The sequence below is a fragment of the Hibiscus syriacus genome, unplaced genomic scaffold (genome assembly GCF_006381635.1).
Source record: "Hibiscus syriacus cultivar Baekdansim isolate YM2019G1 unplaced genomic scaffold, ASM638163v2 tig00112738_pilon, whole genome shotgun sequence".
In the NCBI taxonomy this organism is placed as follows: Eukaryota; Viridiplantae; Streptophyta; class Magnoliopsida; order Malvales; family Malvaceae; genus Hibiscus; species Hibiscus syriacus.
In genome coordinates, this window is record NW_024063392.1 from 6,223,198 (window position 1) to 6,295,286 (window position 72,089).

General features: G+C 34.0%; 1 protein-coding gene across 2 annotated transcripts; it reads left to right on the plus strand.

The window, feature by feature from the left end:
* The first annotated feature begins 45,748 nt into the window (after positions 1 to 45,748).
* On the plus strand, positions 45,749 to 56,561 carry LOC120182768 (protein SENESCENCE-ASSOCIATED GENE 21, mitochondrial-like). 2 transcript variants are annotated; one of them, XM_039187640.1, is made up of 5 exons: positions 45,749 to 45,754; positions 50,268 to 50,272; positions 52,624 to 52,643; positions 55,835 to 55,916; positions 56,118 to 56,561. In XM_039187640.1, the coding sequence occupies exons 4-5, from the start codon at positions 55,843 to 55,845 to the stop codon at positions 56,347 to 56,349; spliced, it is 306 nt and encodes a 101-aa protein (XP_039043571.1). In that variant the 5' UTR covers positions 45,749 to 45,754; positions 50,268 to 50,272; positions 52,624 to 52,643; positions 55,835 to 55,842; the 3' UTR covers positions 56,350 to 56,561. The 2 variants fall into 2 exon arrangements, with proteins under 2 accessions (XP_039043571.1, XP_039043570.1); XM_039187639.1 differs by lacking the exons at positions 45,749 to 45,754; positions 50,268 to 50,272; positions 52,624 to 52,643 and having other exon boundaries at positions 55,714 to 55,916.
* Positions 56,562 to 72,089: the final 15,528 nt, after the last annotated feature.

A 72,089-nucleotide genomic window follows, 5' to 3' on the forward strand; every position in this document is an offset into this window, starting at 1 on the left:
CGAGATTTTGTTCTGACTCCACGGTATGTATAGAATGAAAAGGCATGACTGAACGCCTCAATCGAAAAGAGAAAGAAGATCCCACGGTTGCCATGGTGATCATAGGGGTAAGTGACAACAATTATTGCTCGGTCTGACCACATCGAAACATCAGAAACGATAGCTAACAGAATGAGGAGATGGTGGTGGAGCATGGAATGGCTCGAGTGCAACGAGTTCAGGCACTTGTGCTTGCTGTCGATGCCCACCACGGAGAGGGGGAGACGACGGCGTTACTTTCGAGTCACTCGACACTTCTACAAATATTGAGGTGACGAGTCGTCGTCGTCCACCGAATACCATCGGTGGAACAACATGTTCATTTTCTTGATTACGATCCAAACCATTATGAATAGTGGTTAGAGTTACGATGGTGGCGAAGGAGATTAGAGACGAAGGGGCGGTGACGCTAGCAAACGATGGGTGGCTATGGTGGAGGGGTGTGATCAAGGTGTGGGAGAAAATAAAGAAAGAGACAGAGAATGAGAGAAGGGGTCGAGTGGCTAAAGGAAATAATTAGGGAGAGGGTCTGGGATTAGAGAGAAGGGGTCGAGTGGCTAAAGGAAACAATTAGGGAGAGGGTTTGGGATTAGGTCATATGGGGTAAATATAAAATATTTTGATTTGATGAAGAAGAGGTGTATTGGGAGAAAGAGTATTTTGAAATTGAAAAAGGAAAAAAAAGGGGTTATGTTGTTTGAAAACAAATATGGGTCCCATATAACCGGTCAAAATTTGACAGTGTATTAAGGGAAATGTTTCAAATTGAGCGGCAAAATGGTGAGAAAATTGGGTGGGGTGACAAACGTGCACCGCGCCTTCTTGGGTTTGCGAACGTGCATCGTTTAGTGAAATTACACACTTCACTCCTAGGGTAAGTGTTGCACGAGCTGCTGCTAGTGGCGGTCCAAAAATGGCCTAATTCTATTGAAAATACCACTTTTGGCTCCGCTAAGGCTAAATAAAATCACTGGATTACCTAATTTTTTTTTTAAATTACGTAAGTAAAATACTTAATGAAATCAAAAGAATATAAATTAAAAGAAGCGAAATTAAAAATGGGTTGCCTCCCATAAGCGCTTTGTATAACGTCGTTGAGCTCGATCGCCTAACTCAGATTTTATGCTCTTCCAAACTGATTTATTCAATTAATTAAAATGATACGTTCCAATAGAATGGCTTTAATCTTTGACCATTAACTTTAAATTGAGCTCCCGAGCTATCTTCGACTTCAATCGCTTCATGAGGAAATACTTCAGTTATTGCAAAGGTATGAGACAATTCGATCTAAGTTTACCATAAAAAATTTTAAACTTAGAATTAAAGAGTAGAACCTTTTGACTAATAGAAAAAGAATTAAAGGAAATTCTGCAATCATGGAACTCATTTTTATTTTCTTTAAATATCTGAGCGTTATCGTAAGTCTCTCTACGGATTTCCTCTAGCTCTTGGATATGCAACTTGCGTGCCTCTTCGATCGCATCCATTTCCATGTTACATTGGTTGACCGCCTAATACACATTATGTTCTAACTTGACTAGTAAATGGCATGGTTTTATAAAGATGAGTCGGTATGGTGACATTCCGATGGGACTTTTGCATGTGGTTTGGTATGCCTATATGACATCGATTAACTTCAAACTCCAGTCCTTGTGATTCGGCTTCACTATTTTTTCAAGAATCACCTTAATCTCCCGATTCGACACTTCCACTTGACCATTCGTTTGTGAATGATAGGCTGTGGTAATTCTTTGAGTCATGCCATACTTCTTCACTAGTGCTTCAATGATTCAACTAATGAAATGAGTTCCTCTGTCGCTTATGATCACTCGGGGAGTTCTAAACTGGAAAAAATAAAATTTTTGAGGAAGTCAATAGTTGTTTTAGAATCATTGTTTCGGGTAGCCTTATTTTCTATTCATTTTGAAATGTAATCGAGTGCAAGAATAATGTATGAATTGCAAAAAAATGAAATGTCTTATTTAGTCGATTCCACAAGCGTCAAAGATTTCGTAGATATGAATAAGACTGATAGGCATATTGCTTCTTCATCTTTGATTACCCACGTGCTGACATTGTTCACAAGCTTTGCAAAATGCGTAAGTGTCACAGAAAAAGAATAGGCCAAAAGAATATGCACTCAAAAATCTTGTTTGCAGTTTGCTTTGGTCCAAAGTTACCTCACTTTCGTCGACACATCACCGAATTACCTAATCCGAGCAGTGTTTCCAAAGGTACGAATCGTCCCAAATGTAGATTCAAGATTCCCCCTTAATTTTGACTCTCAGTAGATCAATCGACAACTTACCTGTGGATAAATAGTTTACGACGTTAGCGAACCAATGAGCTGATTTTTGTGCCATCATCAAGCTCTCATCTGAGAATTCTTCTCAGATTGGCGGATTGACAGTGGAAATTGGAAGTTGGCTTATATTATCAACTACCACATTCTCACTTCCTTTCTTGTCCTTAATATTGAGATTAAGTTCCTGAAGAAGCAGGATCCATCAGATTAACCTCTACTTTGCCTCCTTTTTGCTCATCAAGTACTTTAACGTTACATGATCAGAAAACACAAGAATTTTAGTGCCAAGAAGATATGATCTAAATTTTTCCAACCAAAAATAAAAGCAAACAATTCTTTTTCTATAGTTGAATAATTCCATTGCGTCAAATCTAAGGTTCTTGATGCGTAGGTGATAACCTGAGGTTATTTGTCAATTCATTATCTAAGGACAACTCTAACACTTGTATCCAAGCATCACACATGATTTTGAAAAGGAAATCCCAATTCAGGGGTTGAATGATCGGTGTCGAGATGACTTTTTCCTTCAAGATATTAAATGCCTCATTGCACTCTAGATTGAAATCAAAAGCCTTGTCTTTCTACAGTAAATTGCATAGAGGTTGTGCCACTCTAGAAAAATATTTGATGAACCTACGGTAAAATCCTGCATGACCAAGAACAGAGCAAACCTCCCTCACAATCGTGGGGGGTACTAAAATGAGTGTATAATGATGGTTTTTTTCCTTATCTACTGCAATACCATTGGAAGAAACAACATGGCCAAGAATTAGTCCTTTATTTACCATGAAATAACACTTTTCGTAATTAAGAACTAAATTAAACTCAATGCAATGTTTAAGCACATTAGTTTGATTAAAAAGGAATTAATCGAAAGAGTTACCATATATTGTGAAGTCATCCATAAATACCTCAATCCTTTTTTTGACATAATAGAAAAAATACTCAACATGCATCTCGAAATATAGCGGGTGCGATGCAAAGTCTGAAAGACATGTGGTGGTAGGCAAACGTTCTGAAAGAGCAAGTAAACATTATATTTTCTTGGTCTTTTGGTGCCACCGGAATTTGGAAAAACTTAAAAAACCATCAAGACAACAATGATGAGATTTCTCTGCTAATCTTTCAATCATCTAATCTATAAAAGGAAGAGGGAAATAATCTTTTCAAGTTAACGAGTTCAACTTCCTATAGTCTATAAAGACTCTTCATCCGTTCTATATTCGTGTTGGAACCATCTCACCTTCCAAGTTCATAATTATTGTGACTCCAATTTTCTTTAGAAGGGTAAATCACATCAGCATCAAGGAGTTTCTAGATTTCTTTTTTACCACTTCCATCATCGACAGATTTAACCGACGATGGCCTTCACGTGATGGTTTCACGCCTTCCTCAATTTTTATTTTATGCATACACATTGATGTACTAACGCCTTTGATATTTCATTTCAAATAATTACCAGCAAGATAACATTGTCTCCCAAATATGCATACTTTAAGTGTTTCCGTAATTGCTTCAATTCTAATTTAGGAGCTTGCAAAACAAAATAAAGAATTTTAGATTTAGAAAGAATTAAACGTAAATAGGAATAAATTGAAAAAAAATCTATTTCCTTATTTTCTTTATAAAGTCCTTCGATTCCCTGCAAAAATCATTAAACAAGTTATTTTCCATAAATTCATTGGCTAATAGATGAATTATATTAACAAAATTAAGGCTCGCCACATTGTCTGGGTATTTCATAGTTTTATATACATTGAATTTAACGATCTCATCATCAAATTCCATTGTTAGAATACATCTTCGGACATCGATTTTAGTGTGCATCGTACTCAGAAAGGGGTGCCCAAGAAGAATCTCAGAACCAGTACTGCTGCGATAATTTTCCATATCAATAACATAAAAATCAATAGAAAAAATCAAGTCGTTTACCTTTATTAGTACATTTTCTAAGACTCCTTCGGGGTAGATAACTAATATGTCAGTGAGCTGAATAGTGACTCTGTTTTCTTTCAAAGGATCATTAGAAATCATATTATAAACAAAGAGGGGCAACACGTTGATCGCGGTGCCCAAATCAGACATGGCACTCTTAATTCCAACTTTTTCAATCTTACAAGGTATTGCAAATATACCTTGATCCTTATACTTTAGTGGAAGCTGTTGTTGGAAAACTGTCGAAACATTCTCAATCAGATTTACCTTCTCGTTTCCGGTCAATCACATTCTGTTAGTGCAAAGGTTCTTAAGGAATTTAGCATATCTTGGCAATTTTTCGGATCACTTCAAGAAGTGGAATGTTTATTTCCACTATCCGAAACATATCCATGATCTCCTTTTCTTCAACTTGTTTATCTCGCTTCATTAATCTAGAATGAAAGGATACAGAACTTCGTAAGGTGAAAGGGAATAATAAGATTTGTTATTACTTGAGTTAAGAGGAGGTGACGTGTTGGCTTCTTTCTTCTTTTTGGGTGATGCATCATTCTCTTCTAGGATCTCAGGTGAAATGATAATACCACTTTGGAGAGTTATTACACTACATTATCTGTCAGACTAGCTTCAGTTTATGACAATAATCTGCCTTGAGACTCTAAGCACCTCACTGTTTAAGCTAATTGGCTCATTTGCTTGTCTAACTTTTGAAGATGAGCCTTAGTGTGGTTTTAAAATTTTTCTTAAGATAAAGCCAATCACTCGATAATTGATTCCAATGAAGACTTTTATGGTTGTTGACGCGGAGGTAGAGGGGGCCTCCGTAATTGAAGTTTTGATTTGCTTTTTGATTATTTTCGTAATTGAAGTTCAGATGGTCCCTCTATCCTGGATTAAAGGTATTGTCGTATGGATTATAAAACCTCTACGGAAGTCCTAAAAAGTTACCCACCGTGTTTACTTGAGCTTTGAACTCCTATTGTAACATCAGACATCAATTTCTCGAGTGATTTGGCATTGTACATATCCCGCATACACTTGTTGCTCCAATTTTTCTTGAAACGAGAGAATTAATTATATCAATTAATTTGTCAATTTTATTTTCATGTGAAACAATACTTATCTCATGGACTTGTCGGCTAGGTTCACTTTTGGAGCCGAATTGCTGAGAATTGACGGCCATGGCAGAAATTAATATTCTTGATGTATCGAGAGTCATGTTGACGAGAGGTCACTCGCTAGCAACATTCACCATTTTCATCTCTAGTGAAAGCAACCCTTCATAGAAATACTGAAGGAGTGTTTGTTGAGATAGGTTGTGTTACGGACAACTCATACAGAGCTTTTTAAACCACTCCTAGTAGTCGTAGAGTGACTCTCCATCATTTTGTCAGATTTCCAAGATGCTTCTTCTCAATTTGCTTGCTTTTGCCACTGGAAAAACCTATCAAGAAAAATTTGACTTAAGTCAGTCTATGTATTAACAGAATTTGATGGTAAATAAAATAATCATTCCTTAGCCAAACCGGCTGAGAAAAAAAAGGAAAAGCTCTAAGTTTGATCCGGTCTTCGGATACTCCTAGGGTTTCATGATTGAACATACCATATAAAACTCCGTTAGATGATTTTGTAGATTTTCACTAGGAATACCGTGGAAGGTAGAAAGGTGGATAAGCCCTGTTTTTAGTTGAAACAGAGTCTCACCGTGAGAAAAAATAATACACAATGGTTTTTGTATTGTAGAAGCTGCGACCAATTCCTGGATTGTCTGGTCACCCATCGTTTTTTATTCTTCTAGTATGAGATTCGTATCAACGTCAGAGGAAAGGTGATACACAACAATTTTTGTACTGGATCTGAGTTTTTTTTTGTTATCTATTTTTTCGAAGAATTTTTTCGTGAATTTTACAAGCTCGTGCTTCGATATCTAAGTCAAAGTCTACTAAATCTCATGAGTTTTGCCTGGTCATAAAATAAAAAACAAAAACAAATTAGTAACTTGTTGAATTACCCAACAACGACACCAATTTGACAAACGCTATGAACTGTCAAATAAATTCCTTTTCTCAAAATAAAAATAAAAAGGAATAAAAGTAGTATAAAGAAGAAAATTATTGATCCGCAGGGACTTAGAAATTCTAATGTTGAGTTGTTTTTATTCTGATCCAAATGACTGTAACAAATGTAAATAAAAAGAGGGTTTGGTTGAATATTAATTAAAAATAAAATAAATGAAAATAACAGAGATTTAAAGTAAAGAGTTGAAAATAAGTATGATGGAAAATAGCATTCAACTTCGCTTTGATCATCGAAATGGATATTACTTCGGGATTCATGTCAGTTACAATCTACAAGGCTCAACCCTTATAACTTGTTTTTCTCTTTGGTAACAGATCTTCCCAAGTCAACCTCAAAAGCCCGACTAAGATTATGTTGTATCAATGAGAATCGAATCTGATTTCAATTTTCCTTAGCGGACTGCCACTAAGTGTATTCACAGGAATTTGAATATGCCACAGGCTCATCCTTTCTCCCAACTATAAATTAGAACAACATCCAGACCAATGTCAACTTTTTGAAATGATTTTTTTTTCTTTTTAAAGGAAAGGCAAATTGTCAATCAAATTTTACAGAAAATTGAGAATGTAACCCGAAGAGTATCAAGTACTTTTTCAATTCTCACATTTAGAATCGAGTCATTGATAGCTCTTGGCTAAATAAGAAAATTAGCTATGCATGATAGAAATCATACTTAGCATATTTTATAAAATAGTAAAAAAACTTAAGTTAAGGGAAAGCGTAAATAAAATAGAAAAATGAAACTTTTATAAAAATAGAAATAAAACAACTAAAGTAAATTTTTAGATGTCCAAGCCATACCCTAAGGAGATATTTATACGTTTCCAAATCCCTAAAATAACAAATAAATTTCAATGCAAAAATTATCCTAAAGATAATTCCATGTGTTTTGAATTCAAACTTAAAACTAGATTTCCTAAAAGATCTCCTCAGATTGTGTTGACTAGGCTGCTTCCAGAATCTTCCCAATGTTGACTGGACTTCTAGAAACTGTCATGTCAGACCGCGTCGTGTCAATATCTTCGACCGCGATCGGATAATAAAAGAAATGGTAGAAAACACCCTTTTACTGTTGGTTCTAGAAAACAAATCTTTACACGAAAATAAGCATAACAGAACCAAATCAGTAGTGATAAATTACCAACACGGAAAATTTTACAAGTAAGTCTCAATCTAGAACACTCATCAGTAATGATCTATAGGCAAGGATGGAACTACTCTTTGCCTTAACTTTTTATTATTAAATTAAAATATATATGGACAAATATTAAAATAGGTCTTTGAATTTTAGTTTATTTTAATTTTATTCTCTCATCTTTTTATGGTTAATTATGGTTTGCCCCTTCATTTTTTATGGTTAATTATAGTTAGGCCCCTCAGTTTTTATGATTAATTATATCTTTCCCCCTTAAATTGAAATCTTTGACTCCGTCTTTATCTATAAGCAAGTAAACTATTAAATATATACAAACATACATGCATGCAAATCCACATCCACCAAATATTAAAATTAAACAAGGTGGACATTTTATAATATATGCGGTAATTTACGCATCACTTCCTATTATTCTAAACACAACAATTATTTAAGGAAAGACACATAATTTTATGCTAGAATAGGTGAATTTATAAATTTTGAAGGGGACAAACTTATAAAATTTTAAGGATGAATATATAATTTTCATATAAATACAAAGAAAATATCTAAAATATATAAAAAATTAAAAAAATTAGGGGCCACCACCACAGCCTAAATCCTTCTCCGACGATCAACATCCAAAGGATGATAATAATCAACAGTAGGGGTGTTCAAAAATCGGGTTATCGTATTTTCGGGTACCTGAAATATCATATATCCTAAATTTTCGGGTACTAAAATCTCGGCCCTTGTCCCAGCCCGCTTACATCTGGAACCCGTAATTTGGGTACCCATAAAATTCGAGTGCTCTTATTTTCGGGTCATGGGTACCCGATTCATAATTTTTTTCTTTTAATTATATTATTTTAAAAAAAAAATTATATAGAAAAATTCTAAATTTTAAAGGTTTATAATATATAATTCACATATAAAGTTTAAAAATTCAAATTACATAACTGAAAGAAAATTATTAAAAATAAAAATAAAAAATGTAATTAAATTTCAAATATTTCAAAGTTAAAATAAATAATTTAAAAAATAATTTAGAATTTTAATGTGAAATAATTTAAGAAATTAAGAATTTAGAATGTTATGGTGATAAAATTTAAGAAATTTTGAATTTTGAATGTTAGAGTGAAATAATTTGAGAATTATAAATAAAAATTTAATATAAAATAAAAATAATATATATATATATATATATATACCGAGTACCGGGTTGAGAGGTAACTGGCTAAGTAAGATTTTGTGACCTGGACCCGTCCCAAAAACCCAAAAAAAATTAGCAGGTCGGATACCCAACCTAAATAATCGGATATTTTCAAAGTAAATACCCGATATCTTTTAACAGGGTCGACAGATCAGGTCAACCAATCGGATATTTTTCAACACCCCTACTCAACAGAGCAACAAAGGTTAGACGAGATGCTGATAAATTGATTCCCATGTCAACATATTTCTTACTAAAATAAATTTAATCCATACCACTAAAATGTATGTTTCAATAGACTCGAATAATATTTAGTAAAAGAATCAATAACAAAATAAAGTAAAAGAAACAATTAACCTTATTGTGTTGTGATAAAAAAAATCTGTGTTAGAAATGATTCTGTTTTGATCGATGTAATCATAAAATAGTGATTGTCTTTTAAGATTGACATAACACTTTTATATACATCTGAATAAAGTAAAAGAAACAACTAACCTTATTGTGTTAGAAATGATTCCCATTTATATTTACATTACTTACAATTATTATGTACAATAATAATAAAACATAAATGAAAATTTCAAATTTCAAATAAAAATAAAAATAACTAAAATAAAAGTGGTACCTATTTTTTAACCATAGAGATCAACAAATAGTTATTAAATAATTACATTAAAATATTTTAAATTTAATATTGAGTTATGCAAATATAAAATAATAAAATTAACAAGGAAATTTTTACACAAAAATTAGTTTAGTTTATAATAATAATAATATAAAGTTAATGCATATTAGACATCAATAAAATTAAAAAATACAGAAAAATATTGTTGTAAACAAAAGCACAAAAAGTGTCATTAAAATAAAAAACATATTTAGTGGTATTTAAGACTCTCAAATTTTCGGAGAAAAAACTAGTGTAGTCCTTGAACTGTTTTGATCTCAATGCGACCATTAAACTGAGAAAAAAATTAATATAACTCTTTTACTAACGAAATTAAACGTTAATGGTCACGACGTTTACTTGACAGTTCACAAAGTTTACATGACAATCTATAATACTAATGTGATAGTTCACAATGGTGTTGTGGTAGTATATGATGAAGAATAATGCGGTAGATGAGCTTAATCGATTTTTTTGGCTAAGTTCGAGGACCTATTTGATTCTTTTAAAAAGTTTATGAACCTAAATATTTCTATTAGAAAAATTAAGAAATTATTGAAATGTAAAATATAAAATGTAAAATTTAAATAATTATTAAGATTTTTGATATATTAAATATAAAAATACTGCAAAATTAAATTATTAAAAATTAGTTTAAGTACCAAATTGAAGGAAAAAAATTCATAAATAATATTTAATTTTTTTACAAATGTTTGAGGGTTTCAAATACTATTAAGTTAAAATATATTATTAAAAAGATTTGAATCCGTGTAAGTTATCGTCAATTCCTATTTTTAAATTTTAAAAATATTTTAATGAAAATATTAAAAATATCTTTTTTTTTGTGTTTTCATACTTTTATTTTTTATTTCATTTTCCAGAAACTATTTTATAATTTGATAACTAAACATACATTTTTAATGTTTTCTATTTTCTAAGATAAAGAAAAATAATTTATATTTTCTAAAATCAAATGTAATGAAAATTTCTCGTTCAATTTTTATATTACATTTATTTCCTTTTCCATTTTACCAAACACAAAAATTCCTCAGGACACAACCCTTTCGGAGGTGGAAGGAAATTGGAGCCAAATCTAAATTTCGACCCCGACTCTTCGATCAAAGCAAAGTCGTAAATATTTTGGATGTCATCACCATTCACAATAAAATGAAGGGTATATTATATATTTAGTCATCTAATTATTATTTTATTTTATTTTAATCATCTGATTGTTCTTTAAATTATCACTAATATTACGTTTTGATTTTACTTTTGTCATATATCGTGAAGAAATTAACAATGATGTTGACATATCATTATCATTGAATACTTTTAAAAAATATCGCATCAACAGTTCTATTAATTTTTTAATGACGAATAATCAAAATAAACTGAAAACGTAACGTTTGTGACGATTTTAAAAGAAAAAATTGGATGATTACAACATAATTAAAATAATAGTTAGATTACTAGATAAGTAGTTTACTCTAAAATCGAAAAATACACGCCACTTTTACATTTTTCTTGTCTATTTTTTAAATTTTCAAAAGGATGGAATAAAACTAGTGGATACCCATTTCAACTTGCTAACTTTTTGTTCTTTATTGTGTTATATCTTTTGTCAAAGTTAATTGCAACCAAAATGTACTGTTTCAATTTTTAATGTATGATATGATTATAAAATAATATTTGTTTAATTTTTTATTATTTACAGATGCAATTATTCGAATATAAATCTTTAAAGAGAATAAATTTCCCTTTAATCACAGAAGATGTTTAATAAATTCTAGATCGCTTTCGTTTTTAATTGAGGTCTGATATATATAAATTGTTGCTAGCAGCTTTGAAGTTATCATATGAAAATTAGGTCAATTAACCTCGCTTCTTTGTTCACCGACTTTAATTGCTGGGTGCCATTGGGCATCAAAGGTTGACCAACGAGATGGATATCATCTTTTGGTAAATGTATGTGTGGTTCAAAATTCAGAGAATATATATATATTTTTTTCATTTTTTTTGGTTACAAGGGTAACCTTGTATTAACTATGAGAGGGTCTTCTCGTCAGGGAGTTTATGTTGCGGAATACAGCTATCAGATAGAGCAAAATCGTAACTGATAATTTGAAAAAATGAAAATGAAGATAAAGAAGACACAAATTTTACGTGGAAAACCCTTAAATAATATAAGGTAAAAACCACAGGCAACGGTAGAAGAATTTCAATATGAGAAAATAAGAATTACAACTTCTCTCGATCTAACAAGAAGAAAACAATAACAATTCTCTCTTGATAAAAAGCAGAAAACAACTCTTAAGAAAACTCTCTAAATTCTCTAGTATTGGGAGAAAGCTAGAATGATTTGGGATGGTTTTGAAGCTAAATGAGTTAGGGTATTTATAGTTGAAGCTTAAGGACTAATTTTGTAAATACCCTAAAGTGTAGGGACTAAATTTACAATTTCCCATTACCCAAATTCAACAAAAATCAACTACTTTTCGGTGCCCCCTTTTTTAATTCATTCGGTGCATTAACTTTGCACTTTCGGTGCGTAAATCAAACTTTCAACAGTCTTCCACTAGAAGATTTGATTGGAACAATCATATCTTCACACCATTCTTTCTACCTTGTACATTCATGTTGCTTATGTCTCTGATAGGCCACAAGAGGATCGACACCAAGTAAATTTATCAGCATTGATCGCCTTCCTCATGAAATCTGCTATATTGTCTTTGGTATGGATCTTTTGTATATTTACTGTCCCTTCTTCCACCTTTTCACGAATAAAGTGGCACTGAACTCGTATGCGTTTTGTCCTTGAATGAAATGCTAGATTCCTTGCTAGATGCAAGACGCTTTGACTATCACAAAATAAAGAGACATACTCTTGATTGTGCCCAAGCTCCTCCAATAGCATCTTCAACCAAATTGCTTCTTTACTGGCTAGTGTAGCTGCTACATATTCTGCCTCTATTGTGGATGTAGCCACAACTGGCTGCAATTTTGAAACCTAGCTTACAACTCCACCAACAACTTTGAACACATATCCTGTAGTAAATTTGATTTTATCCAAATCCCCTGCATAATCAGAATCGGCATACTCATTGATAAGTAAGTTTGATCCTCCATATCATAATGCAACATTTGAGGTCCCTTTGATGTATCTCAGGATCCTCTTTACTGTATTCCAATGCTCTTAGTCTGGATTCTCCATGTACCAACTAACCACTCCCACTGCTTGTACAATGTCTGGTCTTGTGCATATCATAACGAACATTAAACTTCTCACTGCCGATGCATACGGTAGTCGAGACATCTCCATCCTCTCTTGTTCACTGCTAGGACTCATACTGGAGGATAATTTGAAGTTATTAGGAAGAGGGGCAGAAATTGGCTTACAATCTTGCATGTTGAATCGTGACAAGACCTTCTTCAAGTAATTCTTTTGTGAAAGCCAAATCTTCCTATTACTTCTGTCTCAGTGAATTTGCATCACTAGAATCTTGTTTGCTGATCCCAAGTCCTTCATTTCCAATTCCCTAGCCAGTTGTGCCTTTAATTCTTCAATATGATCTTTTTTGGTTCCTACAACCTACATATCATCCACATACAAAAGCAATATAACAAAATCGTTATCACCAAACCTCTTGAAATAAACACAAGGGTCTGCATTAAGTCTGTTGTATCCAAGGCACATAATGAAGGAATCAAATCTCTTATACCAACACCTCGGTACCTACTTTAGACCGTACAGATATTTTTTCAACCTGCAAACCAAGTTCTTCTTCTCTTTTTCTTCAAAACCTTCAGGCTGGAGCATGTAAATCTCTTATTCAAGATTTCCATGAAATTTTTTTTAACATCTAGCTGCTCTAGATGTAAGTTCAATGTAGCACACATTGTCAATACTACTCGAACTATTGTTAGTCGAACCACAGGAGAAAAGATTTCTTTAAAATTAATACCTTCGTTTTGAGCATATCTTTTGACTACCAGTCTTGCACGATACCTCTCAACTTGATCGTTACCATTTCGCTTGATTTTGAAGACCCATTTGTTACCAATTGGCTTCCTTCATTGTGGTAGTGGCACAATGTCCCATTTATTATTTTTATGAAGGGCTTTGATTTCTTCTTGCATCGCCATCATCCATAGTGAAGCATCTGAGCTGTTTATTGCCTCCTGGAATGTTGATGGCTCACCATCCTCTGTTAAAAGGTAGTATGCAATATTTCCTTCTATAACATAATCTGAGTGCCAATTGGGACGTCTTCTCACACGATCTGATTGATGAGTTGTTGGAGCTTCAAAACTCTCTGGTTCTTGTTCATCATGTGCTGGTTCTGCTTCAGAAGAATCTCATTGTTCAAACTTTTTTCCACATGTATCTGTGCAGTCTCTGACTTTTCAATGCTACCATATTCTTATTTTCTTTGTAGTTTATCTTCTACAAAGGTAACATCCCTGCTAATGATCACTTTGCGGGCAGTGAGATCTTACAAGCGATAACCCTTTACTCCATCAGCATACCCCAAGAATTTGCATTTCCTGGATTTTAGATCCAACTTTGAAATTTCTTGGGAGTTGTACATTACGTACACAATACTCCCAAATACATGGAGGTTTGAATAATCAGCTGGTTTACCAGTCCACATCTCCATTGGTGTCTTCAGCTCTATTGTAGTTGATGGAGCTCAATTCACCAAATAACATGCGGTATTGACTGCTTCTGCCAAAAATGATTTTTCTAGGCCTACGGCCCTCAACATTGCTCTTGTTCTTTCTAATAAGGTTTTGTTCATTCGCTCTGTCACTCCATTTTGTTGAGGAGTGTTCGCCACTGTGAACCGTCTTTTGATGCCTTCTTTCCTACAAAAGTCATCAATTTCTTCACTTGTGTATTCTCCTCCATTATCTGTTCTGAAACACTTGATCTTATTTCCAGAATCAAGTTCCACCCGCGCTTTGAAGTTTTTGAAAGTTGAAAACACATCTAACTTCTTCTTAATAGGGTACACCCAACATATCCTGGAGTAGTTATCAATAAATGAGACAAAGTATTTTGCTCCGACTAGGGATGTAACTGGTGCTTGCCATACGTCATAATGAACCAATTCTAGAACACTTTTGCATGTAGAATTTGACATGTTGAATTTCAACCGATGCTGCTTACTTGTTATACAATGCTCATACAAAGTAAGTGATACCTTTGTTAAGCCTGAAAGTAGCTTTTGCTCCACTAGGACTTTCATTCCTTGTTCTGAAATGTGTCCAAGTTTCTGATGCCATAGCATTGCAGAATCTAAACTACATGAGGCAACAAAGGCTTCTGCTTTCAACACCTTCATGATTCCTTTTCGTGTTTCAATCTTTCTTGCATTATTATCCAACAATCCGTAGGATAATAAATTTTTCTTCAGGCCTTTCACGTGTCGTACATCTCGAACAACTTTAATTTTTCCATCATACATCTTCAATTTGAACGATCTCTAAGACATGATTATTGCAACTATACACAGATCCTCCTGAGACATGTTCATAATGATGGAACCATTCTCTTCTTGAGGTCATGTGATATGTTGCTCCCGAATCAATGAGCCATACATATGCAAATCTCTTTCTACCTTCCACGGTGGTTGACGCTTCACAACATAGATCATTTCCATCATCTGAAGTGTTTGCGGTATTGCCTTATGGATTGGAGTTTTTACTTAGACTCCAACAATCTTTCTTCAAGTGACCATTCTTTCCATATTTGTTGCACTTTAAATTCTTCTTGGTTCTCGACTTTTATCTACCATGTTTGTGACTGCTGCTTTGGTTACGTTCTAATGATCTCCCTCTCATCATTGTCAACACTTCTACTTGTTGCAGATTTATTTGTCTGTCAACGTTATCGAAGACTACATTGGTGACATTATTGTTTGTCAAGTTGATGATGATTTGATCATACGAATCAGGTAGACTTTGAAGTAGAAGTTCAACACGTTCTTGTTCTCATATTGTACATCTTAAGGATGTAAGATGAGAAAAATAAAGTGTTCAGTGTGTTTAAGTGCTCCGTCTCTGAAGTAGATTCTGGCATCCGGATAGTGTACAATTTCCTCTTAAGGAAAATTTTATTGTGCAACGATGTGACCTCGTACAGTTTGGTGAGATGATCCCATATCTCCTTAGCTGTCTTCTTCTCCTTGATGCTTGACAATACTTCATCTGCTAATGCTAGATTAAAGTTTGTCATAACATTCCCGTCCATTTTGATCCATTTGTTGTCATCTGTGAAATCTACCGGCCTTTCACTTATAGCTACTAGAAAACCGTCTTTCCTCATGATGGCCTTCATCTTCAATTTCCACAATGAGAAATTTCTCCTATTGAACTTTTCAATATCAAATTTCGTTGTCATATGTTCTATTACGGATAACTCTCACTATTTCACTATCGTGAATAGTTCTCTAGAACCTTCAAAGAATGGGTAATACCTTCTTACTTTCTTATGTTGGAGGATTCACCTTTTGGTGGCAACCACAAAGACAATAAGTAAATATTACAAACTTTAATCTGGCTCTTGATACCAATTGTTGCAGAATACGGCTATCGGATAGAGCAAAATCGCAATTGATAATTTGAGAAAATAAAAATGAAGATAAAGACGACACAAATTTTACGTGGGAAACCCCTAAATAATATAGGGTAAAAACCACGGGCAACGGTAGAAGAATTTCACTATGAAAAAAATAGGAATTACAACTTCTCTCTATCTAACAAGGAGAAAACAATAACAATTCTCTCTTGATAAAAAGGAGAAAAATACTCTCAAGAAAATTCTCTAAATTCTCTAGTATTGGGAGGAAGCTAAAATGATTTGGGATATTTTTGAAGCTAAATGTTATTGAAGCTTAAGGATTAATTTTGTAAATATCCTAAAATACAGGGACTAAATTTACAATTTTCCCATTATCCAAATTCAACAAAAATCAACTACTTTTTCGGTGCCTTTTTAATTCATTCGGTACATTAACTTTGCACTTTCTATGCATAAGTCAAACTTTCAACAGTTTATATCAAAATCCAAAATATGTGATAGACTTCGGAGGGAGATTGATCGAGCATCAAGAGCCCCTGGTTACTATGCCGACCCATATTAGCCAATTTGTCTACAAGCTTATAAGCTTCTCAGGGGATATAATTTATCATAATGCACCAGTCTCGATTCAGCCAATTTCGAACACGTCTGAGAAGGCAGACTCATGCGCAGAAGAAGGCGAGCTGAGGCCACGAACCACTTCCATGTTATCCGCCTCCACCGTTAGATGTTGGACACCGCACTCCCAGGCAACCTGCAGCCCGTCCAGGAGTGCCCAGAGTTCCACATGGACCACTTAGCAGTGGCCTATCATTCTAGCGTATCCCCTGATCCACATACCATTCTCATCACGAAGAGCGCCGCCACTGGAGGCCAAACTCGTAGACAAAATCACTGCGCCGTCGGTGTTAAGTTTGTAAGTGCCCGTTCTTGGAGGTTTCTAGATGCCGTCTTTGGTCTGCTGCTTGCTGTGGATCACGCTCACCCAAGCCTTGGCCGAATGTATAGATTGCATTGTATTCCAAATCCTTCCTTTAAAAACAAAGTCGTTCATTTTCTTCCAGATCCTCCAAATCAGGATACCAAAGAGGTGCTTCTATTTCTATCCGTCACCAACAATTCTTGTATTCAAAGCAAGATTACATTGAAGCCATTCAAGTAAAGAAGAAGAAAAGAATGTCAAATTCATGTGATTTGGAATCAAATTATTCCAAACAGCTTTCGCTTTGTGTCGGTCACGAAGGGTATGTAATATCGTTTCTTTGTTGACCACAAATCGGACAGCTTGGGTCGGAAATAATTCCCCGACGAACTCGCTCCACGTTCGTCATAATTTTATGGTGTAGAATGAGCCAAATAAATTGGCGAACACGTTGAGGCCCATCGAACCCCCATGCAAGATTCCACTCCTTGTTGCTTGGGTCCCTATCAGCGTGATGAAGGTTATCAAAAGCAGTTTTGATTGTGCATTCTCTTGTTTGCTCCCATCTCCAAATCAGCTTGTCTTCACCGATTCTATCATCTGGGGTCGGCATGCCAATAACCCATTGCACAAGGTCTTCATGAAGAATTTATCTTAGCATATGCTCATTCCACTCTCCCTCATTAGTTATGAAATCACGCTCTACGCCCTGGGGGTGAATAATATTATTGACAGGAACCGGCTCCACCAGAGGTTTAATAGTCGGGATCCAAGAATCGAACCAAAAATTGGTGCTTCTACCGTCTCCTATTGACAAGCTTAAATTTTCCCGCACACACTTCCAAATCCGAGCAAGAGATTTCCACACAAAAGAACCGTTTCTTGGCTCGAGTTGCATAGGCACTTGGGTCTTAATTTTGTATTTGGCCATAACCAATTGCGCCCAAAGAGAGTCAGGACACATCAACAATTCATACCCCAATTTCACAAGAAAAGCTTCGTTTTGAGTTTGAAGCGCTCGAATTCTGAGTCTGCCGTATTTATACTGTTGACAACAAGTTTTACATTTGACAAGGGCAAATTTCAACGAGTCTTGCGTTCAACCCCAAATAAACCGGCGAGCAATTTGCTCAATTTGGTCGCACACTCCTTTCGAAATGGTGACAGTTTGCATGAAATAAGTAGGAATGACCAGCCCAATTTCAGTAGTCATTTTTGATACCAATACTCAAAGGAGTATCGATACTTCTTTATATAATAGTATCAGTACCATGACCTCAGTACCGATACTCCTAGCCCAACAGTTGAGAAATGCCTAGTTTTTATGAGTGCAGTATCAATACTCTAAGTCCAAGTACCGATACTCCATGGTCTAAGTAGTTTTATTTTGCAGCAATTAAGTCTCCAACGGCTTCAAAATATCTTCAACAGCTAGAAACAACCACAAACACATTCCAACATATAAAATGAAATTCAAGCCACTTAAAGAAGGTTACACAACACCTATCCAAGCATTGATCATCAAAAGAAAAACTTTCATTTTTTATTCTTCATTTTCTCTTGTAAATAGTATGTTTTTAGTGAGCTTAATTGTAAACGCATTCCTTTGAGATGTTTCTTGTTTACATTCTTTTTATCTTTTTGAAAAAGGGGTTGATTTCTAATTTAACCATTAAAAACTAGGGAGTTGTAAATGTTACTCTTGAGCCTAGAAAAAAAAAGAACATATTAATGAATTTGTTAGAAAACCTTAGTGTGGAGCTAAGGCAGTTGATGTAAACTTCATTGAGGAAGTTGAACCACTCTAAATACTTGTGCAAATTTTCTATCTTTTCCCTCCATACTCCCAAAATTTTTTATTTATCCTTCAACCCCTCTTGACACTTTTTTGGATGATCGATAGAGCATCATAAATCTTAACAACCTTTGGTTATGTGAATATCACCGAGGTCTCGCCATAACGCTTTGCGTTTCTTCTTGTCAAGGCTGCCGTAGACGACTGTTACAAAGATCTGCTTTGGAGGCGAGTCAATGGTGACTTTAGTGATGATGAATTGGGGATGAGCTGCCTCAATAGTCACAAGGGTAGGATTATTCCAGTAACCAAATTCCTCCCAAGAAACCGATCGCCTCAACTCTGTAAGAGTTGTCATAACCGATTCGAGCAATAACGCGGTCCGCTTTAATACCGCTAGTGCGAGTTTCCAAGAGAGCCACCATGTGCGACTTATGCTCTTGAGTGTACTCCTTGAGAATTCTTGGAAATCGAGGCCCACCACTTCCCTGAAAATTCCACGACATCAGTTTAAAATCCCTGGAAATGGGAGAGGAATACCTTTAGTGATCGTTGCCTGCAGTAACGTCTGTTTGTTCCACATTGTCACTATCCGTTTGGATTTGGCCTTAGATGCTCTGCACGACGTTGTTGATAACATCTCGGATCAACAGGCGGTTTGGGGAATTACTTTTAATTTTAACCCCTTTGTTTTGGAGCACATAGAGCTCGGGTTTGTCCTTTGATCCAGTCGAACGACGAAGGGTAGTGGAATTCTGATGGGTAGTATTATTCGTTTTCGAGCCTTCTTTGAAGATGATAGTCGAATGTTGCATGGAATTTAAAGAAGTCAACGTTAGGTGTCTTTCTAAGCCAAGGGAGTTGTCGAATATTGGATTGGTGTTCGAGCTGAAGTTAGAGCCGTTGAGTTTACCCACCTCCACTGTTGGATTATTATTAGAACACGTGGATGATGCAGCCTGTTTGGAGGATTCCACGTGCATATATATTCAAACTAAATAAATTCTACCTTTAATCCATTATGAATTTCGTTGAGTTATGTTTATGAGACTTTCATATATATTCAAAATATTTAGGTCTATATGCACAAACAAATTTTCATGGCAAAAGCTAAAATTTAAAAATGCTAATTAGAAACAAATAAATGGAAATTAAAGTAAAGATAAAAATTAAATGATATTCAATGCTGGAAATAAAATTTAAATAAATTAACAAGTGCATACTTTAACGTATAAATATTACGTTAAATAAGCAAACAAAATATAATTAATAAAATGAACATTACAAAGATTAAAGTGCTAAATAATAAAGCTTAAATAATATATACTAAAGTGAGCATTACAAATGTAAATAAATAAATAAAAGTACTTAAGTAAAAAAACATAAAATTATACATTCACTTAAATTATAAATATTAAAATATAAAACATATGCATCACTTAAAATACATAATACATATTTTACAAGTAAAATATAACGTATAATACATTACACCACAACTAGGGACTAAAATAGAATATTACAAATTATATGCCAAATGTGAAATAAATTCTCACATGAAGATAATAAGCAAAATATAACTATAGCAGTGACCTAAATAAAAATAATAAAAATTAACAGAACAAATCGAAACAAATATATAATATATAACAAGTGACCAGAATAAAATACAACAAAACTTGTAGGCTTAAATCAAAACTAGCAAATTAAGATGAATCTAGTGACCTAAATGTAAAAAACGGTAAGATATAAAGCACCTAAGAAAGATTTTCCCACGAACAGTTGACCAAAATATTACATATGCTAAAGACAAGGACCACACAACAATATACCTATAAACTAGTGACTAGAATACAAACAGATTCCTAAAGTTCAAGGACCTATGGATAATTATCCCTCGAATTGGTGACTAAAACGCAAAACACGCTAAAGGTATGGGGACCTTAGCGTGATTTACCCAAAAATATAAAAAATAAAAACTATTTCCTTCCCCCAATTTTTAATATGCCCGATACTCCCCTATTCCCTAGCATTTTTCCTCTCTTCCTCTTCACGCAAGTAGTGGCCATGGCAGCCGACGAGCCGGCGCAAGCGACACCTTAGCCACCTTATATGGGTGGTCATTCTCCTCCAAACAGTGACCTACAAAGTGTGGGAAACCCCACGGTCCAAACATCACGACCTACACCATGCCTCACCTTGCAATGAACCAAATCGAGGACCGACCACCATACACAATGGCTCGTCAACCCCTTATCAACACCAGCCATTCGACCCCTCCCCGACGACACTGCTACCCTGACGAAACCTTATGACAGCAAGGTACTCTCTCCCCTATCTCTATTTATTTTCTTTAAACATTCGTGAAATTTGTATGAAAATAAAGAACAAAATTATTGTAATATCCCAAAATCAGGTTCAGTGATTAAAATGGAATTTTTGAAACTTTGAGGTATGATTTCAAAAGATTGTAAAGTTTAGGGACTCATTTGGAAATATTTTTATGAAGGATTGTTGGTAATTATTAAAGAAAATAAAGGGTAAAATGGTAATTTGATAAGAAAGATTTTTATCTTTTTTTTTTGGGCTATGAAACACATGGAACTTGAGATAAAAGAAGAAAAGAAAAAGAAGAGTCTGAAGATGGTGGAGCTATCTTCTTCTCTTCCCGTGTCTTCATGTATAAGGTGAGTTGGATTCAATTTGATTGTTTCTTCAATTTTATGGTTTCTTTTGATTCTTGAGTAATAAGAAAGAGTAAGGGAAGATTTAAGGTGACTTAAAACACCAAAATGAGCAAGTTATGAGAGGTTAAGTAAAAGGAGTTTTTAAGTGAACTATTGAAATAGAAGGAGTTAATAGATTTTGAAGCTAAATTTGACTTTTCAATAGTGGAATTAAGAGATTTGAAGTGATAGAATTGAATTTAGAACAAGTAGAAAATTTAGTATGATTCTTGAATTCTATATGGAATATAGGATTTTGAGGTTAGAGATGTGATTAATGAGTAGAAATAGGTTTAAGCATGTGCATATGAGTTATGAATATGTAAAGGGTTGAAACATGAAGTATTTGTGAGGAATTGAGGGAATTTTCGGGCTCAAAATATGATTTCTTGTAAGGTATATCGGTACATATTCAATATGTACCGATACATCAAGAGTAAAATGCAGAAAAATATTAAAAGTGTACCAATACATAGGAGATGTATTGATACACCCCTTGTAACGAAAAACATCGAATGTAATTTGTGTATCAATACATAGGTAGTGTATCGATAGACACGTTAAAGGATGTACCGATACACTATAGAGTGTACCGATACCTACCTTAAATAAAGATGAAAGTAGCCTTTCTTTTAGTTTAAGAAATGAAAATTAGAGTATGCCAAGTGGAATACTAATATGTATCAATGTATGATTATGTAGACATCGAGTGTAAGCAAGTTCCAGATCGAGCACCGAGTTAAGATTTGATCGAATGAAAGGAAATCATAAAAGTGAATTTGGAACTTAATGAGGCCAAGGTGAGTGCATATTAGATAGTATATGATAATTAATAGAAATTAGACTTGCGACAAGTCTATTTCCTATAGTATTATGCATGAATTCATGAACATGAGCTTGTGTTTTTAATGAGTGTATGAGTTATATTTTATTATAGGTGTGTGACATGATTTGTATGAATATATGTTAGTGTGATAAGATATATGAACTGGTATAAGTGATATATATATATATAAATGTTTACATAAGTTATATGATATTGGCATAATGAATGATATCAATCATATGATATGGGTTATATGAGAAATATATGTGAACAAGATATGATATATGCTTATGTGAAACCACACAAAGTGACATGAGCTATGTTATATGAATATGTGGAATATGATACAAAGTTATGTGATTATATGATCACAAGAGATAAGAAACATGTGAAAGTGAACTATATGATTATATGAATATGGGAAATGATATAATGATAAGGCCCATGTTATGTGTAAGGAGAGCTAGAGGTATAGTTGGTATTCCAAGAGTCGAGGGTTCATAGGTCCTTTGGGACATACAGAGGTCTTTCGTGACATACATAGGTCATTCGAGACAAATTTCACATGCCTCTAGTGGAACCCCATACGAGCTGTGGTGACAGCATAGTGCACAACCTCAATGTACTCACATATCTATAGTTCTCATATATGTACATGGGCTAACAAAGAGATAATAATAAACATATGATGTATGATGTATATGCTTTTGGTGAAATGAATTGTATTATATGATTTAAATGATGATATGTGTATTGCGTGGTTAAATGAGTCATGTTGGTTAAAAACATTAGGCACAAAAGGATATGATTACAAGATATAAATAATAATCATATTGATATGAAATAAGGTTAATGATAGAAATGATGAATGATATGTATATGTGTACATTTGATTATATGTAATGTTATATTGTTTTGTGTGATAGCATTATATGATATGTTCATGCATGGTTAAGTTGTTAGAGTTACCTTTATACATTAATGCCTCACTAAGTCATCGACTTAGCGTGTGAATGTTTCACACGTAGGTTTGGAAATCAAGAAGAGAAGTAAAGAGGAGCAAGACAGGTTAGCATCTTCCTTACAAATATCAGATCAGAAACATATTAAATATATGTATTTTGTTTTATAGAATTTAGTTGGAATGTAGTTATAAGATTTGAATTGAATATGCTCTGATCGGTTTGTAAAACAATTTGATTGTATTTATTAATGTAAAGTATTCATTTTCTCAAATGATGAATATAAGTTTTTGGTGTATTTGTAAAGAATAGTATTTTGAAAAGTCAATGTGACACCTCAGACTCGGATCCAGGTCAGATACGGGTTGGGAGTGTTACAATTATAATCTAGATTATCTTTTGGTTACATTCTAAGGCATTAGCACATAAGCCAACTAGAATACCTTTGAATATTTGCTTTCGGTTTTTAGTTTTGGATTGCTGAGAAAAATGTTTTTTTCTCTGTATTTTTATTGCTCCGTAAAGTTCATTCTTTCTACATTGTTTTTATCTCTCAGATTATATACCTGTTACAGGAAATGAAATTAAAAAAAATCTTCTATTGATTTCTTTGTTTAGTGGTGCCATACCTTAGAGGAGAGGGTCACCATGCTTTCTGTCAGGGAGGTGTGGCACGGGTGTCTGGAAGCAGAGCATAGTGGGCATTGTTGGTGGCAGAGAGCAGGGTATGGTGTTGGTAGGAACCGGGTCTGGACCAGGTCAGGTTATTTACTGGGCCCGAATCGGGTTGTAATTTGGGTTATAGGTTTTGTTGGGTATGTTGGGCTTGACCGGGTTTGGTTTGGGTCTAAAGGCGTTTGTTAGTTTTTGGGTTATGAGAAAAATAGTGATTACAGTTGCCCCTCTTTGCTCATTTCTGTGAAACGAGAATGAAGAAAAGATAAAAAAACACCATTTTTCATCTTGGTCTCTTCTTGTCACGTTGTGAACTCTTCACTGATAATCTCAGTTCCTCTCATTTTTGTGAAATTCGTCGAGTCCTTATTGTAAAAGATGTTATCTTTGCTTCGTTCTCTGGGTTGAGTCTTCATCTTCAATTCTTCTGGTTATGGGTTCTTCTCATCATGATGTTTCCATTGGAAATGATGATCCCTCGAGTGATTCATTGCTGATTCAAAATATTGTGAATTGAGTGAAGGAAATGTGAACCCCTCTGTTGGGGCGTTGTTGATTTGAATTGTTGTGAATCGAACGTCGGAAATGTTGAAAACACCCTGCCCGAAAGTCTTATGGATAGCCCGAAGGACTTATCATCATGGTCGAAAGACTTATAAATGGCCCGAATAACTTACACATCATGCTCGAATGACTTACTGATGGCTTGAATGACTTAAGCTGATTCGAAGTGTTGTGAATCGAGCAATAGGAAATGTTAACCCCTCTGGTGGGGCGTTGCTGATTCGAAGTGTCGTGAATCGAGCAAATAAAATGTTAAAAACATCCTGCCCGAAGGTCTTATGGATGTCTCGAAGGACTTAAGCTGATTCGAAGTGTTGTGAATCGAGAAATAGGAAATAATAAACCCTCTGGTGGGGCATTGCTGATTCGAAGTGTTGTGAATCGAGCAAAGGAAATGTTGAAAACATTCTGCCTGAAGGTCTTATGAATGGCCCAAAGGAGTTAAGCTGATTTGAAGTGTTGTGAATCGAGCAAAGGAAATATTGAAAGCATCCTGCCCGAAAGTCTTATGGATAGCCCGAAGGACTTATCATCTTGCTCGAAAGACTTATAGATTACCCGAAGGATTTAAGTATCACGCTCGAAAGGCTTACTGATGGCCCGAAGGACTTACTCATCACCCTTTGAAAATCAAGCTTAGTTTCTTTATATCTTTTGTTTCGAGCGAAACTATCTCAAGCGAGAAAAAATATTCTGTTTCTAGTGAAACAATCTCAGGCGAGGTAAAATCTTATGTTTCAAGGGAAACTGTCTCAAGGGAGACAAAATTTGTTTTAAGGGAAACTCTCAAAGAGACAAAATTAGTTTAAAGGGAAACGTTCTCAAAGTTTATATTTCAATAGAAACTATCTCAAGGGAGACAAAATTTGTTTCAAGGGAAATTGTTTCAAGAGAGACAAAATTTGTTTAAAGGGAAACTATCTGAAGAGAGACAAAACTTTGTTTCAAGGGAAACTGTCTCAAGGGAGACAAAACTTTGTTTCAAGAGAAACTGTCTCAAGAAAGACAAAATTTGTTTCAAGAGAAACTGTCTCAAGGGAAACGAAACTTGTTTCAAGGGAAACTGTCTCAAAAGAGACAAAATTTGTTTCAAGGGAAATTATCTCAAGAGAAACAAAATTTGTTTCAAGGGAAACATTTTCAAAGTTTATGTTTCAAGTGAAACAGTCTCAAGGGAGACAAAACTTTGTTTCAAAAGAAACTTTCTTAAGGAAGACAAAATTTTGTTTCATGGGAAACTGTCTCAAGAGAGACAAAATTTGTTTAAAGAGAAATTGTCCCAAGGGAGACAAAACTTGTTTTGAGTAAAAATTGTCTCAAGTGTGACAAAATTCGTTTTTTTAGAGAAAAACAATCTCAAGAGAGATTAATTTTGTTTTAAGGAAAATTGTCTTCAACGAGACAAAATTTGTTCTTAGGAAAACTATCTCATGTAAGATCAATTTTGTTTTAAATATTTCAAAATTTTGGGAAAATGTCTCAAGCGAGACGGAGTTTGTTTTGAGAGAGGCAGTCTCAAAGGATTATAGACTATCCACTCCTACATTTTGAGGAAATTCTTCAGAAGATCTGATTGTTAACTTCAGGAAGTCAAATATGTGGATGATATTGTTCTTTTAGGTTGAAGACATCTGGTCATTTCCGATATTTTATTTCCTGAAAGATCGAAATGATGTATTTATGACTGCCTATATTGTATGTTTATGGGTGTCATGAAGAAGTTTGTATTTTATTTGATGAATTATTGAATTTGTCCTCAACAGAGGGGAAAATGTCTTTAATGCACATGATGATGAATGTAAAGATGAAAATTTCATGTGTCATGTATGTATGTGTTAATGTATGTTTTCTCGGTGAGAAGGAGAATGGTTATGAGAGCAGTATTCATATTATCCTTGATTCAATTTGTGTTCATTTCCACCAGGGTGTACTCTTGCAAACTTCGACTCGAGACAATTTATTTTCCCTGCCCCATCAATTTTTGCCTTAAAAATTTGGCTTCCCTTGCCCCTAGCTTCGATCATGAGCTTCGGAGGGATATTCGTTGAATTCCAATATATTTTCAGAGAACTTATCTTGTTTGAAAATGTTGTTCTTCTTTTTAATTTCAAAATTTTAAAAAATATCAAAAAGAATTTTTGTAAAATATTGTCTCCTTCTAAGATTCGCAATTGAAGGAAATCATAAAGAATGAGTTCATTGAATATCAAAAGAATCAACTGCTCTTTTAATCTTTGATGGTTACAAATCTTTGACAAATGTCAAGATTGAAAGGTTGGCTACCTAAATTTAAATTTTGTTTACTCGATTCATCCGTTTTCCTTTTCTCGGTCCTCGTAAAAATTAGGACACTCCCCTCTTTCTTGGTTTGGCATTTTGATTGGAAGCGGACAAAATGACGCAACTAGCATAGTCAATTGCTAGACTCTTTAGAACATTGTTTTTTCAATTCTCTGAAATCTTCCATTTGTTCTAGCTTTGTAGGCTCCTATAGCAAAGGTAGTGCAGAAATATCAGTCTAAAAATAAGATTTCTGAGTTCTCGTGTGAGTTCGACTATAACAGTTGTTCCTCAACTCCCTTAGCCCATATTCATCAAAACTCCTTATTTAGTAAATTAGATTTAGTTTGTCATTGTTTGGCTAGCTGAAGTTAGCTTTATTGTACATTATATATTATAATTGCCTTTGTTTGGCTAGCTGACGAATTCAAGTCATCACATAGTCTTTGACGTGACAATTACAGTGGAGCAAACACTGAATTACCAAGTACCCTATCAATGTCATGGTTTGAATGTAATCTATTCATAAAGTCAGGGCTTTCGAGTTTCCTCTATAACCAATTACTTTAGCGGAATAGTTCAGCTTTACTGTATACATATATACATATACATATATATATATATATATATATTATAGGTTGATAACTCCGTAGAAAGACTCAATTTCTAGTCTTTTCACTTAAGTTATTTCTTGTCTAAACAAAGTATGCACATCGTTTTAGTTGTATTTAGCTGTATATTGGTTATGTTAGCTTGTGGTGGATAAGTTCTGCTTAGGCAAGATTTATTTGGTCTGACTGATGCTGCTGAGGAGGAAGGGTTGTGTGGATTGTGTTTGGGCAGGAAACTTACAGAGGAATAACATTTCAATCATGACATTTCAAGGGCCAACGGAATAGATAAGAACGTGAGGAGCATATTTATCTCACCGAGGCAAGGTTTATCTGAGGAGTCTGAAACGGGTATGATGAAACTGCCTATGTCACACGCCATCTGGATGACCTACTTCATGTGCAAGCAAGCCATAAACATTCTAATAGCCGCCTTTCCTTTTTAAGTCTGGGAAATATAACAACGGTTATTTAAAGAATCTCCAAATTATGAAAAAGCCCTAGGAGATCCTTCCTTATAAATAACCAGCCGTAGCCGCCAAAAAGAGGAGGCAAGGAAGAAGAGAGAAGAGCTTTACCCAAGGCGTGAGTGAGCAACTGCAGTGTTTTCTCACCGTTTACCAACAACCTTCCTTGGTGCCCTCCATAGCTAGGTTGTAGCAGAGCGGTGATCAAGTCTCGAGAGAGGCTGATCACCAAGGCAGGTGCAGTGCTGATCAAAATTGCTGCGACAGAGCCCCGAATTTTTGGGAGTCATTCTTCCTTTGTTCTTAATCTCTTTATATGTTTGGGGTTGTATTAAATGTTGAACTTGAATGATTTTTTATAGCACCATGACTGTCTTACTTGGTTTTAAACTTTGTTTTGCCTAAACAATTACTTTATGTTTTATGAATGATGAATTATGTTTTTTCTCATGACTGTTTTGTTCATTGTTTGAATATTTTACCTTGATGTTGTAAGAGCATCGAGAGATCGACTGGGGTTTTGGTAAAACATGTCTTGGAAATGTAAGAGCATCGAGAAATCACCCTATGTCTAGATAGTGATTCTTAGATTTGAGAGAATTAAGATAGATCCAAGTGAGCAATAAAATGAATCTGGGATGGTGAAGTTCTAACTTGTTTACATTAGAGATAAGGAACAAGTTTCAATCGATTAAAAGGGATAAAGGCTAGAGTAGGATAAACAATGACTATAGTTCACGCTGAGAGGTATTGCTACGACAACAGTCTGACAAACCAAGGGTTGTAGTTAACACTGAGGAGTATAGCCATAGTAACCGTCTAAGAATACCTAGTAATCCTGTCGGCCAGCTTAAGCAAGTCATAATAATTCATTCTAGACTTAGAATAATTGATTTTAATACAGAATTTTATTATAAGTGCTCTGTGATAAGCCTAAATATGTGAGGTTATTTGCATTATATTTAAATCAACACTTGTTTTATTTTATTCCAGCATTCTGCATACTTATTTTGTCTCGACCAAACTTTTATGCAATCATTATATCACTTCTTTGTTTTATTACTAGTAGATTTTACGTTGATAACCTAGTAGGAATTAGTTTGTGACACTAGTTCTAGTTGTGGTGAGATTAAATTTCTAAACCAATCCCTGAGGAGATGATACTCACTTACCCTATATTACTTGAATCAATTGTGTACACTTGCAAAAAATTGCTTGCCTTATCATACACATTTACAAGCGATCAAGTTTTTGGCATCGTTGCCGGGGATTGGCAACTAACGAAATTTTTATTCGTCATAACAAGTTTTTCTTGTTACCTTATATCTAGTCTAACGTAGTTTATTATTTTCTTTTGTAGGGTTTTATTATTGCATGACCTTGAGATCTGTTGGTAAGCCTTTGGAACCATTCGACCCTGAATTCAGACAAAGATTGCTTGCCCAAAGAACTAGAGAACATTTAAACCAACTTCAAATGCAAGACAACATGGGAGATCTAGGACCTGATGCAGCTATTAATCTTTAAGTTGCAAGGCCAAGAGCGATACGAGATTATTTGAACCCAATTCTTGATGACCTCAATCCAAGCACAGTGGCACCTGAAATACAAGCAACTCATTTCGAACTTAAACCGTTGATGTTTAATATGCTAAACTCTATTGGTCAATTTGGTGGTTCACCTAATGAGGATGCTAGACAGCATGTCCATGCTTTCCTTGAAGTATGCGACTCATTTTGACAACAAAGAGTACATGAAGATGTGCTTAAATTAAAACTTTTCCCTTACTCCCTACGCGATAGAGCAAGAGCTTGGCTCAGCGGAGTTTTTTCTGGCTCAATGGAGTCATGGGCAGATTTATGCAAGAGTTTCCTACTCTGATATAATTTGCCCAATATGAATACACAGCTTTACAATGACATTGCAAGTTTTCACCAAGGAGATGATGAATCAATGTACGAATGTTGCGATAGGTACAAAAGCCTACTTTGCAAATGTGTTAACCATGGATTTCAAGTGGTGATGTTTTACAACGACAATGCACAAACTCGAATGATGCTAGATGCCTCAGCAAATGGAACCCTATTTGACAAATCACCAGAGGAAGCCTTTTATATCCTCGACAGGATATCAAATAATGATTATCAATTTCCAAATACAAGATTGGAACTGGCAGAAAAACATATGGAGCATATGAATTAGAGGGTAAGGATTCGGTAGCCGCTCAACTTTATACCATAACCAATATGTTGAAAAATTTACAATGTCCTAATGAGGTAAGAGAAGTCAAGGTGACCAACAACGTATACATATTTTTTCATGGTAACCATCATGAGAGTGAATGTCCGAAAAACCATGAGTCAACCAATTTCGTGGGCAACTACAATTAGAGTAATAACAACCCGTATTCAAACACGTATAATCCTGGTTGGAGACAACACCCAAATTTTTCATGGAGTAATCAAGGGAACAACAACAATCAAGCAACAAATTACAGGCCACAGCAAAATAATTCTGACCATCAACATTTTCAGAATCAACATCATCATCAGTCTTGGAAAAATAATAAAGGTATAGCTTCTTTATCTAATACTAATTCCAATACTAATTCCTTGGAGTTATCATTACAAGAATTTATGGCCTCGATAAAAGATTTCATGGCCTCCACAATGACCTTGGTGCATGAACATTTTGTAACAATTAAAAATCAAGGAAATTTGTTAAAAATCCAACCAACACTTTTACAAAGCCATAGTTAATCTCTAAGAGCATTGGAGAATCAAGTGGGACAATTTGCTACAATATTACATTCTCACCCACAAGGAAATCTCCTTAGTGATACGGAGATCACTAAACATCATGGGAAGGAGCAATGCAATGTACTTACACTAAGGAGTGAAAAACAGGTCAACTAAGATGACAAGTTTAGGGGATAACACCTGAACAGTCCTCGCCATGGCATAACACAACCAGAGGATCGAGCTGAAAATGTTGAACAAGAGGAAGCACCTGAATAGAAGGAAATGAATGAAGGCTCAGAAAAACATCGATCAAACAATGAGAAATTCATGGCCAAGGCCAGAGATTCTTAAGCAATAATAGCAGACAATATGAGACCTCCACCACCATTCCCTCAACAGTTGAAGAAGCATGATGATGACATCCAGTTCACGAAATTCGTTGATGTTCTAGATCAGTTGTGTATCAATGTGCCTTTACTTGAAACCATCGAGCAAATGCCTTCCTATGCCAAGTTTCTTAAGGATATTGTTACAAATTAACGGAAGGTATAACGTGTTGCCATGGCAACAGAAATCTGTTCAGCAGTAAGCAAACTACTACCAAAACCAAAAGACCCTGGTAGCTTTATAATACCATGCTCAATTGGTAATGACTTCATAAGACGAGCTCTTGTTGATTTGGGATCAAGTGTAAACTTGATACCAAAGTCCATATTTATGAAACTAGAAGGGTATCACGGCTGTCCCTCCTCAGTCATCCTACAACTGGCCAATCAGTCATATGTGCGGCCCGAAGGTATAATAGAATACGTCATAGTAAAGGTGGACAAATTCGTATTTCTAGTTGATTTTCTCATCTTAGATTGTGAAGCTGGTGAAAATGCCCCGATCATTCAGGGACGACCTTTCTTAGCCACTGGGAGAATCCTAATAGATTATGAAAATGGAGAGATCACAATGCGAGTAGGAGAGAAAAGCATCACTATCAATGTATTCAACTCCATGAAATAAGTGGACGATTAAGAGGAGTGACAATGCACTAGAGAAATAGAGGAAAAAAAAATCCTTGAATGAGGTGAATCTCTAAGGCTTGACGAATACAACGCTTTGTATCATGACCCTACAACTGAGATGCACGAACAAGATATGTTTGGCCCAGGCAAATTATGCTCAGAAGACGATTCTGAAAATTATGGCCCTGACAACAGAAATCTGAACAATGAGTGCCCTGAAAATGACACCAATGTAGGATACGGAGGCAATACAAAGGATCAACCGAGGCTTCTTCATAATAAATCAGGTATGAAATTCGAACCCTTAGATTATGATGAAGTTAAGTCTCAAGAGTCATCCTTACAACATGCACTGAAACTGGAACTTAAAACTTTGCCATCATATTTGAAGTATGCATATCTAGAAGATGATGAAACTTTACCAGTAATAATTTCTGCCAACCTAACCTCCGAACAGGAGAATAGCTTGTTGAATGTTTTGTCACAACACAGAAAGGCTCTCAGATGGACAATGGCAGACTTGAAGGGAATCAGTCTGACTATATGCATGCACAAAATCAATCTAGAAGATAGCCATAGCACTTCGATAGAACCCTAAAGAAGGCTGAACCCAATCATGAAGAAGGTAATCATGAAGAAAATTATAAAATGGTTGGATGTGGGAGTAATTTATCATATATCTGATAGTTCATGGGTCAGCCCGGTGCATTGTGTACCAAAGAAGGGTGGTGTGACCCTGATTAAAAGTGAACATGACGAACTCCTCACCACGAGAACAGCCACGGGCTGGCGCATATGCATGGATTATAGGAAGCTCAACAAAACCACAAAGAAAGACCATTTTCCCCTCCCTTTTATCGACCAAATGCTTGATAGGTTAGCGGGAAAAGCATTTTATTTCTTCCTTAACGGGTACTCAGGGTATAATCAAATAGCCATAGCACCGAAGGTTCAAGAGAAAACCACGTTCACATGCCCATATGGTACATATACATTTAGACGAATGCCATTTGGGTTGTGTAATGCTCCAACTACCTTTCAAATATACATGATGGCAATCTTTTCAGATATGGTGGAAGAATGTATGGAAATATTTATGGATGACTTCTCCGTCTAGGGTGATGATTTTGATCGATGTCTCGGAAATCTATCCAAGGTACTGAAACGATGTGAAGAAGTCAACCTAGTACTGAATTGGGAGAAATGCAATTTTATGGTGACCGAAGGAATAGTGTTGGGTCACAAAATTTTATGCCGAGGCATTGAAGTCGATAAAGCCAAGGTAGAACGAAAAAGTAAAATTTTATGGTGACCTAGTACTGGACTAGAACGAACCTTTTGAGCTCATGTGCGACGCTAGTGACTATGCAGTCAGAGCAGTGCTAGGGCAACGAAATAGTAAAATATTTCATGTTATATACTATACGAGTCATACTCTTAATGATGCACAAGTAAACTATACTACCACTGAAAAAGAACTCTTAGCAGCAATATTTGCATTCGATAAGTTTAGGTCATATCTAATAGGCACTAAGGTAATTGTGCATACAGATCACTCTGCCATTAAATAGATGATCAATAAAAAAGATGCAAAGCCTAGACTAATTCGGTGGATATTATTACTACAAGAGTTCGATTTAGAGATCAATGATAGAAAAGGTATAGAAAATCAAGTGGCATGCCATTTATCTAGGCTATATAACAAATATGATTGTCCTGACATAACAAAACTTAAATAGGATTTCCCTGATGAGAAAATATTAATTGTCACAGTTGCGCCGTGGTATGCTGACATAGTTAACTTTCTTGTTAGTGGAATTGTTTCTCCTGATTTATCTAGCCAGGGCCGAAAGAAGTTTCGACATGATATGCGACATTGCTACTGGGATGAACCATTTTTATTCAAGAAATGTGGAGACCAAATAATCCGAAGATGTAGTCCAAAAGAAGAGCATAAATATATTCTACACCAATGCCACTCGTCAACCATATGGAGGGCATTTTGGTGGAATGAGAACACCAGCAAAAGTGCTTCAGCCTGGATTTTATTGGCCAACCTTGTTCAAAGATACGCATGAATTCTATAATTCATGTGATAGATGCCAACGAACAGGAAACATATCAAAACGACATGAGATGCCATGGAAAAATATTCTGGAAATTGAACTCTTCGACATATGTGGAATAGACTTCGTGGGACCCTTTCCCACATCATTTGTAGATTTGTACATTCTCTTGGCAGTGGATTATGTATCCAAATGGGTTGAAGCCATCGCAACACCTAAAAATGATTCCAAGATGGTGTTAAAATTTTTGCACAAAAATATATTCACCCGATTTGGAACATCACAAGCTATCATTAGCAATGAAGGCATACATTTTGACAACAAACTGATTGTCAAGGCACTGAAATGATGTGGAGTATGAAATAGGATCGCTATCAGACGAATGGACAAGCCAAAGTGTCTAACCAGGAAATTAAATAAATCCTTGAGAAAGTGGTCAACCCAAGTCGAAAAGACTGGTCGCCGAAGCTAGATGAAGCACTATGGGCTTATCTTACAACATTCAAGACACCGCTAGGAATGTCCCCTTTTAAATTGGTCAACGGAAAAGAATGTCATTTGCCTGTGGAACTAGAACATAAAGCCTACTGGGCCATCAAAAAGTTAAACATGGATGCTCAGCTTGCTGGAGAAAAAAGACTCTTGGAACTGAACGAGATGGATGAATTCAGAGCACACCCATACGAGAATGACTGCCTATACAAGGAGAAAACAAAACGATGGCATGACAGAAGAATATTTCCATGACAATTTTATTCTGGACAACAAGTACTGCTCTACAATTCACGTCTTAAGTTATTTCCAGGCAAGCTAAAATCACGATGGTCAGGACCGTTCATCGTACACCAAGTTCATGACAATGGAGCAATCAAAATCCAGAACCAAAACGATGGATCCATCTTCAAGGTGAATGGGCAAAGGCTAAAGGAGCCCCAGTCATGCACGACAAACCGGCATTGTTGGCACCTGATGCCCAAGAGTTTGCCTTACTTATTTGAAACAAATTCGTTGAGTAGGCAACGACAATTTGAATTCTGTACATAAATAAATTAAGTTATTTTCTGCTTTCATTATCCATTTTATTTTATTTTCTTTATTTATTGTAGGTATACAAAGCACATGTGGCAGCATAGGGAGTTAGAACATGCATGAAAAGAAAGGAAACCCTAGGTTAAAGGTTTAGACGACAGAATTAAAGAGGGAAACAATCTTTTCCCCCACTTTATGTCCAATAAATATTTCTCATTCAATGCAAAAATATTTTCCCCTCGTTCAAAGATAAAATTACCCCGAAACTACCCATTACTTTCCAGAAAAAAACTGCCCAACTCATTCTTCTTCTTCATCGTACCTCACTCTCTTTCTACCAAGCAAGAAAATTTTTCTTTCTCTACACAAAATCTTCCCCATTATCGACGCTGATTACACCACACCATCTAAGCACCATGGTAAGATCAAGGAAAACCCCAGCCTCAACATCAAGTTTTGAACATTTTTAAATGGTCGAAGCAGAAGAACGCTTCAAAATCCTACAAAAATGTCAAGTGTATTTGGAAGATGGCCAAGGCAACATAGAAGAGTTCCCCAGCTCCTTATCTTTCTCGACCTCCGAAAGTAGTCAAGATAGCCCATTCAACTTCTTCTCCGATGAAGCTTTTACACCAGCCCTGAAGCAACCCGATGATGATCCTATTCAGTCCCCAGTCCGTCAAGCAACGCAGTACCAGCAGCAGCTCAAAGTCCAGCCCCAGTTCCAGCACAACCGACTCCTACTGATGAACAACCAACTCCTACTGATGAACAACCAACTCCAGCATGAGCCTCAACCAACAAGAAGCGCTACAAGCAAACGACAGGTTGTATACTTCAACCGTCTCCCTCGACGATAGCAGCAGTAGACTCAGGATCCGAGAGTCCTTCTTCTCTCAAACGAGGGCGTCTAGTTAAGCTACCCCACCATAATAACTTTCTATTTTTTTTCTTTTCGCATCTACATACAACATAATGTAGTTTTAGTTTTCATGCATTGAGGACAGTGCATCTCTCAAGTTTGGGGGAGGTATTGTGCCATATTTTGACATACTTTGTTGAAAAGAAATTGATGATGATTGGTTGAAAATATTGGTTGTCATGACATAAGTGGGTTAAGACTATTGTTAGGAATGAATTAGGGATGCCCAATGATGAATGCATAAATTTATTTCCTATACCAAAATTATTGTAAGACTGTCTAAGGAAGAGAACCAACCCTAGGCCTGATTCTTTGAAATTTACAAACACGATTGTAGGTTGTCCTTGCTTAAGGTAATCTGTACAATTTTTAGGAAATAACTTTCTATTTACCAAGACTTCAAAAATATTTTAAGGGTAAAGTGAAGCTCCCTAGTGTTTAAAACTTGAAAAATAAAAAGGGACACTCCTCTATGCAAAGGAATAAAAAAACTCCATAAGAAATTAAGAGTTGCCAAGGCATATGAATGAATGAAAGTATTCATAGGATGACTCTACCCGACTAGCTTGGGGGTGGAATGTATGCTCCATTCCACCTAGAGTGTGGAATGGTAGGTGTGATGAGCTGACTTCCCTATAAAAAAGAGTTGATAAATAACTAGGAGTATAAACTAAGCCTGACAAATAATTTGATGCATTGACAATCCAGAAGTGCTTACTTTAAGTTTTCTAATTACCTTTATGCATAGACTGGTTACAATCACGCACACACAATAAAAAAGAATCCTGAATAGGGAAGGGACTTAACTGATATGACTGTTGAACATGTTGAGGACAGATATTTTTGCTGAGGGCTGATATCTCAAACCATATGATTTTCTTAACACTACTTTGCCATGAAAATTTTAATTTTCTTCTAGTTATTATACATTGCTTGAGTACAAGCAATAACTTAAGTTTTGGGGTGTGATAACTCCTTAAAAAGACTCAATTTCTAGTTTTTTCACTTAAGTTATTGCTCGTCTAAACAAAGTATGCACAACATTTTAGTTTCATTTAGCTGTATTTAGGTTATGTTAGCTTGTGGTGGATAAGTTCTGCTTAGGCGAGATTTATTTGGTCTGAGTGATGCTGCTGAGGAGGAAGGGTTGTGTGGATTATGTTTGTGCAAGAAATATACAGAGGAAGAACATTTCAGTCGCGACAGTGAAATTTGCAAGGGCCAACGGAACAGATAAGAATATGAGGAGCATATTTATCTCGTCGAGGCAAGGTTTATCTAAGGAGTCTGAAGCGGGTATGACGAAACTACCTATGTCACACGCCAGCTGGATGACCTACTTCACGTGTAAGTAAGCCTTAAACATTCAGCCAGCCGCCTTTCCTTTTTAAGCATGGAAAATATAAAAACGGTTATTTAAGGAATCTTCAAATTATGCAAAAGCCCTAGGAGATCATTGCTTATAAATAATCAGCCGTAGCCGCCAAAAAGAGGAGGCAAGGAAGAAGAGAGAAGAGTTTTACCCAAGGCGTGAGCGAGAAACTGCAGTGCTTTCTTACTGTTTACCAACCAACCTTCCTTGGTGTCCTCCATAGCCAGGCTGTAGAAGAGTGGTGATCAGGTCTCGAGAGAGGCTGATCACCAAGGCAGGCGCAGTGCTGATCAGAATTATCACGACAGAGCCCCCGGTTTTTTGGAGTCATTCTTCCTTTGTTCTTAACCTCTTTATATGTTTGGGTTGTATTAACGTTGAACTTGGATGATTTTTTATAGCACCATGACTGTCTTACTTGGTGTTAAACTTTGTTTTGCCTAAACAATTACTTTATGTTTTATGAATGATGAATTATGTTTTTGCTCATGATTGTTTTGTTCATTGTTTGAATATTTTACCTTGACACTGTAAGAGCATCGAGAGATCTCCTGGGGTTTTGGTAAAACATGTCTTGGCAATGTAAGAGCATCGAGAGATCGCTTTTTGTCTAGATAGTGATTCTTATATTCGAGAGAATTAAAATAGATCCACGTGAGCAATAGAATGAATCCGGGATGATGAAGTTCTAACTTGTTTACCTTAGAGATAAGGAGCGAGTTTCAATCGACTAAAAGGGATAAATGCTAGAGTAGGATAGACAACGCCTATAGTTCAGGCTGAGAGGTATTGCTACGACAATAGTTTGACAAACCAAGGGTTGTAGTTAACGTTGAGGAGTATTGTCATAGCAACCGTCTAATAATTCCTAGTAATCCTGTCAGGCAGCTTAAGCAAGTCATAATAATTCATTCTAGACTTAGAATAATTGTTGTAAATACAGAAGTTTAGCACAAGTGCTCTGTGATAAGCCTGAATATGTGAGGTTGTTTGCATTATAATTAAATCAACACTTGTTTTATTTTATTCCAGTATTCTGCATACTTATTTTGTCTCGACCAAACTTTTCTGCAATCATTATATCAATTCTTTGTTTTATTACTAGTATATTTTAAGTTGACAACCTAGTAGAAATTGTTTGTGACACTAGTTCTAGTTGTGGTAAGATTAAATTTCTAAACCAATCCCTGAGGAGACGATACTCACTTACCCTATATTACTTGAATCGATTGTGTATATTTGCACAGAAATGATTGCCTTGGCATATACATTTACAAGTGATCATGGGTATACGGATTCAATTTATTAAGCTTGTCAAGGAGAATCTGTTATAGTCCTGGTGTTTGTTGTAGGTCAGAAAATCTCATCGTTAGAGTTCAATTTCCAAGAAACTGGCCTAAACTAGATTCGCCTACTTGACCATTCCATCTATGAAGATCATGATCATCATTGAATGTCATTAACAGAAGTAGAAACCAAATAGCTTAGCAATCTCATATGCAAGTTGCCCTATTTTGTTAGCTCCTAACACATACCTGAATGCCAAACCCTTGATTGACTCTGCATGCAAGGAGAAAACTAGACCGATCCCTTGAATAGAAGGGTATGTATTGTGGTGTATTTCTGGAGTGGGATCAAGAGGTCCTTGTTTTGCTGGGTCTCAATCTTGTCATTTGTCATAGATTGACAACCTCAATTATTAAAAAAACTTTTCATTAAGATGATATTCAAGGAATTTCAAGATTGAAATTTGCTTGTTGTTTATTTCCTAAGAATGAAGCATTTTATTTAACATTAAGTGACTTGCAAACATTTAAACGCAGGAAAAAGAAAAACAAGTTCAAACAAAATAATATGCGAGTGCATCGAAAGTTCATAGTGGTTGCAATGGTTTTCCTCGGTTTGCATCAGAATTCCCCATTATTCATCGAATGACCATGCCCCCTGAATCGATTAAATTAAGAACCTTACGCTTCAGTGCCCCACCATTCTCAATGATGTGCTTTGATCTTCAGATGGTGGTAGCATCACGTCTATAGCTCTCTAACCTTTTCTAGGTACGAATGGGGTAACTTCAATTTACCTCAAAAGATTTCGTGGGTTACTCACAGGATCCGTGATTAATGCACATTGAAATGAAATATATATCATGCAATATACTATGTATAGATTCTAATGCAAAGATGCAAAGATACTCATGAAAATGCAAAGATGCCAAATTGGGAATGCAAAATGTAAATGCAACAAATGAATTGATCCCCAAAGTAATTGTCATAAAACAACTTCCAAAGAACACACAATGTCTCAATACACCAAGGCAGATAGAAACTACAAATCATGTCATACTACTCGGCTTCTTCAATTTTGAACATATAAGGAAACAATATTCTTTTATCCTTGACTTGATGGAAAATTCCAATGCTTCGACTTCTTTTCCATAAATGAATTTGTTGAACGACCATATGCAACTAACATCATCCACTATCTCGTGTTGGCTATCATTGTTGCTTGATGACTTCAAATATATTATTTCTTTTCGGCTAGTTGTATCAATATCATGGTAGCACCCTTGAAAAACTTGTTTTACTGCATCATTTGAGCTTAATGTATTCCAGCTTGATGTACCTATTCAGTTGTTTCCTAGAACACCCTTATGAACCATTGATGTGTTTTTGTATTTCTATTCTACCTCTTCGAGTGACATTGTCGTATTGAAAGCCTTCTAATGCGACTATTAACTTAGGAATCAATACCTTTTATGATATGACATGTATGAAACATGTGTTAATTCCAAGGTATTATCCTAGAACAACTTTCAAAGAACTTACAATGTCCCAACATGTCAAAGCAGATAAAATATTCACCCCTTTGTGTGACATTATTATTTTAAAAGCCTTCTAATTTTGATAAATACCTCTGGTATTAACAACATGTTTATGCACAAATAAAGCAACAGGACAAAAAAAGATGTTAGCAAAAATAATAATCAAAGAGAAGAAATGTATGTTAGTGAAATATGAAAAGATTAAATTCAACTCGTAAATTAACCATAAAATACAATGAATAAAATACATAGAGGGAATTAAAACCCTAACCGCATAATTTCTAGTTCACATGCACTTATTCAAAAATAATTTTTCGAATAAATTAAAAGACGAAAGTTAGAGTTCATTTCTCCTTTGTGTACACTTATTTGGGTACCTATGGACAGAGTTTCAGCATGGTCTCAGATCGAGTGGGTTTATACAGTTTACTATATGCAGAGTTCTGGTTATAGTAGTAAAGGTACTCGAATTGTCCTTGTCGGTGCCCCCTTGGGCGAGCCAGACCTTCAATCCTCATCCATTATAGGCTTAAGCAGATTAAGTTCAATTCGAGAGGCACATTTCCCTATACCTGACACGGAGAATAAATCCTCACAAAGACATAGGGCATATGAACCTCGGAAGCTACTTGCTAGGTCTGACACGGAGAATAAATTCTCAAGAAGATGTCGCTTTCACTCCCACTTAAAGGGGAAAGAGCTTGAGTATAGAGCTTATGTTATGCAATGCAAGTGTCGTGTGTGAGGAGAAATTTTCAAACCTTTGACAAACAATCACACAAAAATCTAGCTGAAACGAGACTAAAATTTCAATATTTGAAAATTAATCAAATACAAACATTAGTATAAAAGGATATAAAATAAAAATAATAAATGTACAAAAGAATTGAAAGAAATCAAAATAATTATGAATTAAATAAAACCAATTTCTCAATTTCCAACTATAAAGACAATATATAATCGATTTAAGGCTTGATCCACTATATTCCCAGTAGAGTCGCCAAGCTATAGACACTGTTTTTCGCCCGGGCGAGGGAAAACTTTAGTACGATTTGGGGTTTTTCTTTAAAAAGGTTTTGAAATGTTTTTGGAGTCACCATCGACCTTTTGGGTTAGGTAGGTCGAATACCTAAAAATTATCTTTTAAAAGAGTTTTTAAGAAAACGTCATTTTAAAAGATGCACCGTTCTACGTGTAACCAAAGATTTATTGTTTTGTAATAAAAAAAGGGGTTCATGGATCGATTACGTATGGAGAAGGATAAGTACCCCCCACAACGCCCAAAATTGGTACCCCATCGATTATAAAGTGTGTCTAATAGTGGAAATCTAAGAATTTCAAATACAAATTTAAGTTACGATCCCATTATTCCAAATTCAACCATGCAATTTTTATTTAACAGAAAATTCTAAGGGAAAATAGAACATTTTCCAATATTTTCAATTGAAGATAAAATAATCCCTAAAATACTTAAAGATGAATATTTATCTTTCCAACTGAAATAAAAGGAATCTAATAATTTCTCCCAGGAATTCAAGATTAAAAGAATTTAATTCGACTAAATAAAAAAGAAGACAATTAATCTAAATTACATATGATTAGAAAATACAAGGGATGTTCAATTATTTAAAAATATCGAAACATATTCCCTAATAAAATTAAGTGATTTGTCTCAATAAGTTTAAATAAGCAAATATTTCCTTTTCCCTTCAAGGTTGATTAATTTTAGCATACTTGATTTTTAGGTTCTTTAAGTAGGGTTTTTATTTATTTTAAAATATCAAAATAAGACATCTAATTACTTTAAGACGTCACTTTCTTAATATTTTAAAATAAACAAATTCTACCTTTAATCCAGTTATGAAATTCGTTGAGTTATGTTTATGAGACTTTCATATATATTCAAAATATCTAGATCTATATTCACAAACAAATTTACATGGAAAAAGCTAAAAATTAAAAATGCTAATTAGGAACAAATAAATGAAAATTAAAGCAAAGATAAAAATTAAATACTATTCAATACTGGAAATAAAACTTGAATAAATTAACAAGTGTATACTTTAACGTATAAATATTACGTTAAATAAGCAAACAAAATATAATTACTAAAATGAACATTACAAAGATTAAAGTGCTAAATAATAAAGCTTAAATAATAAATACTAAAGTGAACATTACAAATGTAAATAAAGAAAGTAAAGTACTTAAGTAAAAAAACATAAAATTATACATTCACTTAAATTATAAATATTAAAATATAAAAAATACGCATCACTTAAAATACATATTACATATTTTACAAGCAAAATATAATATATAATACATTACACCACAGTTAAGGACTAAAATAGAATATTACAAATTATATGTCAAATGTGAAATAAACCCCTAATCAACACCGACCATTCAACCCCTCCCCGACAACACTGCTACCCCGACAAAACCCTACTCTCTCCCCTATCTCTATTTATCTTCTTTAAGCATTCGTAAAATTTGTATGAAAATAAAGAAAAAAATTATAATCTAGATTATCTTTTAGTTACATTCTAAGACATTAGCACATAAACAAAGCATAAAAAAAACCAACTAGAATACCTTTGAATATTTTCTTTCGGTTTTTAGTTTTGGATTGCTAAGAAAATTGTTTTTTTTTTCTGTGTTTTTATTGCCCCGTAAAGTCCTTCTCTCTATATTGTTTTTATCTCTCGGGTTATATACCCGTTACAGGAAATGAAACTAAAAAATAAATCTTATGTTGATTTCTCTGTTTGGTGGTGTCAGACCTTAGAGGAGAGGGTCACCATGCTTTCTGTCAGGGAGGTATGGCACGGGTGTCTGGCAGCAGGGCATGGTGGGCATTGTTGGTGGCAGAGAGCAGGGCATGGCGTTGCAAGAACCGGGTCTGGACCGGGTCGGGTTACACACTAGGCCCGAACCGGATTGTAATCTAGGTTATAGGTTTTATTGGGTTTGTTGGGCTTGACCTGTTTTGGTTTGGGTCTAAAGGTGTTTGTTGGTTTTTGGGGTTATGAGAAAAATGGTGATTACACTTGGAGCACTTGGGGAAGCTGTGGGTCTCGCCGAAGAAGATTGGTTCCTATTTTGAATTGATTGATTCAGTATTGCCTTCCCCGAGATTGAGGTCTTCGGCCCTGAGTTTCATGTGGTTGATTCCCTTGCCTAGGTTCCGCGTAAATTGTGGAGTTAATCTGTGGGGATTTGACTGTTTAAATATGAACGGCATCTAAATTTTATTTACACAGGTATGGAACATCGCGAGTAGCTCCTACAATTCCTTCTGTCTGATTTTGGGAATTTTCTTGGGGAGAAGTATCAGCATTTAATGCAGCAAATCGTGATCCTGATCCCTTGGTCTGTTGCGGTTTCTTCGTCGTGCTGATGTTAGGTTTCCGGCGTATCCTTTCATCGATCATCAACGGCCCACATGGAGAAGGATCAGAGATTTCCGGATTCACACTGGTCGTTCCTTTGGACGCGGATGCCGTAACTGAGTTTTGCACTGAATTGTTTTGCTCGAGAGGGTTAGTCCCGTTGTTCTGGTTATTAGCACTACATGCTTCCTTCATATGACCGAATCTACCACAGTCGAAGCATTTGAGTGGTAAATTTTCGTATTCAACCATTTGTATCTTATTACCAATCACTACTTTGGAGATCAGCGTCCGAGTAAGATCCACGTAAACAGCCACCCTAACGAATCGCCGTCTATTACTGGTACTGTTGTGGAAATCGAGTTTGACCACCTTCTAGACGAGGCTTCCGGTTCTGGTTAAGATCTTCCTATTATACAGATATTCCGGTAGTCCAAGGAACCTTATCCAGGCAATGACCGTTGTAGGGTAAGGTTGAGAAGTCCTAAAATCCATAGACCAAGGTTGCAGAGTTAAAGATTGCCCGAAAATGATCCATGGACCTTCGGCGAGAACTTTAGTATAATCCTCGTCGTTCTGAAACCGAGCTAGGAAATAACCATTTTCAAGATCCATGAGAATGAAGGGGCTGAGATGGATTCCATAGAGCATGGGTTTTATTGTTCAGAATATTGAGAATGATGTTCCTTCCTAGCATTTTAAGTGTAGACACTAAATTTTTGTCCTTTATTATTATTATTATTATTATTATTATTTAAATAAATAAATATTTTCAATACATATTACAGACCCATTTATGATTCAAACCCGAAGGCCCATTTACAAAGCTATTTCAACTCGACCCAACAGAACCAGATACAGAGGAAGCCCTAGGGCTTCATAACCCTAGGTTATCATCTCGCCGTTGTTGTCTCCTCCAGATGATCCATGCCAACCACTGCCACGACACCACCCTCGCTGAAGCCTCCAAAAGGCCAGATGGTCTCCCACGTCGCTGCCCTATGGTGAGTCACCGCCATAATTCGATGACTCACCTAGGCTTCTCTTCTTTACCCGGTCCAAGGCGAGCATTGTGGTGGCTATAAAAGCCACTAAACCTGTGAGGAAGAAAATACCAACAACAACGACGAACGACAACAACATCGAACAAAAAAATAGCAAACAACAACAACCATTTTCGAACCAAAAAGAAACCAAAATAACAACCAAGCAAACAAAAGCAGCGGAAAACAACCAAAAGAAAATAAAGGGAGACTTACCATCATCAGAAGCCTTCGAAACGTCATCGGAGCGTTAAATATTTCGGAGGTAAAACTTTATATCTAGTTCGATTGGCTAGATTTTAGGAAAAGGGAAGTTTGAATTTGGGTTTAGAAAAATCATATCTATATTTTGGTGTATTTTTCTAAAATTCGACCACCGTGGCGCTATCGGTGTCGGAATACGACGGCCGACAGTGGCTAGTCTTTCCTCCGGCGAGGGAATTGTAGAGAGTAGACAAAGCTTCTCTCTCTTAGAGAAAGAAGCAAATTAGGAAAAATGAGGGAAAATGACCCTTTTAGGCCGATTAAAGGGTATTTATACCCTCACTAAAACTATGTCATTTTGGTAAGGGGTGTCTGTGTAATTTCCCTCATGGTAAAATCACGTGCACAGTCCTCATGACTTTGTAAACTTTTCATTTTAGTCACTAAATTAAGTTTTTGAGCATTTTTAATGTTATTCTCGAATTTTATTTAATTTATATTTTAGTTTTTTCCAATAATTATATATTTTAGGGTAAATATCTTATTTAGTCCCTTAGGATTTAATAATTATTATTTTAATCCCGAATAATTTATTATGGTTAAATTACATTCTTAATGTCTATATTACATGATATTTTGAATTAGTATATTCAATTTTGATATTTTACATTTTAATACTATAATTTAAATTTTCTTTATTTTAGTCACTATTAATTGCAATTTTATTATTACCCTTATGTTTTAATATTTTAAATTTAGTATTTTAATTATTACTTTTTATTTTATTTTTCATACATTTATATGAAAAATTCATAATATAACTTGATTGATTTCATAACTTGACTAAAGGATAATATTTATTTTTTAATATTAAGAAAGGACTGTCTTAAAGTAACTAGATATCCTATTATGATATTTTAAAATAAATAAATACCCTGAAAAATCAAATATGTTTATTTAATCGAATCAAGTTATTTTAATTTAAAATTCTTTGGAAAAAATTATCATATTCTTATTAATATTTATTTATTTTTTAATATTAAGAAGGAGCTGTGTTAAAGAAACTAGATGTCCTTTTCTGATATTTTTAAATAAATAAATACCCTATTTATAATTTATAAAAATCATTTTATATATATATTTTTCCTTAGAATTTTCCGATTGAATTAGAAATAACAGGATTATAAATTAAATTTATATAATTATTAAATTTCTACTAATAGAGACAATTTATAATCGACGGGTACCAATTTTGGGCATTGTGGGGGTATTAATCATTCCCAAAACGTAACCGGCCACGAATCCCTTTTTATTATTAAAAAGAATGAATTTTTGGTTTTATGCAAACTAATTTATCTTTTAAACTGATGTTTTCTTAAAAACTCTTTTAAAAGATGATTTTTAGGTATTCGACCTACATAACCCAAAAGGTCGATGGCGACTCAAAAACATTTTTTTTATTAAAATCCATTTATTTATTCATTTACTTTTCTGCCATGAAAAATCGTGCCCGGGCGAAAATCGATTACGACAGCTTGGCGACTCCACTGGGGACCAAGTTGGTCAAGCCCTAATCGATTATATATTGTCTCCATAGTTGGAATTCAGAATTCAATTTTATTTAATTTATGATTCTTTTGATTTCTTTCAATTTATTTTATTGTCTTGTATATTAATATTTGATTGATTTTCAGATATTAGGATTTAATTTTTGTGATGCTTTTTCAAAGGTTTGAGAATTTCTCCTCACACACAATACGTGCATTGCATAAACATAAAGCTCTATACTTGAGCTCTTTTCCCTTTTAAGTGGGAGTGAAAGCGACGTCTTCGTGAGAGTTTATTCTCCGTGTTAGACCTAGCAAGTAGCTTTAGGGGTTTATATACCCTATATATTCATGAGAATTTATACTCCGTGTTAGGCATAGGGAAATGTGCCCTCTTGAATTGAACTCGATCTGCTTAATCCTATAATGGGTGAGGATTGAGGGTTTGGAAGCCCAATGGGGCACTAACAAGGACAATTCGAGTACCTTTACTCGTTGAACTGAAACTCTGCATATAATAATCCTAGAAATTCACCCAAACTAAGACAATGATGAAACTCTGTTTGTAAGTGTACACAAAGGATAAATAAGCTCTAGCTTTTAATTTATTTTATTTTTTCTGAATAAATGCATGCAAACTAGAAATAATGCAGTTAGGTTAATTTTTCCTTACAAAGCATGGAACTAGAAAACATGAGGATAGGATTTATATACCATGATAGATAGAATCTTTTCTTTCCATTAATTGGTACTAACCATTTTATTTTTTTCCTTTCTCATTTTTATTCATTTTTTATTTTTCATACATTTTGCTCTAACTTGTTTATATTAATTTCTTTTGTTTGCATTACATTTGTATTGCTCAATACATTTCTAAATCATGCATTAAAACATTCATTCAATAAAATAAGGATTTCAACCGAAGTGATCTTGGTTCTTACTTATAGCAAGAACGAATAGCACGACACAAGAAAAATACCTAAAGAAACTGAGGATAGGCTAGTCAAATTTGAGATAGAGAAAAAAGAGATGCAAGAAGAATTGAGGAGCAAGATGGCACAAATTGAAGCTAATATTTCAAACTCTCAGATCGATCTACTGAATAAAATGAAAGAAATGTTTGGGAAGCATTTGACCACACTGGGAGAAGTCTTGTTGAAAATCCCATATATCCTCTTGGTGTTACACCTGTTCACATTCCGGGGCACACCTCTGCGTATCAAGAAATCCAACCAACAGTCCACTTCATTGTTAAGAACCCACAATATCATACTGGAGCTTCATTTCCCACTGATTGTCCTACTATTTCTGTGTTGAAGCCATACGAATTTTGTAATGATAATGAGGTCCCTGACCCAAATGAATTAGTTGAGAAGAAAAAATTAATCCAACGACTGAAAAATATAGAAGAGGTGATAAAATCTAGATACACGATTGGGTCATTTTATGGGTTTGACGCCAAAGAGCTAACTTTGGTCCCCGACCTAGTACTCCCACCAAAGTTCAAGGTTCCAGATTTTGAGAAGTATAATGGGACCACATGCCCTTCATCTCATATCACCATGTATTGTCGTCGCGTGACTGGCTATGTGAAGAATGAAAAGTTATTGATCCACTGTTTTCAAGACAATTTATCTGGACCTGCTTCCAAATGGTATAATCAGCTAAAACGTACTCAAATACGTTCTTGGAAAGACTTAGCTCAAGCTTTTTTGGGTCAATACAAGCACATGGATGATATGGCCCCTAATCGAACAATATTGCAAAACATGAATATGAAGTGCAACGAGAGCTTTCGACAATATTCAGAACGATGGATGAGCGTTGCTTCTCAAGTGCATCCACCATTAACTGAAAGGGAGTTTACTACTTTGTTCAATAATAAATTAAAATCTACCTATATTAATCACATGATAGGGCCTGCGACTAAGAATTTTTCTGACATCGTCATGTGTGGAGAAATGATTGAAATAGCTATTAAGAATGGCAAGATAAGAGGCTCTGTAGTACTGACGTCGAGAGAGAAGCCGAGATCAATACAGTGAGGTCTTATTCAACTAATCATGGGACCAAATCTTATAGAATGACCCGAGAGAAGGCTCATATCGATGAAATTCTAATAACATATGAAGAACTGCTCCCATTACTAGTTCAGTAGAATCTCGTGAATCCAGTTCATTCTAAATCGAAAGAACCCCCATTTCCTAAAGGGTATAAAGTTAATGCAATATGTAGCTACCACAAGGGAAGCACGGGGCATACTACTGAGAATTGTGGGGCATTGAAGCGCAAGGTTCAGAATTTAATTGAATCAGGGGCATGGACATTCGAGGAATGATGGGGCAAGCTAAATAAACAAGTGGAAGTTATTATCTACCACTGTAGCACTTTCTATTTTCAGCATCTTATTTCAACATGTTTTTGTTCCTTTCTCTGCCTTTTGTGTAATAAATAAATTGGTATTGCTTTAAGTTTATGAGCATTGAATCAATTTTGCAATCTTGTAGTTCTTTGAATATTAACAAGATTAAAAACTCTTCATTAGAGTTATAATCTTTGACAAAATATCAATATTGAAAACTGGAAAAACAAGGACCCTTGACCTTACCTTAGATGAAATATACCCAAACACTATCTTATTACAAATATGAGATAGCATTCTCCTATTGAAAGGAATTAGACAAAAGTCTTGGTATTTATATATAAGAGTGTACAACATGGGGCATCGCTTGTGTATTACATTGCAAAGCTGACTAGACTACTTTTCTATTGATGAGGTTTGATGACGAACGTAATCTTCACAAATAGGTAAATCTAGTTTAAGTTAGATGCTTGAGAATTGAACTCTAACGAAGAGATTTTTTCTGATTTCCACCAAAACACCTAGACTATAACAGGTTCCTCTTAACAAGTTTAAGAAGTTGGAGACGTATACTCATATTATATTATTATATATACAATAAAGCTGGAGTTATCCCCCTAAAGCAATTGGTTAATTTCCCCGACTTTATGGATAATATTCAGCTAGCCTATTATACTATTATATACAATAAAGTTGTCCCTCTAGAGCAATTGGTTAATAGCCCCGGCTTTATGGATAAGTTTAAAAATATCCTGATTGAAGCAAATTACAATAAAGTTGAATTCAGCTAGCCAAAATGACAAATAAGAAGTTGTTGTAAAGATGGACTAAGGGAGTTACGAAACACCTGTTATAGTCAACTTCACACAAGCACATAAAAATTTCATTTTTGGACCGATATTTTCACACTGCTTTGGTTAGAGGAGTCTAAATGGAAGATTCCAGAGAACTGAAATAGAGGTATTCTAGAAATTCTAAGTAATTGGCTATGCTAGTTGCATCATTTTGTTCGCATCCAGTTAAAATACAAAGTTCTTAAAGTGAGGCATGTGGCAAAGTTCACAAAGAGCAAGAGAGGAGTGACATCTTAAATAGATATAACCATAGAAAATAGGAAAACCATCCTAAAACCAACTCAAAATTTTGATACTTGTAAAAGAGTTATAATTTTCAAACATTAAAGAGTTGTTGATTCTTTTGACATTCTTTGAACTCATGCTTATGATTTGATTATATTGTGAACCTGTAATAGGCAATATTTTACAAAATTCTTTCATTCTTAGATAAAGAAAGGAGGAAAAATATTTTCAAACAGGGCAGTCTCAAATAAGAAGATCTTTGAAGCAAGTTGTTGCTTATTCTACCTCTATTGTAGAAAAAGAATAAACAAGGCCAGAATGATAAAGCATTTCACATTCTTGAAAGCAAATAGTCCAAGAAGAAAGAAATTCTGGAGAGCTGAACTTGTAATGCTATCATATGACATTATCAACAACTCATCAAGAATGATTACCTTGTTCTAAAGGGGCATGCTAAAAGCCCGTTTCGACTAGAAATGATCCATGTTGGGACATATTAAAGAATCACATCATCATGAAAATGTTTGGGACATTTTAAAGGCCCATTTTAGACAGAAATGATACATGTGGGGCATTTTGAAAGCTTATGTTGAAGGCTCACGTCAGCAAGAAGCAATTTTAAACGCATTTTGAACGTTCATATCAACAAAATATTGGGGCATACTGAAGGCCTATATCATCTTATGAAAAGATCATTGATTTGAGCAAAGATTTCCAATGAGACATGAAGGTGTGAAAATGGTGAAGCAGTGACAGTCGAGCTGACTATACATAATTGCTTTGTTCATTATACATTTGCATTATTTTGGTGATTCGATGCTGGCAAGCCAAAGCGTTCCACTTGTATTCCCACTGAGTTTTGTTCTTAGGTGTCCTTGTGACGTTATACAAAAACTCCCAACACTATGAAAGAGCTTCACTGAAGAGAAATCTGGGAAGAAACACAGGAAAGGATGGATGTGATGTCAAATGTTTTACAAACATCTGTGCAGAAACCATAGGAAATGATGAATGTGTTGTCAAATGTTTTACGAACCAATTATTCTGATGCTGAACCAATGTTGTGATCATATGGTTTCCATTTATTGATTCAAGATAAAGTTTGTCTTCTTCGACCCCAAGGTTAGAAGTGAAAAATGATGAAGATTTCTTTCCACGGAAGAGGTGCTGAAATTTTAAACAACAAGAAACTAGTGGAGCCAACTAAAGCTAAATGATAGGTTGTTGTTGAACATCTCGACATGATATGATCTGAATGGCTTTGTTCGAGGTCCAATTAGATGTGGAGACATGAAAGGAATTAGGATAAATCCTCCTTGTGATGTGTTTCAAGAGTCAAATTAAAACAGACGTTGCTCTCTTAATTAATCTTTGCTGATTTTAGCATATCTATATTTACATTATCCAAAGATGATATATTCTGTTTTCAAAGATTTTTATTGGATTTTTGCACAAGTCCAGACAAAGAAAGCCAAATTTATTAAGGAAAAAATTGGAGCAAAGAACTTGAATGTCAGGGAGCAAGAAAAGCATATTTTTGCAAAGAAATGCAATGGTACACCTTCGTGTGGGAGCAGAATGAAGGCGAACAGATCGGGAAGAGAACCAAGATTGCTTGAGCACCTCTTCACTGCCCTTAGTCGAGAAAATATTCATCGACATACACATACACATATACATACATGGTTTTGCATCATTGCATCAAACATCCATCATTTTATGCAATAAAAATTTGAATTTTTCCTCTCATGACGATACCCTTAAAATTTCTCTTGAAATCTTGTCTTTCTCAAGGACATTTTCTCTTTTCATGAGGACATTCAAGATAGTTGCATTCAGATACATTTTTTAGATCTTTCAGGAAAGAAGGAGATTAAAAGTCAAAAAGACTTCATCTGTAAGAAGGAGCATTCATCTTCAGATTAAACATTTTTGAAGCAAAGATATGTCTCGTTTAAGACAAGTTTCACTCGAAACAGAAAAATTATCTCACTCGAGAGAATTTTTCTCAAAGCAATTTTTCTCACTTGAAATTGTTTTTCTTAAAACAAATTGTTTCTCGCTGGAGAAAATTTCACTCGAAATAGCAATTTATCTCACTTGAGATTGTTTTTCTTAAAACAAACTATTTCTCGCTAGAGAAAATTTCACTTGAAATAGCAATTTATCTCACTTGAGACTGTTTTTCTTAAAACAAACTGTTTCTCGCTTGAGAAAGTTTCACTCAAAATAGCAATTTATCTCACTTGATATTGTTTTTCTTAAAATATTTTCCAGAAGGAGTTCGTAATAAGAAGAACTCATCTGAAGAGGAAGAAGAAGTTTATAATCTAAAGAACTTATTCAACCTTTTGCTCGATTCTATCGCAGAATGATATAAAACATCATCAACATTTCCAGAAGGAGTTCGTAATAAGAACTCTTCTAAAGAGGAAGAAGAATTTCATAATCTGAAGAACTTATTCAACTTATTGTTCGACTGTATCGCAGAAGGAGATAGAACATCATCAACATTTCCAGAAGGAGTTTATAATCAGAAGAACTCATCTGAAGAAGAAGAACTTGTTCAACATTTCCATCTTAATAAAGAGAAGTCAAATGGACAAAAATTTATTGTCTTTGCCCTATTCCTGTTAACACAAGAATGAGCAAAGATGGACAACTGTAGACACTAAATTTTTGTCCCTTATTATTATTATTATTATATTATTATATATTATATTATTATTATTATTATTTAAATAAATAAATATTTTTAATACATATTACAGGCCCATTTACTATTCAAACCCGAAGGCCCATTTACAAAGCTATTTTAACCCGACCCAACAGACCCGATCCGGTCCAAACCCGGCCCAACAGAACCAGATACAGAGGAAGCCCTAGGGTTTCATAACCCTAGGTTATCATCTCACTGTCGTCGCCTCTAGATGGCCCATGCCAACCGCTGCCACGACGTCACCCTCGCTGAAGCCTTCAGAAGGCCAGATGGTCGCCCACGTACGCTGCCCTATGGTGAGTCACCACCATAGTTCGGTGACTCACCTAGGCTTCTCTTCTTTACCTGGTCCAAGGCGAGCACTATGGTGGCTATAAAAGCCACCGAACCTGCGAGGAAGAAAATACCAACAGCAACGATGAACGACAGGAACACCGAACGAAAAAATAGCAAACAACAACAACCATTTTCAAATAAAAAAGAAACCAAAATAGTAAGCAAGCAACCAAAAGCAGCGGAAAACAACCAAAAGAAAAGAAAGGGAGACTTAACATCATCGGAAGCCTTCGAAACTTCGTCGGAGCATTAAATATTTCGGAGGTAAAACTTTAGATCTAGTTCGATTGGCTAGCTATGAGGAAAAGAGAAGTTTGGATTTGGGTTTAGAAAAATCAGATCTATATTTTGGTGTATTTTTCTAAAATCCGGCCACCGGGCACTGTCGGTGCCGGAACACGGCGATCGACGGTGGTCAGTCTTCCCTCTGGCGAGGGAATTATAGAGAGAAGACAGAGATTCTCTCTCTTAGAGAGAAAAGCAGATTAGGAAAAATGAGGGAAAATGGCCCTTTTGGGCCGATTAAAGGGTATTTATACCCTCACCAAAACTACGTCGTTTTGGTGAGGGGTGTCTATGTAATTTCCCTCATGGGAAAATCAAGTGCACAGTCCTCATAACTTTGTAAACTTTCCATTTTAGTCACTAAATTAAGTTTTTGAGCATTTTTAATTTTGTTCTCAAATTTCATTTAATTTATATTTTAGTCCTTGCCAGTAATTATATATTTTAGGGTAAATATCTTATTTAGTCCCTTAGGATTTAATAATTATTATTTTAATCCCAAATAATTTATTATGGTTAAATTACATTCTTAATGTCTATATTACATGATATTTCGAATTAGTATCTTCAATTTTGATATTTTACATTTTAATACTATAATTATAATTTTCTTTATTTTAGTCACTATTAATTGCAATTTTATTATTACCCTTATGTTTTAATATTTTAAATTTAGTATTTTAATTATTACTTTTTATTTTATTTTCTTTACATTTATATGAAAAATTCATAATATAACTTGATTGATTTCATAACTTGATTAAAGGATAATATTTATTTTTTAATTTTAAGAAAGGACTGTCTTAAAGTAACTAGATGTCATATTCTGATATTTTAAAATAAATAAATACCCTGAAAAATCAAATATGCTTATTTAATCGAATCAAGTTATTTTAATTTAAAATTCTTAGGAAAAAATTATTATATTCTTATTAATATTTATTTATTTTTTAATATTAAGAAAGGGGCTGTCTTAAAGCAACTAGATGTCATTTTCTGATATTTTTAAATAAATAAATACCCTATTTATAATTTATAAAAGTCATTTTATATATATTTTTCCTTAGAATTTTCCGATTGAATTAGAAATAACAAGATTATAAATTAAATTTATATTAATTATTAAATTTCTACTAATAGATAATCGACAGGTACTAATTTTTGACGTTGTGGGGGTGTTAATCCTTCCCCAAACGTAACCGACTACGAATCTATTTTTATTATTAAAAAAATGAATTTTTGGTAATACACATACTAGTTTATCTTTTAAACTGATGTTTTCTTAAACTCTTTTAAAAGATGATTTTTAGATATTCGACCTACTTAACCCAAAAAGTAGATGGCGACTCTAAATCATTTTTTTTATTAAAATTCATTTATTTATTCACTTACTTTTCTGTTAAGGAAAATCGTGTCCGGTCGAAAATCGGTTACAACATTAAGGATTACCGTTGTAGTCATGGTGGCTTCTAGAAGCTTGTATGCTCGATCTGAGAACTGGATGGACGGGAGGTCGTAATGAGTACCGGTGATAATATCCTCATCGGAGATATCTATATCTTCCTCCGGTTTGCTTTCCTCTCCTATATCCTTAGCGACGCCGTTAGTTTTCCCTTTCAGCACTGCCGCATAGGAAGGTACTGGTGTTTGCTGATCTTCTGTTTCCATCATAGTATCCTGAATGGGAGGGTCATCCGTATCCTTGAAACGAACTTTTTTTGTCGCTTCAGAGACTTCCGGAGAGACAGGGCGCGGATCCCCATTCTTTCTGTTTCCAGTAGCCGTTTCAAAACTTTCAGAGCAATCCATTCTTTTTGTCTTAGCTTCAAACTGTTTTTTCCCGTATACTTTTTCATGTTTTAAAGATTAAGGTAATATTATTATATTATAATAATTAATGAGATGGATTCTTAACTCACTAGAATACTATCTTGCTAATTAGTCATAATGAAGGGTCATCCTTTTTAACCGAGTGACTTTTAAAAAAATCAAAAAAAAAAATCAACTTAAATATTTTCTTTCCAAATAAGTTCGTTCGATTAATAAGTTGTGCATTCACATGAATCACATCCACTCAAAGAGATCATAAATTAAACTTAATTTTATACTCGTAGCTTGTCAAAAATCAAGATAGTATATATTTAAATAATATACTAATTTTTTGAGGTCTTAAGTGCTTTAACATAATCAATTTTCGAGTTTAATTTAAACTCTGAATTTAAACTCATATATTTAAAATCGTTCCTTTTTATAAACTAATAATTTTATAGATGTCTAGCCGTATATAATTCAAAATGATCGAGATTAACTCAGATTTTTGAAACACGCATACATTTATCAAATAAAATATTTTTGAACCTAGAAACTCATGTTGGTATCATTATTATCAATATTTTTAATTGATATCTAACTCAAAATTTAATGTGTATAAACCTATCAAGTGACTTTATTTATCAAAGATGATGTTATTTTTTTTATAGAAATCTAAGATTTGAATAGATATTACCTTATAATTATATTTATTAATGAAAGTATATATTTGGAAACCTTTTATACGACCGTTTTCAAAATTGCGTAGAAGATCCCTCTTCTTTAGGATTTTCACATACATTTAACATATGAATGAAGAAAAAGTCCCAAACTCAAATCAAACATGTCTCTCAACTGTCCTATCATTTTGATCGCCTTACTATTTGTGACCAGGCCTTTTGCTCATTAACGGTCATTCAAATGCCTAATCTCGTATAATCCTCATTCACTTTGCCCATTTTAAAAAAATATTTATGAAATTAATAATAATCACAGGTTGCGTTGTAAAATAAAAAATAAATAGGGAGTAAAAAGTGGCTTGAAGAATAACAAATATTCCAGGTGGCAGCATAACAAAAGAGGGGTTCCTTTCAGCATTTGTGGACGCTAAGCCTCGTCTCAAGCAATTGTAACATTCTATATAAACCTCAACTGATTTCCCCTTTAGAATCCATCAGAAAGTTAATAGACCAAGGCTTCTTCTTCGCTGCTGCGGTATTTTCTTCCTCTTCTTCTTTCCAACCACCAAAAGAACACTCACACGGTTCATCCGCAGCAGCGTTCAAGAAGCTTTCTTTCTCTCATTAAGAAGAAAATGGCTCGTTCTTTCTCAAACGTTAAGCTTTTCTCTATTATCGTTCTCGATGGAATTTCTAACGCTATCTCAAGGTACTCTCACGCTTCCTTGTCTTTTTTTTTTTTGTTATCAGAAAGTGAGAAAAACAAACTGGGAGGGATTGTATTTATTTTTGTTAATAATTCGTTTTTATCTCTTAAAATTTTTTATGTCACGTAAAAGTAAAAAAATATATGTCCGTTCCTGTAGATAAAGACAATTATTTAATGATGTTTGGTGTTTCTTTGGTTTAGACGAGGATACGCGGCGACATCACAAGGAGTATTGTCAAATGGAGTAAAGGAAGCAGCAGCAGCAAGAAACGAGGCGGTGTTGAAGAAAACAGGGGAAGACATGGCGATGGCGGTAACTAAAGAGAATGTAAACTGGGTTCCAGACCCGAAAACCGGATTCTACAGGCCCGAGAACTCGGCCAGCGAGATTTGCCCGGCCGAGCTCAGAGCAACGCTTTTGAAGAGGAACTGAAATAAATTATACGTTCATTCGTATGTCTGTATTGGGACAAACAAGGTTATATGTGTTTTTTTTTTTGGTATCTGAAGTGGCTTGTTTTGTTCCTTTCTTTGTCGCTGGTGATAGTAATGCTTGTTTGTCGATTTCTGTTTTGAGAATTACAACCAATAAATACTAGGGTTGCCGTTTTCTTATTTTAATATCACATTCTTTTGTTGGCTTAATGTTTTCTTCTCCATATTTGCCTTCTTCTTTCATATTATAATTAAAACTTATAAAGCGATTTTACTAAGATGAGTCTGTCATGTTCAACAAGTATCAATAAGTATCATTAAATTAGTTAAAAATTTAAAGTCAAATTATTTAAAATAAATGATAAATTATACCAGTGATCACCTAACTATTACCCCTTTTCATTTTGACTATCATTTTTGAAAATTTTCAATCAGACCACTCAACAATTTAAATACGTTCAATTAAGCCACTTGCCGTTAATATTTAATGGAGTAGATGATATGAAAGTTAAAATATTTGGTATAATTACACATTTGGTCACTATTACTTATATATTCTATCAATTTAGTCCTAATTTTAGGGCCAGTTTAGCAAGGCTTTTTAAAAGTGTGGTAGAAAATAACTTTTAAAATTATTGTTTAAAAGTGCACTTTAAATTTTAAGTGTTTGAGATTGTTATTAAAAAGTGAGTTTGAAAAGATAAAATATACATTATAGACATTATGTTGTAAGATAAAAATATAGAATTTAAATTATATTTACACCTATTAATACTATGATAAATAAAATATCACTTAAACTATAATAAAAATATAAAAAATATTTTAACTCATTAATAATTTTTTATAAATAAAATATGTTATTAAAAAAATATATTATCAATACTTTTAACACGTGGATATAAAATATTTATATATTTCAATATACCATGATTTTATTTACTTTTTATAATTAAAATAATATTAAGTATAAAATTTTAAAGATGTTATATTAATTAAAAATAAATGTAAATAATTGAGTGGAGCTCATGCATTAATAAGAGTAAAATTATAATTTGCTCACAAACTCAAAGTTAAAAATGAAAAAGCTACAAATTCTAGTTTTTGCGGTTGGTTTGAAACCATCGTTTCCACCACAATTTTTTTCTTTTATTTTTATCTGTTTTACATTGATTTTATGGTCAAAATGGTTTTTTAGCTAAAATCGCATTTAAAAAGATACACAAATGAGACCTTAATAAATTAAAATAAACTTAACCCTCAAATCAAATGATTAAATTTATTTTAATATATTATTCTTAGCAACAAGAGGGTGTCACCCTCTAGAGGAAAGAAAATTTTGGACGCTTAAATGATATCCGGGGAATCAAACATATGATTTCTGGGTTGAAGAAGCAAAGGTAATTAATTGGTTTAAATTTGACTACAGATTTTATTTATATTGTATATTAGTGTAAACATAAATTCTTATATTTTTTATATCTTAACTTAAATTCACATATTAAATTAATTTTACATCTTAACATTAAAAAATATTTATTTTATATTACTTATTAAATATATTTATTCTTATTTTAACTTAAAAATATTTTAGTCTTTATCTTAAAAAATATATTTATTCTTATCTTACTTATTACATAAATTATATTGTTAACTTAAATTATTAAATATATTATATTCTTACCTTAAATTATTAAATATAATTAATTCTTATTTTAACTGTAAACATTTCTTTAATTCTTATCTTAATTTAAAAATATATTTTATTTTGACTAAAAATATATTTTATTTTTATCTTAACTATATATATATATATATTATTTTTATCTTAAATTTTAAATATTATCATAAGAAATATAATATTTAAGTTAATAATAGAAATTATTTTTTAATTTAAGATAAGATTAAAATATATTTTTAAAATTAAAATAAAATAAAATATATTTTTAAGTTACAAAAAGAATTAAATATATTTAATAAGTTAAGATAAAAAAAATTAATGTTAAGATGTAAAATTAATTGAATATGTGAATTTAAGTTAAGATATATAAAACATTAAGAATTTAAGTTTACACTAATATACATCATATATAATATATGTAGTCAAGTTTGAACCAAATAACTACTTTGGCTCAATGGTTGAGCCTCGCTTCTTCGCACATGTACCTTAGGTTCAGTTTCTTTGGACATCATTTAGATGGTGTCACCCTCTGATTGATGAGAAAAATATATTAAACTAAAATAAATTTAATGGATCATCTAATCAAATGGTGACACATGTTATTACACTTGATTTGAGGGTTAAGTTTATTTTTATTTATTAAATTAGGATCAAATTGATAGAATATATAAGTAACAGTGACTAAATGTGTAATTAGACCAAATATGGTAACTATCACATCAGTTTCTCCATTAAATATTAACGACAAATAGCTTAATTGAATCTATTTAAATAGTTGAGTGACCTGATTGATAAAATTTCAAAAATGGTTGTAAAAATAAAAAGGGACAATAGTTAGGTAGTCATTGGTAAAGTTTACCCTTCATTTTAAATAATTTACTTTTAAATTTTTAACTAATTTATAATTAATAGTGGTCGTTGAGTGTTGTAGAAGTTTCTTATATATATTGTCAAGGAGATCTAATGATATTTTTTATTTTCATATTTTAAAAAAATTATTCTAGTCTTTAACTTTTTTTTTCTCTTCCTATCTTCAAATTTCTAATTTTGTTGTCAAATATTTTTTGTAATATTGAATTTAATTATTTTTTAATTTTATAAAAAAATTAAAAAAATAATATTAAAAATAAAAAATCATAAAATTTATATTATCATAATTATAAAAATTTATTAAAACAATAAAATATGAAATATGTGAAAAAATATTAAAACCATTAAAATCCACTCATAATTCATGTTAGTTTAATTTGGAAAAAAAATCAGAGGTTAAAAAATTAAAAATTAAAATATTTTTTTTTTAAAAAATCATTAGCCTATTTATAAGAACTTATATAATGTGTCTGTCGTATTTACTACATTGTAGGATGGACAAAATGAATGTTAAAAATCTTCTGAATCTTTTCTTAAAACTTTAATTTAAAGATAATTTTTATTAGTGGTCACAATTGATTTAAAGATGGGTGTCTTAATTCAGTAAAATATCCTTTTTTGATAAAATATTTTATTCAACAGTTAAAATAGAATAAATTTTATAATTCAGTAACTAAATAAATAATTTATCCTTTTTTGATGGGCCTACAAAAATATCATAAAATTGTGTGTTAGAAGAAGCTAATATGCGGTGAATTGTCTATGTCGGACTGCCAACAAAATCAAAAGCCATTGAGAGGATGCGCATAATTGTTTGTTTGAAAACTACACTCCATACTACACTTGGAGCCCTCGTACAAGGAAAGAATAAACAAATAAATATTTCAGATTAGAACCTTTTGAACAAAGAACATAGATGAGGTGGTGACAAATTTGGCAACCACTGAATTGAAAACTCCTGTAAGATGTTGACATCAAAATTTCAAGGTTGATATTCTGGGCAAGTAAACCACCACAAAATTCAAGAGGGTTGGAGTTTAGAAACCACCAAAGGCACAGGTTGCAATAATCTTCCTTTCGTGGAGCTCAATGGAGGTATCAAAGATTTCCATGTATACCTAAAATATCAAAGCCTTTGATTAAGCTCCATATTGATGGTACAGAGAATGTAAGTTTAACTTATATTACAAGAAACAGACAATGGTTTTGTAGCTCCCCTCGATTTTGGAAGTCGTGGCATTGTCCAGGTAGAATTTTCCCCCATTGTTACAAGTATCAATTTAGGAAAAGAGTTTTTAATGCAACAAATATGACACGTGACTCCAGTATCAAACCATCATTCTCTTGGATTAGAGTCAACCAAGTTGACTTTATAGATCACAACACAGAGATCTATGTCCTCCACATCCTTAGCCATTCTTCCCATAACATTAGTCTCATGAGCTTTGGCTTTCTTTGACCCAAAAATCTATTTTTTTTGTTTTCCCTTCTCGAAATCCCTAACTTTCATCACATTTACCTTATCCTCTTCGAAAGTTTCTTCGTTGAGCTTTTTGGCTATCTCTATTTTCCCATAATTTTCTAATCATCTCGGATTAAAGGAAGGTAGAAGAATGAGTTATAATTTGTCTTAAGATTGTTATACAAAATAACAATCCAAGATGAAATCAAACCTGAAAAAAATAAAATAAAAGAAATTAATCTTCTTAAAATGTAAATATAACATGTAGGAAGAAAAAAAAATACTCTTTTGTTGATCTATCAGTCGAAAAACGAGTTGAAGCCTGTCACTATACAATTTCCTTAAGATAGATTTTCGACTACTCCTTGGTGCTCGAGATCTTTTGGTCGTGTATCTCCTAGGATAAAACAACTAGATAATCAGTGAATAATAGCACAAACTGTTGAGATTACAAATTATTTATTGTCTTTGTCTATCACCAAAAAACTAAAGAAGAAGGGAAAAATATTTTTCAAGATTTTAGAAGTTTTTGAATTGTGAGATGTATTTAACCTAGCAGGTGAACTCATTATTTATTAGGAAATTTCAAGAGAGATTTCCTCAAAATAGATATATTTTAATATTTAATTTTAAACAGATAATATTATCTTTGAATTTGAAATATTTAAAAGATAGATACCTTTTCATAATCAAACTCAAATAGATGTAATTGTAATTTGAGATATCCAAAAGGATATAATTATCTTTTAATATTCAAAGTTAAATAGATAATAAATACATTTTAATTTGAGATATTTAAAAGAATAATTATCCTGCTAAAATTCAATTTAAAGAGATAAGTATCTTTTAATTTATAATATTTAAAAAATATAAAATTAATTTAAATATTAATTAAATCAATTAAATTAACTCTTTAGCTAACAAATCCTTCATTAATTTATCTTATAAAATCAATTTCAAGCACAAAATGGTCGTCACCCCTTTGCAATCAATAAAAAAACCAACAATCAAAAAATAAATTCTCTATTAGTTATGAGCTAGGATACATGATATAACTCGTACAATGACTGAAAGAAACAATAAACACAAATTACAAAGAACAGAAAATAAGCTTACCCTGCATTACAAGTACATCTTTGAAGCGAAGATACTTGGGAACACCCAAACACCAGGTCTTGGACCAACTGCTATAGCCACGTATGGAGGCAGAACTAAGGCCTCCTGTAGTTATAATTATTATTTTTTAAATAAAAACATTTAGTACACAAAATATAATAACATTAGCAAGACCGTACAAGCTCCATTTGAAAGAGTGGAAGTTGGGCAAAGTTTTACCAGTGAACATTAGTTTACATTTACTCCTTTAAAGGCGCATCAACGAGGTAAGGAACGAAAATAAAATATTGGAGTGTAAATAAACCGAGTTTGAACTGATGAGATTATATTCGTATTCGTTTATTTATATTTTAGTGATATATTACACTAATATTTTAGGTTAGTAACATAGTATGTTATTACTTTCGTATTTGTAGTCTCGTGATATATTACATTTATAATTTTAGTATTTTTATGCTAACAATATATTATACTATTACCTTAGTATTTTTAGGCTAGTAATATATTAACCCTTCTAACAATGGACATTGGAATGCACTCCATCGTTTATTAAGATGCCTTAAAGGTGTTATAAAATTGTGTTTACATTTTAACAAAGTTTTCATTGTGTTTGAAGGTTTTCTGATGCAAATGGGGAGGCAGATAATGATGAAGTAAATTATACTTGTGGATATGTATTGATTTTGGATGTATGATATTTAAAAAAAATATTACATGCTCTAGAAATTTGTTAAAAAAGATGGATGAGTTGTTTCATGGAAATCATTCAAATAAATATTTATTACCCAATCTAGAAAATTTGTTAAAAAATACATTCACTACAGCAAAACATGTTTTTAGCGGTGTTTTTTTCTGTCATATAGCCGTGTTTTTAAGTGCCGCTAAAAATCTTTGTGGCGCAAAAACAAACGCCGCAAAAGGTTATGTTTTTAGCGGTGTTTTTTACAAACGCCGCTATTTATCTTTTCTTTTGTGGCATTTTGTCCTAAAAACGCCGCTAAATGTTCTGACATATAGTGGCATTTGTTCCCAAAAATGCCTATAACACCCTCAACCCATACCCGACCCAGATAAGAGTCCAGGATGTCACATTGACTAAAAAAAATAATACTCTTAAAAAAAATGATAAAACATTTGAACTTATATTATTAACATATAATAATATACATATGTTAATACAAGTTTATCAAAATACTCAGAGCATACACAACTTGACCCTTTGATTACATGCCAACATTAATTTACGTAACAAAAGGACCTACTGATTAAGTTGCCTCTGATCTGATAGTTGTAGGAGTAGTGTTGTCCAGCTGCTTAACTTGTCTCGTTTACTTTCTCGGATCCTACGTGTGAAACACTCTCGCGCTAAGTCATTGACTTAGTGAGGCAATATAATAATAATGACAACAAAGAAATGTAATGGAAATGCCATAATAATATGGAATGAGATGAAATCAAATACTAAACCATGCAGTTTATATCACCATGATCCTTACCTGTAAACATAATATATTAACATTCATGAATTCATATTAATAAGATTATTGGCCCATGATATCATACTGAGAACCTAAGGTATGTGAGTACTGTGAGGTTGTACACTATGCTGTCACCACAGCTCGTATAAATGCACCGAAGTGCCACGTAGAATTGCACCGAAGTGCCGCGTAGAATTGCACCGAAGTGCTGCATAGAATTACACCATAGTGCCATATAAGATTGACCCTAATGACCACGTAGATAATTCCCTAAGAATCATATACATATGCCTAAGATCAAGCATGTGTCTCAAAAGACCTCATACATGTTCCAAAGAATACATATATGTCCCAAATGACCGCGTAGACCCTCTACTCTTGGCATGCCAACTATACCTATAGTTCTCATCTACATAACATGAGCTTTTCCCAAATTTCATAATATATATCATATAGAAATATCATTTCCTTACCTTCATCACATTGCTATAACTTGCATACATATTCATTAAAACATGCTACACAATGCATAGTATGAATTCATATCATGCTTCACAATATGAAATGAATCATGCATCAATGTATTGAATCTAGACTTCTCACAAGTCTAGAACTAATTATATCATTATAATCATGTTATGTATATGCACTCACCTACATTTCATTGCTTTTTCCTCGATCGATCTTACTAGGCAATTATTCTGGAACTTGTTTAGGCTTTGTATCTACATAGTAATTCATTGATACTTATCAGTATACTAATTAATATATTCTAAACTATCATTTCTTGGGCTAAAAGAAAAGACATTTTCATCTTTTAATGAAGGTATACACCGATGCACTACACCATGTATCGATGCATCCCTTGACGAGTGCATCGATGCACTATCTATGCATCAATACATAAATCATATTCAATGTTTGTATTTAAGGGGGTGCATCGATGCACTACTTGTGTATCGATACACTGATGGCATTTGATGTTTTTATTTTAAGTTAGTGCATCGATGCACTTCATGTGCATCGATACACCTTGAACAATTTATGGGATTTATCCTTGATGCATCGGTACACATTGAATATGCATCGATGCACATAGCCCATAAATGTTATTTTAAGCACGAAAATCTCTTTATAATCCTCTCAACACTTCATAATTCACCTCCTTTTATATCCCTAACTTGCATACACTTACTTAAACTAATTATTATCCATTCAATACTTCTAAAACTTAGAAATCTAATCCTCCATATGGAATTTAAGAATCTCACTCAATTTCCAACATGTTCTAATTTTAATTCTAACACTTCCTATTCCTTAATTAGCTTGATGACAAGTCAAATCTCACTCCTAATTCTTATTATGAACTCTATTCCAAGATTTCACTTTTCTACTTCCTTTCTTTAATCCTTCCTAACTCCATTATCTTTTGATTTTAAGATAACCTAAGCTTTTATTAAGCTTAATTATCATCTAATGATCAATAAGCAACCTTAAATTCATCAAGAATTTGATTAACAAGAAAACTCAACCTTTTTCTTGGCTTCACGATGGAGAAGAAGAATGAAGAAGAAGAGAAGTCTGGAAACTTTGATTCTCTCCAATAGTTTCCACGTGGATATAAAATATTCTCAACTAATATTTAATTATTTCCCTTATTAAAAGACTCATTTACCCCTTTAGTTCACCCTTCTTTGTTAATTGATCCTACACAAAACATTTCAATTAATTCTTTGAACTTTTCAATTTATCCAATTTGGTCACTGAATTTTTAAATCTCATAATTTAATCACTAACCCGGTATAGAGGATGTTACAAATCTCTCTCCCTAAAAAAATTCGTCATCGAATTTTCATTGAACGAACAGATGAGGATATTGAAATCGCATATCTTCTTCACGTTCCCACGTGCCTTTTTCTACCTTGTGATTTTCCAAAGAACTTTGACCAACAAAACCATTTTATTTCTCAATTGCTTAACTTCGTGAGCCAATATTTTTATTGGTTCTTCTTCATAGGTCAAATCAGGTTGAACTTCCACTTGTTCTGGTGCAACGATGTGAGAGGGATCGGACCTATATCTTTGTAACATGGACACATGGAAAACATTATGGATTTTCTCAATTTCCGGTGGCAAAGATAACTGGCATGCCACTAGTCCTGTTCTTTTAACAACTTCATATGGCCCAATGAATCTAGGACTTAGCTTTCCTTTCCGACCAAATCGTAATACTTTTTTCCATGGTGATACCTTCAGAAACACTTTATCCCCAGCTTTATATTCAATCTCCTTTATTTTAAGGTCAGAATATGACTTTTGCCGATCAAATGCCACTGTTAGGTTATGTTGAATTTCCCTAACTTTCTCTTCCATAACTTGAATCAAATCTGGACCAAGTACACTTCGATCTTTGAGCTCATACTAGTTTAATGGCGTACGACACTTCCTCTCGTATAACACCTCATAGGGTGCCATTTTAATACTGGACTGATAACTATTGTTGTAAGTGAACTCCGCAAGTGGTAAGTATTTCTCTCACGACCCTTTAAACTCAATGACACATGCTCGCAATATATCTTCCAATATTTGAATTGTTCTTTCTGATTGTCCGTCTATCTAAGGGTGAAAGGCAGTACTAAAGTTTAAGCGAGTCCCCAACACTCCATGCAAGGATTTCCAGAATCTCGAGGTGAATCGAGGATCTCGATCATAAATTATAGAAACATACACTCCATGTAATCTAATAATTTCTCTAATATACAGTTCCGAATACTTTTCCATGGAGAAATCTGTTCTGACAGGAAGGAAATGTGCTGACTTGGTCAATCGATCAACAATTACCCATATTAAATCTCTTTTGTTTGGAGTCAGGGGTAACCCCAAAACAAAATCCATCGTTACTTTTTCCCACTTCCATTATGGAATGGAAAGTGTTTGCAATAATCCAGACAGAACTTGATGTTCGTCTTTGACTTGCTGACATCTTAAGCACTTGGACACAAATTCAGTAATGCTTCGTTTCATCCCTGGCCACCGATACCGATCTTTTAAATCTATATACATCTTGGTTCCACCTGGGTGCATTGTCAATGGACTGCAATGAGCCTCTGTCAACAAATCTTTCTTCAACTCTTCATCGTCTGGTATCATAATTCTTTCTTTATAATACAATTTCCCATTAGACTTCACCTAAAAATCATTGCTTTCCTTATTCTTTACTTGCTCTATTCTTTTCAAACATATTTCATCTTGACTTTACAATTCTCCTATTCGGTCCAACCATGATGGTTTAAGTTTCAACTCTGCACATAGACCACCATCTCCAGTCAAAGATGACCTTGTATCCATAGCTCGTAAAGCTGCAAACGTTTTTCTACTCAAAGCATCTGCTACCACGTTAGCCTTTCCAGGATGATAGTCAATTATTATATCATAATCTCTAAAAAAACTCAACCCATCTCCTTTGTCTCAAATTAAGCTCTTTTTGAGTCATCAGATATTTCAAGCTCTTATGATCTGTATACAAGTAACAACGTTCTCCATACAGATAATGATGCCAAATCTTGAGAGCGAACACCACTACAACCATTTCTAAATCATGGGTGGGGTAATTCTTTTCATGTGGTTTCAACTGTCTCGATACATATGCTACCACCTTCCCTTCTTGCATTAATACACACCCTAACCCATTGTGGGACGTGTCACTGTATACTACAAAATTCTTGCCAGATTCCGGTTGAACCAATACAAGAGTTTCTGTCAGAATTCTCTTTAAAGCTTCAAAACTTTCTTGAAATTCAGAAGTCCAAACAAACGGTACATTCTTTCTCATCAGCTTTGTTAAAGGTAGCACTATCATTGAAAAAATCTTAACAAATCTTCGATAATAACCGGCAAGTCCAAGGAAACTCCGAACTTCGGATACATTCTTTGGAACTTCCCAGTCCATTATATCTTTTACCTTTTGAGGGTCCACCCTAATCTCATCTGCAGAGATCACATGCCCCAAGAAAATTACTTCATTTAACCAAAATTCACATTTGGACAATTTGGCATAAAGCTTCTTATCTCTAAGAATTTACAAAACTATTCATAAATGTGCGCTATGCTCTTCAATGGACTTCGAGTAAACCAATATGTCATCAATAAAGACAACAACAAACTGGTCCTAATAGGGCTAAAAAATCCTGTTAATGAGATCCATGAAAGCAGCAGGTGCATTCGTTACTCCGAATGGCATTACAATGAATTCATAGTGACCGTATCTCGTTTTGAAAGTCGTCTTCGGAATATCTTTCTCCTGAATCTTCAATTGGTGATAGCCCGAACGTAGATCGATCTTCGAAAATACCGAAGCTCCTTTTAACTGATCAAACAAGTCATCAATACGCGGGAGGAGATACTTATTCTTGATGGTCACCTTATTAAGCTATCGATAATCAATGCAAAGACGCATTGACCCATTCTTCTTCTTAACAAATAACACCGGAGCTCGCCAAGGTGACATACTTGGTCGAATAAATACCTTCTCTAACAACTCTTGCAATTGATTATTTAACTCTTATAATTCTTTCGGAGCCATCCGATAAGGTGTCATTGCAATCGGAGCTGTTCCCGGCATTACTTCAATTTGAAATTCTACCTCTCTATCTGGAGGTAATCCTGGCAACTCAGCATGGAAAACATCAGGGAATTCTCGAACTATTGAAATCTCATCTAATCCTTTCTCTTTAGCTCTTGTATCTATCACATTTGCAAGAAAACCTTGACATCCTTGTAGCAATAGCTTCTTAGCAGACATTAATGATATTACATTTGCTATAGGATTAAACCTTTCACTGATCACACTTATTTCTGTTCCTCCTAGACTCTTCAGGGTTACCTTTTTTCGATCTGCAATTAACATCCCTATAGTAACGGAACAACCAATCCATTCCCAGAATCACTTCAAACTCGTCAAAGGGTAATTCCATCATATTAGAAGGGAATTCAATTCCCTGAATCTTTATGGGACACCCCTTACAGACTTTGTTCACCCGAGCACTATGGCCTAAAAGATTAGTTACTATAATCTCATTACTCGTAGCTTCTAAGGGAATCCTCAATTTCTTTACTAACTTACTTGTAATGTAAGAATAATTAGAACCCGGATCAATCAGTACCAATACTAATTTATCATACAGATAAAAAGTACATGCTATAATATCAGGGTCATCACGGTCTTCACTTGTCTTTAAATTGCATATCCGTGCAGTTGACCGAACTTCAGGTTGAGCACAGGATTCAGACTTGTTCCTTCATCTACCTCTTCCTCGTCCTCTCTGTGAGGCATAACCAACTCTCTCCGATGGTGCAGGTTCACCAACCATCAATGGACAATCCTGGATAAATGTCCAATATTTCCGCATCGAAAACAAGTCACAGCAGCCATCCGACACGCCCCAAAATGGTTTTTACCACAATGCTGACACTGTCTTGCTTGACCCTGGTTGGATCTCCCAGTACCAGATCCCACTGACTGTGTCTGTCTAGGCCTTGCCTGACTTGTTCTCCTAGCAGATGATGCAACTGATTCTGATCAACTTGTGATCAAAATCCTGAGTCTCTTCCTCTTTTTGGTGGTGTTGAGCTAGAAGAAGCACCTGTCCTCTTTGATGTCTGAACTCTTGAGTCCCCGAATCTCTCATTCTAAGCCCTTTCAAGAGCCTTTGCACAATTGATCACCTATTGGAACGAGGACAAATTCAATACTATCAGCATCTCTTTCAATCTAGGGTGTAATCCCTCCACAAACCATTCACACGTATCTTTTTCAGTAGGCACAAGCTCAGATGCAAACCGACTTAGCTTGTTGAACTCGCATTCATACTCATATACAGAGCGGTTCATCTATTTCAAGTTCATAAATTCCTGCTTCATCTGCCAAATAAATTGATCTCCAATGTACTTGTTTTTAAATTCATTTAAGAACAAAGACCAAGTCAACTGATCACTAGACATCCTCATGGTGACGTTCGTCCACCATATTCTCGCCTGACCCCTCAGTAACGAGACAACTCCATCTAACTTCTCCACTTTAGAGCAGTGGAGACCATCCAACATGATTTTCAAATCATTTAACCAAAGATCTACCACAACCGGACCTTCCTCAGATTCTCCCATAAATACGAGAGCTCCCAAACTTCTTAACTCTTTTGCTACATTCATTCATTGAATTGGTGGGATAGAGGTTGAAGACGCGTCAGAATAGCGTCCAACGTCCTGAAGAAAGTGTATTGGTCTTGTACAGGCACTCCCTGAGATGTTTGTCCTTCACCTTGCCTGGCCAGGGCAGGTGAATAACTGCTTTCAGCAGGTCTATCATCTCCCACTTCACTTCGGGAGCTATTATGTCCAGACATCTAATAAAATAAACACATTGTTCTATTAGCAAAACAACATACTCATACTATACCAGATCAGAAGTCCTCACTATTTGTTTGCATGTATTCCCTTTAAAAACTCTATAAACTCTGGTTTATACCAAGAATCAGCTAACCCATAGCTCTGATACCATTAAATATAACTCCCTCAACCCATACTCGACCCGGATACGAGTCCAGGATATCACATTGACTAAACAAAACAATACTCTTAAAAATGATAAAACATTTGAACTTATATTATTAACATATAATAATATACATATATTAATACAAGTTTATCAAAATACTCAGAGCATACACAACTTGACCCTTTGATTACATGCCAACATTAATTTACATAACAAAAGGACCTACATATTAAGTTACCTCTGATCTGATAGTTGCAGGAGTAGTGTTGTCCAGCTGCTTAACCTGTCTCGTTTACTTTCTCGGATCCTACATGTGAAACACTCACACGCTAAGTCATCGACTTAGTGAGACAATATAATAATAATGACAACAAAGAAATGTAATGGAAATGCCATAATAATATGGAATGAGATGAAATCAAATACTTAACCATGCAGTTTATATCACCATGATCCTTACCTGTAAGCATAATATATTAACATTCATGAATTCATATTAATAAGATTATTGGCCCATTATACCATACTGAGAACCTAAGGTATGTGAGTACTGTGAGGTTGTGCACTATGCTGTCACCACAGCTCGTATAAATGCACCGAAGTGCCACGTAGAATTGCACCGAAGTGTCGTATAGAATTGCACCGTAGTTCCATATAAGATTGTCCCTAAGGACCACGTAGATGATTCCTTAAGAATCATATACATATGACAAGGATCAAGTATGTGTCTCAAAAGACCTCACATATGTTCCAAAGAATACATATATGTCCCAAATGACCGCGTAGACCCTCTACTCTTGGCATGCCAACTATACCTATAGTTCTCATCTACATAACATGGGCTTTTCCCAAATCTCATAATATATATCACATAGACATATCATTTCCTTACCTTCATCACATTGCTCATATAACTTTGCATACATATTCATTTAAAACATGCTACACAATGCACATAGTATGAATTCATATCATGCTTCACAATATGGAATGAATCATGCATCAATGTATTGAATCTAGACTTCTCACAAGTCTAGAACAAATTATATCATTATAATCATGTTATGTATATGCACTCACCTATATTTCCTTGCTTTTTCCTCGATCGATCTTACTAGGCAATTGTTCTGAAACTTGTTTAGGCTCTGTATCTACATAGTAATTCATTGATACTTATCAGTATACTAATTAATATATTCTAAACTATCATTTCTTGGGCTAAAAGAAAAGCCATTTTCATCATTTAATGAAGGTATGCATCGATGCACTAAACCATGTATCGATGAATCCCTTGTCGGGTGCATCGATGCACTATCTATGCATCGATACATAAATCCTATTCGATGTTTTTATTTAAGGGGGTGCATCGATGCACTACTTGTGCATCGATACACTGATGACATTCGATGTTTTTATTTTAAATTAGTGCATCGATGCACTTCATGTGCATCGATACACCTTAAACAATTTATGGGATTTATCCTTGATGCATCGGTACTCATTGAATGTGCATCGATGCACATAGCCCAGAAATGTTATTTTGAGCACGAAAATCTCTTTATAATCCTCTCAACACTTCATAATTCACTTCCTTTTATATCCCTAACTTGCATACACTTACTTAAACTAATTATTATCCATTTAATACTTCTAAAACTTAGAAATCCAATCCTCCATATGGAATTTAAGAATCTCAGTCAATTTCTAACATGTTCTAATTTTAATTCTAACACTTCCTATTCCTTAATTAGCTTGATGAAAAGTCAAATCCCACTTCTAATTCTTATTATGAACTCTATTCCAAGATTTCACTTTTGTACTTCCTTTCTTTAATCCTTCCTAACTCCATCATCTTTTGATTTTAAGATAACCTAAGCTTTCCTTAAGCTTAGTTATCATCTAATGATCAATAAGCAACCTTAAATTCATCAAGAATTTGATTAACAAGAAAACTCACCTTTTGCTTGGCTTCACGATGGAGAAGAAGAATGAAGAAGAAGAGAAGTCTGGAAATTTTGATTCTCTCCAATAGCTTCCACGTGGATATAAAATATCCTCAACTAATATTTAATTATTTCCCTTATTAAAAGACTCATTTACACCTTTAGTTCCTCCTTCTTTGTTAATTGATCCTACACAAAACATTTCAATTAATTATTTGTACTTTTTAATTTATCCAATTTGGTCACTGAATTTTTAAATCTCATAATTTAATCACTAACCCGGTATGGAGGATGTTACAATGCCACTAAATGTTATGTCATATAATGGTGTTTGTGAATGTAAACGCCGCTATTGACTACGTATATAGTTGTGTTTTCTGTATAAACGCCGCAAAAAAATCAAGAACTTTAGTGGCATTTTTAAAAAATGTCGGTATTGACTATGTATTTAGTGGCATTTTTTATACAAACGATGCGAATTAAAACTAATTTTGCAAATATTGTTTTCTGCTCTTTAAATACCCAAATTTAACATGTAGCATTATCCAATAAACTTGACATTCATAACAACTAACTTGAAATCCATAACAAGAAACTTGAAATCCATAATAATAAATCAAAGTTTACAATAACGT

Excerpts from the sequence above, each read along its gene's own strand:
- LOC120182768 (XM_039187640.1), top strand. The coding sequence starts at position 55,843 with ATGGCTCGTTCTTTCTCAAACGTTAAGCTTTTCTCTATTATCGTTCTC. Across the intron at positions 55,917-56,117 it reads ATTTCTAACGCTATCTCAAG|ACGAGGATACGCGGCGACAT; the intron begins GTACTCTCACGC and ends TCTTTGGTTTAG.